Below are 72,089 nucleotides of genomic sequence, written 5' to 3'. Positions count from 1 at the left end.
TTTTGTCTCACTGTTTGTCATCTCACAAAGATTCAAAACTCCCGCTCAGAAAAAATTAAACTGTGCAGCGGTCCGCTATCTTGTTTCTGTAGATTGTAAACAGTGACATTGAAAGCCACATTGAGCAGGCCTTCACAGTGAAGATAATGCGGAAACACAGAAAAAATAGGTGAAACATATTATAAATACACACACAAACACACACACACACACACACACACACACACACACACACTCGCAATGTTCCACGTAGTATTAGTTAATGGTAGGCATAACCACAACATGCCCAGTCGCAAAATTTTGAAGTAAATAACTGTTATACATTACGTTCAGTATAGCTGCAGATGACGAACTGTGAAACAAAACAAGTGTATTAAATAAGTCCACAGCATGTAGTAACAAGGTATATATACAAAACTGTAGCTGTTTTTTAAATATGTAAAAACTTTTAAAAACTGAAATTTATATGTGCGCTTCTAGTGAAGTGCATTTCTCCTGTTGTAACGAAAAAAAAAGAAGACCGATGATGCTGCAATTTCAGCTAACCGTGACTGGGAAACAAAAAAAAAAATCTAGGAAACATCCTACAGTCTGTGGCTAAGCCATGTCTCCCCATTATCCTTTCTTTCAGAAGTGCTAGTTCTGTAAGGTTCGCAGCAGAACTTCTGTAAAGTTTAGAAGGTAGGAAAAGAGGTACTGGCGGAAGTAAAGCTGTGAGGACCGGGCCGGAGTCGTGCTTGGGTAGCTCAGATGTTAGAGCACTTGCCCGCGAAAGGCATAGATCCCGAGTTCGAGTCTCGGTCCAGCACACAGTTTTAATCTGCCAGGAAAGTTTCAGAAAAAATAAAAATTGTGGTTTGCTCAAAGCCGACCCTCTCTAAAAACAAATCTGTTTGTAGTATAGACTAATTCAAATTCCTATAGCAAATTTCCAATTTTTATTGGTTACACAGATCCTTGTGGTTACAGTGATATGTTTACGTTTCGTATATTGGTAATGTAGCTATTATTTTCGTTTTAAAGTTCAAGTTGTGAAGCTGTGCTTAAGTGACTGTGATTTGTCGGCCAAGTCTACCGTATCTTTAGAATTTTATTGGCTGCTAGAACACCCTGTGTAGCGGTGAGAATAAGCCGGGAGATAGAGGACTGGATGAAAGCAGCTGCCGGTTGAACGGCAAAGAATATTTTACAGTCACTGCATTTGTGACATCCACATTCACAAGGTGCCGACATCAGTGTTCCGGCGAAGAAGTAAATCGGTGGGAATGGGAAAAGCAGCAGGCAAGAGTGTGGAGTTTTGAAAGGGAGGAGGTGACGGCGCGCAGGTGAGGGCAGCGCCAGACGGCGGACAGACTCGTGTTGTGCCTTTTTGGCGGCGCTGCGGCCGCTACCCCAGCCAGACGGGGGTGGGAGGGGGTCCCGGATGTGCCACCTGATGTCTGCCGGGGTGGCTGAGTCAGGAGGGCGTTTATCTGCCACGCAACGCCCCCTGCGGGCTGCGCCGCTCGCCGCTCAAGGCCGGCACTTCCCTCCCTCCCCCCGTTCCGCTACCGCACCGTCTGCCAGCCTGTCTTGTCCCAGACTGCATGCAGCGAACCATTTGCAAAGCCGAACAGCTGAGGTCTCTATCAATACACTGAACTGGCAAAAGTCGTGGGATGACGATATTAACATACACATATGGTTGTAGTATCGCGTACACAGGGTATAAAACGACAGTCCATTGGCGGTACTGTTGTCTGTACAGGGTGACAATTATTGAACTATGTCAAATGAAATCGTCATAACTTCTGAACGGTTTGCGTTAGGACGTTCGAACTTTACGATTAGTCGCAGTGCATTATGGGAATTAGTATGTGCTATATGGTTTAGTTTAGCGACGAAGCCCACTTTCATTTGGTTGCGATCGTCAGTAAGCAAAACTGGCGAATTTGGGGGACTGAGAATCCGCATTTCGCTATAGAGAAGCCTCTTCACCCTCAACGGGTGACTGTGTGGTGTGCTGTCTCCGGTCACGGAATAATCGGCGTGATATTCCGTGCTGCCACGGTGACTACCGAAAGGTACGTGAAGGCTCTGAAAGATGATTTCATTCCCATTATCCAAAGTGACCCTGATTTCGACAAGATGTGGTTCATGCAAGACGGAGCTCGACCCAATCTTAGCAGGAGAGCGATGTCGTGAAGGAGTACTTTGGGACCGCATTCTGGATCTGGGATACCCAGAGGTCTCGATTGGCCGCCACATTCTCCGGGGATGAACATATGCGACTCCTTTTTATGGGGCTATATTAAGGAGTAGGTGTACAGCAATGAGCCCAAGAATATTGCTGAGCTGAAAACAGCCATTCGGGAAGTTATCAACAGCATCGATATTCTGACACTTCAGCGAGTCAAGCAGAATTTTGATATTCGTGTGCGCCGTATCTTCGCGATGGCAGGCATATCGAACGTGTCATAACCTAAATCCTAATTTAATTTTAATTTTAATAACCAACAGCCTCAGTTGGAATGTTTACCTAGATTTATCTGGGTTTCAGTCGGGTTCAAAAATGGTTGAAATGGCTCTGAGTACTATGGGACTCAACTGCTGAGGTCATAAGTCCCCTAGAACTTAGAACTACTTAAACCTAACTAACCTAAGGACAACACACACATCCATGCCCGAGGCAGGATTCGAACCTGCGACCGTAGCGGTCACGCGGTTCCAGACTGTAGCGCCAGAACCGCTCGGCGACCAGCGGCCGGCGGTTTCAGTCGGGATAGCCCAACCTCCTGCAGAATAAAAGTAACTACCGTTTGTCCATAGTGGACATCGTCAAGCTAAAACTACAAATCCATAAATTATCGTCAGACTGTAAAAACTTTCTGAAACTGCCTCGGCCCCACTTCGCGAACGATGCGACAGCCACGAGTGCTGTACAGTTCCAGTACAGTTCTGGAGAAGGTTGGGTCATCCCGACTGAAACGTAGGTAAATCTAGATAAACATTGCAACTGTGAGTGTTGGTTATTAAAATTAATATTTATACAGTTGCTGAGAGAGCCGCGAAATGTTGAAAATATCTAAATCCGAATATCTGTAGTGACGTTTACATGTTGAATGAAGTGTGTGCACGCCGTAGTTTGTAAGTAATTTACGTTTTTTACATATAGTTCAATAATTGTCAACCTGTACTTAGGCTTCCCGACGTGGTTACGATCGCACGACGGGAACTAACAGGCTTAGAACACGGACTGATAGTTGAAGCTAGACGCACGGGACATTCCATTTCGGAAATCATTAGGGGATTCAATATTCCGAAATCTACAATGGCAAAGTATGCGGAGAATACCAAATGTCAGGAGTTACCTCTCACCACGCACAACGCAGAGGCCGACGGCTTTCACTTAACGATCGAGAGCAGAGGCGTTTGCGAAGAGATACCAATGTTGACAGACGAGCAACAATGCGTGATATAAATGCAGAAATCAATGTGGGGTGTACGATGATCGTATCCGTTAGGGCAGTGCGGCGAAATTTGGCGTTAATGGGCTATGGCAGCCTCTGCTAACAGCACGTCATCGCCTGCGGCGCCTGTCCTAGGCTGGTGACTCTATCGACTGGAGCCTAGACAACTGGAAAACTGTGGAATGGTCAGATGAGTGCCGGTTTCAGTCGGTAGGAGTTGATGGTGGGGTAGAGTGTGGCACAGACCCCACGAAGCCGTGGACCCAAGTTGTCAACAAGGCACTGTGCAAGCTGATGGTGGCTCCATAATGGTAAGGGCTGTGGTTACATGGAATGGACTGGGTCCTCTGGTCCAAGTGAATCGATCCTTGACAGGAAATGATTATGTTCGGCTACTTGAGGATTGTTTGCAGCCATTCACGGAGTTCATGTGCCCAAACAACGATGGACTGGGTCACCGTTGTTAGCGTCTGTTCTGAAGAACATTCTGGATGATTTTGGCGAATGATTTGGCCACCCAGATCGCCTAACATGAATCCTATCGAACATTTATAGGATACAATCGACACATCAGTTCATGCACAAAATCCTGCACGGGAAACACTTCGTCAATTATGGCGGCTTCAGAGGCAGCATGCTCAATATTTCTGCAGAGGACTTACAACGACTCGTTGAGTTCATACCACGTCGAGTTGCTGCACTATGGTAGGTGAAAGGAGGTCCGACTCGATATTAGAAGGTATCCCATGACTTTTGTCATTTCAGTGTTTGTTTACATGGATCTCCCAAAATACACTCCTGGAAATTGAAATAAGAACACCGTGAATTCATTGTCCCAGGAAGGGGAAACTTTATTGACACATTCCTGGGGTCAGATACATCACATGATCACACTGACAGAACCACAGGCACATAGACACAGGCAACAGAGCATGCACAATGTCGGCACTAGTACAGTGTATATCCACCTTTCGCAGCAATGCAGGCTGCTATTCTCCCATGGAGACGATCGTAGAGATGCTGGATGTAGTCCTGTGGAACGGCTTGCCATGCCATTTCCACCTGGCGCCTCAGTTGGACCAGCGTTCGTGCTGGACGTGCAGACCGCGTGAGACGACGCTTCATCCAGTCCCAAACATGCTCAATGGGGGACAGATCCGGAGATCTTGCTGGCCAGGGTAGTTGACTTACACCTTCTAGAGCACGTTGGGTGGCACGGGATACATGCGGACGTGCATTGTCCTGTTGGAACAGCAAGTTCCCTTGCCGGTCTAGGAATGGTAGAACGATGGGTTCGATGACGGTTTGGATGTACCGTGCACTATTCAGTGTCCCCTCGACGATCACCAGTGGTGTACGGCCAGTGTAGGAGATCGCTCCCCACACCATGATGCCGGGTGTTGGCCCTGTGTGCCTCGGTCGTATGCAGTCCTGATTGTGGCGCTCACCTGCACGGCGCCAAACACGCATACGACCATCATTGGCACCAAGGCAGAAGCGACTCTCATCGCTGAAGACGACACGTCTCCATTCGTCCCTCCATTCACGCCTGTCGCGACACCACTGGAGGCGGGCTGCACGATGTTGGGGCGTGAGCGGAAGACGGCCTAACGGTGTGCGGGACCGTAGCCCAGCTTCATGGAGACGGTTGCGAATGGTCCTCGCCGATACCCCAGGAGCAACAGTGTCCCTAATTTGCTGGGAAGTGGCGGTGCGGTCCCCTACGGCACTGCGTAGGATCCTACGGTCTTGGCGTGCATCCGTGCGTCGCTGCGGTCCGGTCCCAGGTCGACGGGCACGTGCATCTTCCGCCGACCACTGGCGACAACATCGATGTACTGTGGAGACCTCACGCCCCACGTGTTGAGCAATTCGGCGGTACGTCCACCCGGCCTCCCGCATGCCCACTATACGCCCTCGCTCAAAGTCCGTCAACTGCACATACGGTTCACGTCCACGCTGTCGCGGCATGCTACCAGTGTTAAAGACTGCGATGGGCTCCGTATGCCACGGCAAACTGACTGACACTGACGGCGGCGGTGCACAAATGCTGCGCAGCTAGCGCCATTCGACGGCCAACACCGCGGTTCCTGGTGTGTCCGCTGTGCCGTGCGTGTGATCATTGCTTGTACAGCCCTCTCGCAGTGTCCGGAGCAAGTATGGTGGGTCTGACACACCAGTGTCAATGTGTTCTTTTTTCCATTTCCAGGAGTGTAGTATTTCGTGAACCGATTTCATGAGAGCGTCTCTTGTAGGTTATGTGAACACGCCAAAATCGATTCTGTAAATCCGTTTCTAGCTGCCGGTTTTCCATTCCACATTCGCTCCCATGTACCGGTAAACGCACAGTGATTTCTGAAACGTTCTTCGGTTGTCAGGTTACGTCTTGTTTTCAAAATATGCGGCTACTGTGGACGAAATAATTTGTTTTGAAGGAGAAGCAGAAATATTAAACTGGGCATGAAGCTATCTACCTCTAATATTAATGTGAAGAGAAGTAGTGATTGTGCTGTCTACATAAGAAACTCGCATAAATATTGCCTTATAAATTAATAGTTTGTAAAATAAAATTAATAATTAATTTTACTTTAAGTGTGGATGTCCACGGTGCGAAATTTAGCACACATAGCTGCTACCTCTGACAGCAATATCGCACTTAAGTGAGCTGCGTTTCGAGGACACATGGGTATGTCATTCAATTCTGCCTCGACTCGATGCCAGAATTCGTCATCTGTATTGGCTGGCGAGTAGGGCCACGTATGACAGGTGATTTCAGTGGATGACAGGTCTGCAGCAAGAACTGGCCAGTCGAATATATCGAGATGTAGTTGCGACAGCTTGTGATACCTTGTTGAAAGACGTCGGAGAAAGGGTCCAGGCACCAGCGTTAACATGGCAGAAATATAATGACTGGTCTCGTAATTATCGGCTATGAGAACCGTAGGTCATCGTGTTGTGTGCCCAATGAGAACCCATACCATCATATATGTGACAAAAGCCATCTGACAACGTTCATTGTTCTCGGAACCTCCGTACAAGGATACTCCATCGTGACCGTCTAAGCAGAACTGGGGTCATCTGAAAAGGTGACATAGCATCACTCCTGCGTCCAGTGTCGTCACTTGGTGCGTCACTACCGACGCGCCTATCTCTGCTGCTGCGTCCAGTGAAGCCACGACAACGGTCGCCGTGTAGGTGGTCTGTAGTGCTCCAGATGTCGTTGCACTGTCCATTTGTCTTGCTGCAGACAAGAGTATTTCCTGAGTCGAGGTACTTAACGTGGGTTTAACAGTCCTGCAAGGCCGAGTGGACAATACGTCAGGGCTCTCGGGCACTAGTCTCGTGGGGCAGCGGAAATCCTACAAGACACTGAATATGGCCCTACAGAATCCATCTTTTCCAAATCTGCATGGCTGTTGTGGGATCCTGGCCAATGAGGCCAACGATTTCCTAGCATACTAAAGTACAGTCACAACAGTCCTCAATCCCGAGGCTGTCAAATTCCGATACGACTGGTAGCCTTTTGTTCTATCATACATGACCGAGCGAGGTGGCACAGTGGCTAGCACACTGGACTCGTATTCGGGAGGACGACGGTTCTATCTCGCGTCCGGCCATTCTGATTTAGGTTTTCCGTGATTTCTCTAAATCACTCCAGGCAAATGCCGGGATGGTTCCTTTGAAAGAGCACGGCTGACTTCCTTCCCCGCCCTTCCCTAATCCGATGAGACGGGTGACCTCGTTGTCTGGTCTCCTCCCGCAACCAACCCCCCCCCCCTCCCTATCATGCACGACGCTTAAAAATACCTTCTGAATGTGAAATACGCTGTGTAGTATTTCCTTATATACAGAATGCTAATGGCGTTACTCCTAACTATGTTGTGCTGTTTCTAACTACTCTACCACAACAAAGGTCAAAATTTAATGATGATTGTGGTGTTGCTCACGCTGCTAAATACTGCATTTTCGGGCAACAACAAAGTTATTATGAGGCAGGTGTTATTAGAGCACAGATAATAAAGTCATTTCATGTAATAATGAATAAACTAGGCACTCATTTTTTCGTGTTTCCCACGCTGGTCTCGTTGTAAAATCATGGCTCAATCGTCGAAAATGTAGGTGGTGATGATTCCAAGCTCGGATTCAAAGAGGCCTAGGTTTTATTCTGCTATATTCAAAAGTTTTATAGATGTGTTTCACAAACCATTCTTGAAGATTACACTTTTGCAGGACAATGGTGATGTAAAAAAGTAATCAGCACTCCGGATTTAAGTTACACTTCTTTTTTATTGCTTTTGCTGCAAAATCACGTAACACACAAAACATCACTTTACAATACAAAACATACTTGAAAACATCTTCCTCACTGTTAAAGTTCACATTTTATAAGCTGACTACGTTATGCGTCTTTCCAACATGACGTCCAAGACTTGACCTTCTCAAGGTCCGACTCTCTAACAAAACTAACTAATAATCGCTTACGCGCCCTAAAATCAAAGTTACAAGTACGTCAAAGATCATAGTGACAAAAGAAAGAATACACACAAGAATAATATCATTGCAATATAAACATATCGATGAATCAAAGTACTTCTACATTAATGAAATCAAATCAGAATGTTGTCTCAGAAATATGTCAACTACTTTACAGAAAAACAGTAGAATATTACTGGTATCGAGAGGTTCAGGTGAGGTGCCGTAATCGTTACGTAATTCAAGTACCATTACATGTTGCACTGGAATGATAATCGTTTGCATATCCAAGCATGTAATGCATTTCATGACTGTTTGACTTTCGTAGCCTGCAACCCTTTTCGTGTTGTAAATTTAAGGGTAAGAAGTGCAATTTTACAGAAACGTTTCGGCTTTTGGCACTAGCGTCAAGCGAATCGAACTTTTGGGAGACTGCATTGTTTGTATTTATAATGCACTCATTTACAATGGACATTTCTTCAGACAGTTTGTTTGCTTTGTAAGGAGGAGGGACGGTTTTCTTCGTAATGGTGGCGAGGGGGGAGGGGGAGGTATAGGTGACTCCTGCTGGTTCACTTGATTAAATGCTGAAAGCCTCCTACTTTCCATTTAAATTTAGAGTACGCAAGTGAAAAGATTTCAATATTTATGCTGTAAAAAAAGATTTTCTTGAAAAAAATTTTGACTCATGAATGACAAACAACGTGGTCAGACTTCTGTTCATGAAAATATTCGGTAGCAGGTAGGACTTTAATGGCGGAACAGAAAATATAAGGGAATGTGTATAAATAATTCAGAAGTGTGACTAAGACATTAGATCACTCTAACACACTCTGGAAGTGGATAAAAACTTTCTAAAACTAAGACCGCATAAATGTTTATTTATTTACAACAACCTGTTTCGACAGATTTTGCTGCGATCTTCAAGTCTGTAATATAGAACATGTACTAGGGCTACTCGGAAAATAAGGAACGATCACTTGCGCAATGGAAACCACAGTAAAATGAAAACTGTTTTGTTTGAAATAGTTACCTACATCTTCCAGCTATATCTCTACATAGTCGCCATTCCGGCTTAGACATCTGCCGTAGCATTGTACCAACTTTCCAATACCCTCGTCATAAAAATCAGCTTCCTATTCTTTCCGACAATTTTCTACTCTCGATTCCAGCTCGTTGTCTGTGACAAAGTGTTGCCTTCATAGCCAGAGGTTCATCAGAGCAGAGATAAGAACCAGAGAAGGAGAATTCCTTGCTACGTGGTGGGTGATCAAACACTTCCCATCGAAACTACTGCAGGGAGCGTGCTCATTGCCGCTGCAGTGTACGGCCGAGAACTATGATGAAGAAGGAACTGCCTGACAGTTACACTACTGGCCATTATAATTGCTACACCAAGAAGAAATGCAGATGATAAACGGGTATTCATTGGACAAATATATTATACTAGAACTGACATGTGATTACATTTTCACGCAATTTGGGTGCATAGATCCTGAGAAATCAGTACCCAGAACAACCACCTCTGGCCTAATAACGGCCTTGAAACGCCTGGGAATTGAGTCAAACAGAGCTTGGATGGTGTGTACAGGTACAGCTGCCTATGCAGCTTCCACACGATACCACAGTTCATCAAGAGTAGTGACTGGTGTATTGTGACGAGCCAGTTGCTCGGCCACCATTGACCAGACGTTTTCAGTTGGTGAGAGATCTGGAGAATGTGCTGGCCAGGGCAGTAGCCGAACATTTTCTGTATCCAGAAAGGCCCGTACAGGACGTGCAACATGCGGTCGCGCATTATCCTGCTGAAATGTAGGGTTTCGCAGGGATCGAATGAAGGGCAGAGCCACGGGTCGTAACACAAAAGAGGAAAGGCCGCTGGACCTGATGGGATACCAGTTCGATTTTACACAGAGTACGCGAAGGAACTTGCCCCCCTTCTTGCAGCGGTGTACCGTAGGTCTCTAGAAGAGCGTAGCGTTCCAAAAGATTGGAAAAGGGCACAGGTCATCCCCGTTTTCAAGAAGGGACGTCGAACAGATGTGCAGAACTATAGACCTATATCTCCAACGTCGATCAGTTGTAGAATATTGGAACACGTATTATGTTCGAGTATAATGACTTTTCTGGAGACTGGAAATCTACTCTGTAGGAATCAGCATGGGTTTCGAAAAAGACGGTCGTGTGAAACCCAGCTCGCGCTATTCGTCCACGAAACTCAGAGGGCCATAGACACGGGTTCCCAGGTAGATGCCGTGTTTCTTGACTTCCGCAAGGCGTTCGATACAGTTCCCACAGTCGTTTAATGAACAAAGTAAGAGCATATGGACTATCAGACCAATTGTGTGAGTGGATTGAGGAGTTCCGAGATAACAGAACGCAGCATGTCATTCTCAATGGAGAGAAGTCTTCCGAAGTAAGAGTGATTTCAGGTGTGCCGCAGGGGAGTGTCATAGGACTTTTGCTATTCACAATATACATAAATGACCTGGTGGATGACATCGGAAGTTCACTGAGGCTTTTTGCGGATGAAGCTGTGGTGTGTCGAGGGGTTGTAACGATGGAGGATTGTACTGAAATGCAGGAGGATCTGCAGCGAATTGACGCATGGTGCAGGGAATGGCAATTGAATCTCAATGTAGACAAGTGTAATGTGCTGCGAATACATAGAAAGATAGATCCCTTATCATTTAGCTACAAAATAGCAGGTCGCAACTGGAAGCAGTTAATTCCATAAAATATCCGGGAGTACGTTTTAAGAGTGATTTAAAATGGAATGATCATATAACGTTGATCGTCGGTAAAGCAGATGCCAGACTGAGATTCATTGGGAGAATCCTAAGGAAATGCAATCCGAAAACAAAGGAAGTAGGTTACAGTACGCTTGTTCGCCCATTACTTGAATACTGCTCAGCAGTGTGGGATCCGTACCAGACAGGGTTGATAGAAGAGATAGAGAAGATCCAACGGAGAGCAGCGCGCTTCGTTACAGGATCGTTTAGTGATCGTGAAAGCGTTACGGAGATGATAGATAAATTCCAGTGGAAGACTCTGCAGGAGAGACGCTCAGTAGCTCGGTACGGGCTTTTGTTAAAGTTTCGAGAACATACCTTCGCCGAAGAGTCAAGCAGTATATTGCTCCCTCCTATGTATATCTCGCGAAGAGACCATGAGGATAAACTCAGAGAGATTAGAGCCCACACAGAAGCATACCGACAATCCTTTCCACGAACAATACGAGACTGTAATGGAAGGGAGAACCGATAGAGGTACTCAAGGTACCCTCCGCCACACACCGTCAGGTGGCTTGCGGAGTATGGATGTTGATGTAGATCTGAAATGTAACGTCAACTGTTCAAAGTGCCGTCAATGCGAACAAGAGGTGACCGAGACGTGTAACCAATGGCACCCCATACCATCACGCCGGGTGATACGCAAGTATGGCGGTGACGAATACACGCTTCCAATGTGCGGTCACCGTAATGTCGCCAAACACGGATGCGACCATCATGATGCTGTAAACAGAACCTGTATTCATCCGAAAAAATGACGTTTTGTCATTCGTGCACCCAGGTTCGTCGTTCAGTACACCATCGCAGGCGCTCCTGTCTGTGATGCAGCGTTAAGGGTAACCGCAGCCATGGTCTCCGAGCTGATAGTCCATGCTGCTGCAAACGTCGTCGAACTGTTCGTGCAGATGGTTGTTGTCTTGAAAACGTCCCCATCTGTTGACTCGGGGATCGAGACGTGGCTGCACGATCCGTCACAGCCATGCAGATAAGATACCTATCATCTCGACTGCTAGTGATACGAGGCCGTTGGGATCCAGCACGGCGTTCCGTATTACCCTGCTGAACCCACTGATTCCATATTCTGCTAACAGTCATTATATCTCGGCCAACGCGAGCAGCAATGTCGCGATACGATAAACCGCAATAGCGATAGGCTACAATCCGGCCTTTATCAAAGTCGGAAACGTGATGGTACGCATTCCTCCTCCTTACACGAGGCATCACAACAACGTTTCACCAGACAACGCCGGTCAACTGCTGTTTGTGTATGAGAAATCGGTTGGAAACTTTCTTCGTGTCAGCACGTTGTAGGTGTCGCCACCGGCGCCAACGTTGTGTGAATGCTCTGGAAAGCTAATCATTTACATATCACAGCATCTTCTTCCTGTCGGTTAAATTTCGCGTCTGTAGCACTTCATCTTCGTGGTGTAGCAATTTTAATGGCCAGTAGTGTACGTTACGTGGAGTTGCATTAGATCAGGTGAAATCTCTCTGCAGGCACTCATACTTGGTGGGCAACGCTATTTTCTAGGCATGCTTTTGCGCTCACTGTGCGCTCAGAACTGAGAAGAGCGACGTGGCACTATCTACGGGCGTACTAGATGCCTGTACAAAGCTTCATCGGATTTTCAATGTGGTTTCCGTTTCGCGACCAATCCTTCCTTACTTTCCGAACAACCCTCGCACATGTAATATATCTCATATCATGAGTTATGGTGTAATACATTGCGATAAAAGTTCCTTGTTTAGCCTTACAAGAAAGGAAATTGTAGCTATTCATTTACATACCTTCAAAAAAAATGTATAATAAGTGTTAATTTTGACTTGGAACCTCACGCCACGTTGTTAGTGAATTGTGGTTGGCTCACCTACGAACTCAGACTAAGGATAAGTGAGCACATCGAAATTAACAATGAAAAACTTAATAATTTGTGTCTTCTGGATGAAAAATAATTAAAGAGAATTTGAAATAACTTCCGGTTATTATTCAATAAACAAGTAATAAAATTCAGTAGCAAGATTACTTATGCCCATCATGGGACTGCATGGTAATACAGTGTCAAGTATTATCAAAAACTGAACATAAAGGAACCCCGTATAATCTCATATCCTCCTGATAACATTAAATGCGTGGGAAAGTAACCGCAACGATGACCTGTATCCACCGATGACGGAATGAATGATAGATATTAATAACTGTCATTATACAGATGGGAAGAAGCAGATTTAACCTTGGTCAGAAAGAAGAAGCGTGTGTACAGTTGAAAAAAATGAAATACAATATTACTCCAAATCACGCTAGCAAGTAACATTCTCACCATGAATTCCTGAAAGTTGTAGCTTGGAAATGACCAACTAGGCGGTACGGAAGTCTTGGTGTCCACAGAAGAGAAGTATACGACTGGACGCAGTTCGCAGTGCCAAGCAAACTCAAATGTTAACCACCGAGTCACGTGATTGGCCAATAGGGCTCTGCCTAAAAGCACAACGTACAGTTACGCTCTTACTACGTGAACAGTTGTGACATCTTCAGCAGACGAGCAAATTTTATAGAGAGTCTTTGCATCCTGCTAGCGGCTTACGACTCCTTAGTGATTTTTAGTTTGAAAGATGTTTTCTAACACATGGATTTCATGCACACTCTATTGTAAGTTGCAATGTTGTCTATTTTACGAGGGTGTATTGGACTCCCTATGTGTCTACCAGTTTCTACGCCAAAACAGGACAGTTACTTCATTTTTGTCTGTATCTGCTTACAATGACATAAAACTTTACTTTACACCCCAGTAATCAAACACACTGAAGCGCCAAAGAAGCTGGTACAGGCGTACGTATTCAAAGACAGAGATATGTAAACAGGCAGAATTCGGCTCTGCGGTCGCCAACGCCTATATGAGACAACAAATGTCTGAGAGCAGGTGCTACATCGGTAACTGCTGCTACAATCTGCATCTACATATATACTCCGCTAGCCACCAAGCGGTGTGTGGCGGAGGGCACAATTAGCGCCAAAGTCATATTTTCCGCCCTCTGTTCCACTCCCGGATCGCACGAGGGAAAAACGACTATCTGAACGCCTCACTACAAGCTCTAATTTCCCTTAACTTTGAATGGTGACCATTGCGCGATTTGAAAGTTGGTATTAATAATATATGCTCTAAATCCTCGGCGAAGATCATATTTCGGAATTTCGTGAGCAGCCCCTTCCGTTTTGCGCGTCGTCTATCTTCAAGTGAATCCCTCTTCAAACTTTCTATGATATTCGTAACGCTCTCGCGATGGCTAAATGTACCAGTCACGAATCTTGCCACTCTTCTTTGGACCTTCTCAGTCTCTTGAATCAGACCGAACTGGTAAGGGTCCCATACAGACGAACAGTACTCTAAGACTGGACGAACTAACGTACTGTAAAGAATTTACTTTGTTGAAGGACTGCTTCGCTTCAGGATTCTACCAATAAACCGCAATCTAGAGTTCGCCTTGCCCGTTACTTGTGTAATCTGATCATTGCATTTGAGATCATTTCGAATAGTCACACCCAGATACTTGACGGATGTTACCGTTTCCAAACACTGGGCATTTATTTTGTACTCGTACATTAATGGAGATTTTCGTCTTGTTATACGCAGTATGTTATACTTACTAATATTGAGCGATAACTGGCAGTCATTACACAACGCATTTATTTTCTGCAAATCCTCATTGATTTGTTCACAACTTTCGTGTGATACTACTTTCCTGTAGACTACAACATTGGCAAACAGTCTAATGCCGCTGTCAATACCATCAACCATATCGTTTATGTAAATCGTAAAAAGCAGTGGACCTATTACGCTGCTCTGGGGCACACCTGAAGTTACTCTTGTTTATGTTGAAGTCACCCCATTCAGGACGACATACTGCTCTCTGTCTGTTAGAAAACTTTCTCTCCAGCCGCATATGTCATCAGACAGACCGTAAGCGTGCACTTTTTGGAGCAAGCGACAGTGCGGAACTGAGTCGAACGCCTTTCGAAAGTCAAGAAATGGCATAAACCTGGGAGCCGGTATCTATCAAGATGTGAGTTTGAATGTGGTATTGTAGTCGGCGCACGAGCGATGGGACACAGCACCTCCGAGGTAGCGTTGAAGTGGGGATTCTCCTGCACTACCATTTCACGAATGTGCCGTGAATATCAGAAATCCGGTAAAACAATAAATCTCCGACATCACTAGAGCCGGAAAAATATCCTGCAAGAACGACACCAACGACGACTGAAGAGTATCGTTCAACATGACAGAAGTGCAGCCCTTCCGCAAATTGCAGCAGATTTCACTGTTGGGCCATCAACAAGTGTCAGCGTGCGAACATATAAACGAAACATCATCGATATGGGGTTTCGGAGCCGAAGGTCCACTAGTGCACCCTTCGTGACTGCACGACACAAAGATTTATGCCTCGCCTGGGCCCGTCAACACCGAGATTGGACTGTTGACGATTGGAAAGATGTTGCCTGCTCGGACGAGTCTCGTTTCAAATTTATCGAGCGGATGGAAGTGTACAGGTATGGAGACAACCTCATGAGTCCATGGACCCTTCATGTCAGTAAGGGAGTGTTCAAGCTGGTGGAGGGTGTGTAATGGTGTAGGGCGTGTGCAGTTGGAGTGACATGGAACCTCTAATACGTCTAGATACGACTCTGACAGGTGAAAAATATGTAAGCATCCCGTCTGATCACTTGCATCCATTCCTGTCTATTGTGCATTCCAACAGACTTGGGCAATTCCAGCAGGACAATGCGACACCCCACACGTCCAGAATTGCTACAGAGTGACTCCAGGAACACTTTCATGAGTTTAAACACTTCCGCTGGCCATCAAACTCCTCATACATGAACATTGCTGAGCATATATGGGCTGCCTTGCAACGTGCTTTTCAGAAGAGATCTCCACCCCCTCGTACTCTTACGCATTTATGGACAACCCTGCAGGATGCTTGGTATCAATTTCTTCCAGCAGACATTAGTCGAGTCCATGCCACGTCGTGTTGCGGCACTTCTGCGTGCTCGTGGGGGCCCTACACCATATGAGGCACGTGTACTAGTTTCTTTGGCTCTTCAGTGTATAATCCTCGTGTGTGAAACCATGCCAAGGGGGATGCATACATCTTCTTTGATGCATTTACCAACTGGAAAATCAGGGGGGGGGGGGGGGGAATGGTACATCCTGCTGGACATTTGCAAATCCAAAATTTTGAGAAGATGCGGACGATGGGGTGGGGACTGAAACAGGCAGTCTGAAGTACATGCGAAATAAGCGGAAGAGGATACGCATTCTTTCCGTACGTTTCGCTAAGTCTGTCCTCTGTTGTCCACGAAACGTTTGACCTAATTAGCTACCATATTCTCGCTTTGTAATGAGTGCACAAAATCGTTCTAAGAGTTCTAACGCACCTAGTAAAACATACAAGTTCAAACTGGCTGGTGAGTCCCTCTTCCGCAGCAACTATATAAATATTTGTTTGTAAGTTAACGACTTTTTCTTACGGCTGTCACTTACTAGCCGCGTTTGGATTTTTCCGCGGAAGGCATCTTCAAGAGATTTCTTTCTGAATTTAATGTTTACATGTAGTAATTAAAAACAGTCCACATGTTATTTTCTGAAATAAAAGATTAAGTTTTCACCGTAGTGATAATTTCTTCGTTTCTATCATTGGTCATAGATTAAGAGGACTTCTACACAAGACACATTCACGTTGAAATTTCCAGCTTCTTTGTTTTTCTGCTCTTTGTTTTGCGTGATGTGAAACTTCACTGGTGATGTGGCAGCCACTTGATATTGATAACACAAGAACTGTGGTAATTTTTGCTGGAAGGACTTCTACGCACAAACAAGACAACAGATGCTAAATAAACAAACAGTTCTTCCAGTAGAAAACATCACGTTTGGCGTGTTATCTATCTCAAGTGATTGACTGATCAGCAGACAAGTGTTTACACAGCATACAGCACAGGCGAAACGTAGCGTGAAAAACACAAGCACCGAAAATTTTGATCCAAATGTGTGTAGAATTTTTTGAAGTGCATTGAAAGTGCTTCGTTCAACCGATGACTACATGAGACGAATCACAGGAATAGGCAGGACCAGTAAACAATAGCTGGAAGTGATATTATATTTATGTAAAATACATAGGACGTCAACTTCTTTAAATCTACAATCACTGTTTGTAAAAAAAAAATTATACAGGCTCTTTCAGGAGGAATAATAAATATTTTAAGAGTTGGTGTTCCAGAGTAAGAAATTCATGTTGCTAATTTTTATAGGTTTCTGAGATACAGGTGGTTACAGAGATAAGTTTTCATTATGCGTACTGATACTCCAATTTCTACACTTTTATTTGTCGACTGCCGTTTCTGGTTTTAGTTCCAAATTGTGAGTTATGCTTAAATTTATAACTGCTCTTTTAGCTATGATTGTGACTGCCATTTACTAGCCAATTCTACTGCATGATTTAAGCATGCATGACGTATTTACAATTAATGCTGAGTGTACCGATATGGTGATTGTATATGGGTTTTGAAATGGAAACATTGCTGCTGCGCGTGGAGAATACGGTAGACCATTTTCCAATTGCAGAGTACCAGATTCGGGGGTGTTTACTCATGTTGTCACTGAACTGCTGTGAGTGAGTGGTCTTTACTTGTGTATGTGCTACATTGCACAAAGCAAACGAAACAATCACGTATTATGAATCTCACCTGCAAAATGAAGTACTGGCAGAAACAGCAACGCAGCAAGAGTCCGAAAAACCTAAACAAATACTACTAAAAACTAACTACAGTTGGTTCAGTAAAATTGGGTTCATAATTTTGACACAGAATAACAATGAAACACATACTCAACCTTTAAGTACTGAAATTTCAGTTAGGAAGGAACTTATCAAAGAAAACATTTATAAACTCTAATATGAAAATTCATTTAATCTAATGACTTCCATGGTACAGTAAACTAACTCAAGAGATCAATCACCAGTATAATTATCAAAATCCCGACTGCGACGAGGGTAAAGTGGACCAACAATATAAGTCTGCAAAAACAAAAATAAACCTTTTACCTCATCAAATAATACATTGTTCTTATTTCAAAACCTTTTTTATGTCCGTGCGCTATTCGATCGTTGTTCTGAGTCACGATTCCTCCTCCTAATAAATCTGCAACTCACATAGTTCCAACAGTGAGGCCATGCATTACACTGTATCCATCCATCCATTACTGACTGTCAAAGATTCTACTACGCCACAGCGCTGCCATCGCAGACACAGATACTGTTGCCTAATAACTGTTTCTCTGACCACAATTCTTCAAATACATCACTTACCTTTATAGATATTAACACATCCAAAAACATCATAAAAATAGCCATCTTACACTGCTTAGTATTGATGAATATTCCATCTGAACGTGCAATGAGTGTGTATGAAGTGGCAGACATTTTTCAGTTGATAGGAAGTAGTCCCTCAACAAAGACACGCAGGATTTCTGCATGTAGTGGTGTTCCACACACAAGAATGTAGGACATTACGAATAGATAGCCTCTATCATTATCATTTGCAGCGCACTGAAAACTTCGAAGGAGCATCAATACCTGGTAGTTATAATTGAAGTGCAGCTATTCACAGAGGTTCAGTGTGGGCTGGAATTATGGCACGGCAGCGAAACTTGGTAGATATTCTAACGTGTCAATGCGGCATCAATTTGCGTTGCAGAAAAAGTAATTCCAATTTTGACCAACAGGTGCAAATCTCGCGCAGTGAATGCGAGAAAGACGTATAGAAATGTTTCCATATGTAATCGACGTGGGTGGAAAAGGCCAAACAAGAGAAAAAAACATAATATTGATTTTATTATTAACCGCCACTTACACAGTTTGTTCAATATGAGCACCGGAGACGTCGATGAGATGCTGTACAGCTCCGGATTTGCACCTGGCGGCCAAAGTTGGAACTAATTTTTTTCAGCGTACTTCGGATGTGGATTAACGCGTTAGCATACCTACCAAGTGTCGCTACCATGCGAAAATTACAGTTCGTACTGGACCTCAGTTTAATTATTAATTATAACCCAGTATATTAACATGCTATTGTATTCTGACGATATTGTAGTAGGGGCAAATTCTGAAGACGAACTACAAAAATAAGTCTAAGTTTTGAACTTATTCGGAAAGGATTATAATTTTAAGGCAGCAGTAAATAAAATTAAGGGAATGGTACTCCATGGGATATACCCAGTACGAAGTAACTGTAACTAAAGATCAGATTTTGGAACAAATTCAGCACCGAGAGAGTTGTATCACGTTTTAGGAAGACGATGACGACGTAGATATAACGTTACAGAGATATTATAATATATGTTGCACTATAAGGAGAAAATTTAGATATGCACTAAGAGACTCAAAAATGAAATCCTGTAAGATTATGGCTATAGCTATTTTACTAAGTCAGTGAAACCTGGGTTACAAGAAAAAAAATATTTTAGCCATATTCAGGCTACTTTTACGAGCAGTCAGAGGTTGCCCTAAGTTGATTGGGATTCCTTGTGAAAACTTTAGACAAGAAACGAATATTTTTGCAGTAAATGACAGAATAGCAGAGCCTAAAATATGAAGGAACATCTGGAAGAAATGAACAATCAAGAATTCCTTTCACATAAAAACCGAAACATGTTTGCGAAAGAAAATGCTCATATAACAGCAGAGGAAAATGGGTCTGGTTTATAAACGATTATTCTGAGCCTAACAACGATGATCTACCTTAAATCTAGAACATATTCTGAATTCAAACATTGTGACCCACGCGGGACCTGGAACATTTTCTGAGCCAAAGATTACGACCTATATCAAATCAAACTGCATTCTGAACGGTATTCAACGTTCTCATGCCGCGCGGGACTAGCCGAACGGTCTCAGGCGCTGCAGTCATGGACTGTGCGGGTGGTCCCGGCGAAGGTTCGAGTCCTCCCTCGGGTATGTGTGTGTGTGTTTGTTCTTAGGATAATTTAGCTTAAGTAGTGTGTAAGCTTAGTGACTGATGACTTTAGCAGTTAAGTCCCATAAGTTTTCACACACATTTGAACATTTGAACGTTCCCATCAAACAATGTGTAGAGTTATGGAATGGGACACTCACTTAGGCTCAATTGGAAGTAAATCAAACGGAAAGCTATGATTAGTTGGAAGTACATTTTTATTTACATAAGAGAATGCCTACAAAGCACTTGTACAAACTACTTGACCACTGCTTGACTGGACATGAAGCAATCAGTTGGGACTAACACGGGGCATGGAACGCAAACAAAGAAGGGCGGTGCGAACTGCCACAGACTTGTATGACTGGCGAAGGAAGTGTTAAAAATATTAACTATCAGACATTAGAGAAAGCTTCCCTATGCCTCGCGTCACGGAACATTAAATGTGTGGAATAATAGAGAATCCTCCCAGTCCACACTTCGAAGTGATATGCAAAAGATGAGTATGGAGTGAGACAAACACACAATGGTTCATTGGTTTTCAGGGAACTTCATGATTTAACTTGAAAATTCGGAAGTTGCGTATTTAACGGCACTTAGAGTGTTATGTGAGTTTGTGAACGTCGTTCCGGATAGGACTTCAGCGTCAGTGTAGAGGTAATAGGCCTACAGACATCTTCATTCCATACATATACAGGGCGGTTGTAATTATATTTCCGCTGCTTGCGCCAGTGTAGACGAAAAACTATTTACGGTATGGGTACCCAATTTCATAGGAATGACGTTCAGACTATGCGCTGCAGGATTAGCTTTAATAGTAGTGTTAGTGCCACGATTTGCAGCTAGGCACCGATACTGGTACGACGACAAAGGAAGATCTCGGACCCCGAGAACCAAGGACATGCAGCGTGAACGGCACACGTTACTGTGATCTGCTTCGCCAACACGTGATTCCTCCTCTAAGGGAGAGAAGTTCTTTGGACTCAACTCTTTTGATGCACCACGTACCTTCATCTCGCACTGGCCGTGACGTCAAGTGATTACTCCGTAACGCATTTGGAGGAAACCGGATCATTGGTCGATCGTCCTAAACTGCATGGTCACCAAGACCATTAGATCTAAGCCCGTGTGATATCTAGCTGTGTGGTTTCGTGAAGGAAAGAGTTAACCAACGGGATGCCTATACATGCTGCAGGTTGAAGACGAGCGTAGGGAGGGAGGTCGCCAACATCCCACGTGAGATATTTCGGGCAGCAGTAGAGCACCCTCTAGTGCGGTTCCAGGTTGCCTTGGATGCTGATGGCAAACACTGAACACACTTAACAAGTGTTACCTCCTCATGGGGAGATTAAAATATGTTTCTTTCGACGGTATATTCATTATTTCTCTTCCGATGTCCTTAACAAATGTTTCCACGAAGTTTCATTGTCCTGCGGTCACTCGTTTTTCATTGAGGCTTTCTCAAGCAGCGAAAGTTAAATTATAGCCGCACTGTACGCTGTACAAGTGGGCAAAGGTTCACATTTACCTCTTCGTCGTAGACACTGATATCCGTCTTGACGATACGAATGGGACAAACAAAAGAGTTGCCCGTGCAATCATTCATTTTGGTTTGGCGGTGTTCAAATAACGTTATTATTTGTATAACACATTTTCGCACAAATGCACATGTAATTTGAAATGGTTTAAAAATGGCTCTGAGCACTATGGGACTCAACTGCTGAGGTCATTAGTCCCCTAGAACTTAGAACCTAACTAACCTAAGGACATCACAAACATCCATGCCCGAGGCAGGATTCGAACCTGCGACCGTAGCGGTCTTGCGGTTCCAGACTGCAGCGCCTTTAACCGCACGGCCACTTCGGCCGGCTGTAATTTGAAGACTGCGTGTATTTTCCTAGAGTAGTTTTGCCTATTTATCACTACAAAAACGCCATTGAGTCTAAAATCAGTTAATTATGTGAGACGTATACACTTTTGTCCTAGAATTACAGCCAAACAGAGTAAAACGACATCCCTTAACAAGCACGTTAATATCTTATTTCCATTGATTTTTGACGTGAAACATCAAATTATTACAGCGCGAGACAGACACCGTGCAAGGCCCGTTAAATCATACCTGGAAAGTGTAAAAACGGGATAATTGTAATCGTATTCGCGAGTTTAGGATAGTGAAATCCCCGGCAACCATGGATACTCTAAATCATTTTCACAGTTCATATGAACAGACCACCGTCGTCAGCTTGTACAATCTTTCTCCATTTGAGCTAACATTTTCTTCTTTCTTCTTTCCTGGCTGTTACTGTCCCAGATCCTGTAGCTTCATTTTTCTTTTTCAGTCAATAGGTTTGTGCCTGTCTTCCATCTTTTATCATTTGTCCTGATCCGTTCATATCTCCAAAAGGAACATTGTTCGACTGCACCGACGTTACAAGTGTTTCTAAATCAGTCTTCATCTGATTTACAATGGACTGCATTTCACTTCCAAACAGCGCTCTCCTAGATACGTACAGTTTCAGGGACTGCTTTGTCTTTTTCTTCTTCTTCTTCAGCCAATCTTAATGCACTGCTTAATATAAACAAGTGTGAGAATTATTAACAGCTCATGCATCCAAGTTGCTTACAAGAATAATATACAGGAGAATGAAAAAGAAAATAGAGAATGTGTTAGATGACGATAGGATTGGCCTTAGGAATTGTAAAGGCACCAGAGAGGCAATTCTGACGTTGCGGTTGATAATGGAAGCAAGAATAAAGAAAATTCAAGACATGCTCATAGGATTAGTAGACCTGGAAAAAAAGTTCCACAATGTAAAATAGTGCAAGATGTTCGAAATTCTGAGAAAAATAGGGGTAAGCTATAGTGAGAAACAAGAGGGAATAATAAGAGACGACGACCAAGATCGAAATGCTCGGACTGGGAAGGGTGTAAGACAGGGATGTAGTCTTTCGCCACTACTATTCAATGTGTACATCGAAGAAGAAATGATGGAAATAAAAGAAAGGTTCAGGAGTGGAATTAAAATCCAAGATGAAAGGATATCAATAATACAGTACGATTCGCTGACATTACTATCCTGAGTGAAAATGAAGAAGAATTACATGATCGGCTGAATGGAATGGACTGTCTAATGAGTACAGAATATGGACTGAGAGCAAGTCGAAAGAAAGACGAAAGTAATGAGAAGTAGCAGAAATGAGAACAGGAATTGATGGTCACGAAGTAGATGAAGTTAAGGAATTCTGTTATCTAGGCAGCAAAATAACCAATGACAGACGGAGTAATCAAACATAGGCCTTAACGTGAGGATGAAATTTCTGAGAATGTACGTTTGGAGCACAGCATTGTATGGTAGTGAAATATGAAGTGTGGGAAAACCGGAACAGAAGAGAAACGAAGCATTTGAGATGTGGAGCTGCAGACTAATGTTGAAAATTAGGTGGACTGATAAGATAAGAAATGAGGAGGTTCCGCACAAACTCGGAAAGGAAAGGAAAGTGTGGAAAACACTGACAAGGAGAAGGGACAGCATGGTTGGGCATCCCCTTAAGACATCAGGGACTGACTTCCTTGGTGCTGGAAGGAGCTGTAGAGGAAGACAGAGAATGGAATACACCCAACAGATAATTGAGGCGCTACAGTCATGGACTGTGCGGCTGGTCCCGGCGGAGGTTCGAGTCCTCCCTCGGGCATGGGTGTGTGTGTTTGTTCTTCGGATAATTGAGGTTAAGTAGTGTGAAAGCTTAGGAACTGATGACCTTAGCAGTTAAGTCCCATAAGATTTCACACACATTTGAACATTTGATAATTGAGGACGTGGGCTGCAGGTGCTTCTGTGAGATGGAGAGGTTGGCACAGCAGAGAAATTCGTGTTGAGCAGCATAAAACCAGTCAGAAGTTCATTGTATTTATTTTTAAGTTACATGGTACAGTCGTGCTCCAGCTACTAGTTTCGTGTCTTTTGGGATCTCGCAATGCTCTCTAGTGGTCACATTGTCGCCAGTGAAAAATACTGGGGGGTGGGGGGGTCCACTTGCTACTAACGTGCTCTGATCGAATCCTATCGCTGAAGCGACTCCTATCAGCTGTCGCTGTAACTGATATTGTAGACATCAGTCTTCAAGTTATTTCGGACATCCCCGTTGATAAGTAAGGCTGCCCAGCTCAATCCTACTCCGTGAGGAATTTCTACATTTCGTTTATTTTTCCTTTGTTTAATCCTGAGGCCAAATAGATACATTCATTTATGGGTACTATAGACTGGTTACCGACTGTAATTGGTTTTCGTGTTAGTATTTTTGTTTTGATTGTGTTAATTTGTAAGCCAGTCGTTGCAAAGTTTTACTTCTTGAATAATATTCTTTAGTTCTTCGAAATCTTCACCTACGAGCCCAACATCATCGACAAAACACAGTTGGTTCAGATGTGGGCGATGATTTTTATTTTTCTGTTATTCCAGTCTAGTGAGTTGAATGCATCTTCTAATGCAAAGGTGAATAGTTTCGGGCTGCTGATGACACCTTGGTGAACTCCTTTGCCGATTGGGGTCTTACGGGTGATAAGGTCTTCGTCCAGTCTCTCATCGCTGCCGGCTCAAAGCTGTATATCAGGAGCTTTATATATCTTGAATTTATCGTGGTGCTTCAGTCTGGAACCGCAACGGTCGCAGGTTCGAATCCTGCCTCGGGCATGGATATGTGTGATGTCCTTAGGTTAGTTAGGTTTAAGTAGTTCTAAGTTCTAGGGGACTGATGACTTCAGCTGTTAAGTCCCATACTTCTCAGAGCCATTTGAACCATTTTATCGTGGTATTTCTGGAGCATTCGTGGCTCCCTAAATTTCCATGGAGTCGGAAGGTCTCTGATGATCTACAAAAGGCCTAATGAATCCCGACGTTTTTCCTCGTCAGATCCGTTCAGGATCTCATACTGATAGAGTTCTTCTACTGTTGAGCGCCTCCTTCATCAGTGCCATTCTGCTTGTGATATCTCCTTTGATTTTACCGTTCCACTTACTCTTGCTTACTAGGAACGAGAATTCTATCAGTTCTTCCACTGCTGTGCCATTCCCCATTTTCACGTTAAGCAAATCGCTATTCTCCTGTCTACAATCTTTATCAACTAATATGTTGTACCTAATCATACTCATAATGCACACTGAAAAGAATAAAAAAGTTCAGCGTAAAGGTCATTCCTCTGAATTTCAGGCGAAAAGCCGAAGACTCTCCGTCGAAATATCTCGACAGGGAATTACTGACACGCGGCAGTTCGCCCGAAATTTCATATAATGCACAAGGATTGGACGAAACTACGAAAGCACCAAAACCATCACTCCTGGGACTTCGCCAGAAGTTGTAAACAGTGTGCAAATAGACACATCCAACCGTATGACTTTCTTCCGCTGCTTCCTTGTTCGGGTTTTATTGCTTCGGCACCACGTTTTGGTTTTGGAATTCCATCAGGCTCCGCAATTTCCTGCCTCTGGAACCCTGTTCGTGCTGTTTTGATGCTGACAGATGTCTCGAGTGCGATATTCAGTTCTGCAGTGACTTTCGCAGTTGTCGTTCTATTTTTCGTCACAGTTCTGTTCAGTGCATTTCTCGCGTTGTTTCTATATTTTTATCCAACAGCGCAAACTTCAGGATTGGCTAGCATCTGCATATGTTTCCACACGTTTTCTGCCTTCTTACATCCTGCCATAAGGACTACGTCGCGTACAGACGTTAGCGTTGGTATCTCTTCCTCTTGAACTCTTATTCCCGCTGCTCAGTTTTTATTTCCGAGCACTCTTCTTTACATGACCTTGTACATCTCGACCTTCCTCATTCATTGGTCGTCTGTTGTCCACGCAGTCCTAACACGTTCTCTGTCACGCCACAATGAGAGTGCACGAACTTCAGTGGTTACAAGTTGCAAGGTCTCGGGATTCGCTATGGCAAAACGTTTAGTGTTTCCTAGCGAGGAAACTGTCAGGTTTCATTATGCTACTATCAGCTGCAGGCTCGACCTAGAGAGACAGAGGGTAGGACTGCAGCCAGCGCGAATAGCTGAACGATTGACGCAGCTCGAATGGGAAGAAAAAAAACACTGAATTCCTCGACTGCGGTGTGCCTCGGAGGCATTATTCCGAACACGCACCGCGCACGCCTCCGCCTCCGGTCCTGTGTGTGTGTGTGTGTGTGTGTGTGTGTGCGTGCGCGCTGTGTCGCAACCGTGGCGCCCGTGAGAGGGGTCGCAAGAAAGACGCTAAGACAATGGGAAAAAGGGAGGCGGGAGGAAGCGCCGGAGAAGGCGTTCACCCTGAGCTGGAGGAGGAGCCTCCAAGGACAGGCGCCTTCCGCCGTATCCTTCCGCCGTGTCCCTCCGCCGCCACCAGGAGCCCCTGTTCTGAACGTGCGCAGCTGGAGGTCGCCACTGCGTGGGCGCTCCGCTCTGCTAACCCAGAGTGAAACGCCACCTGGAAAACAGAAAAATAACGTGCCGAGGGACACAAAGCGAAATGATTCATCTACATCTATACTGCGCAAACTATCTAGTGGAGAGTGGCGCAGCTTACTTTCTGTGCCACAGACACTCCGTCCTTTCCTGTTGTAGCCGAGAATGGTGCGCGGGAAGAGCGTTTGTTAATAATTAAAACAAAGTTATAGTTCACGGCCAGGAGATGCTAATAAATACTTCCTTATTGCAGCCGGCGTCAGTTCTCAGACCATCATCAGAACATCACAATATAACATTAATAGTCTGCGCGTGGGTGTTTTGGCGAGTTGTGGTTTCCGTTTTCTGGACAGTATTTCGACGACCCACCGAGCCGTCACCAGGTGCTGCGAGCTCTGTTCTTACGTGTGCTCGCTCCCGGACTCCAACCAGACTGGCAGCAAGTACTCATAACAGTAAAACTGCCAAGAACGTGGCTGCTAGTAGTAATAGTAACGTATACAGTTTCCCTGCCAGGAAAATTGTTTTAAGGGACGATGTGAACAAATCCGTAGATGGTGAGGGTAACTACAACTCATATAAAGATCTTGAACATGCTTTTGAACGTAAATGCGCTTCAGTAGTTGTTGCTAATAAGGTGGATGTTAATTATTCTTTAAGCAAGTAAATCAAGTAAATAGTGTTGAGTCCTTTATCATAGTTTACGTGAATTTAGGAGACAGTGTAATGGCAGAAATGTTAGGAACACTCTTAATATCATAGATTAGTTTTTGAAGTTTTGAAACGTATTACAAAGCATAGTAATGTAAATCTTGGTTGCACAAACAGAAACAGTTCCGATCTTTAAGTTTTTTTTTTTTTGAGAGGTTTCACATTAACGAATAATGTTCAAATGTGTGTGAAATCTTATGGGACTTACTGCTAAGGTCATCAGTCCCTAAGCTTACACACTACTTAACCTAAATTATCCTAAGGACAAAAACACACCCATGCCCTAGGGAGGACTCGAACCTCCGCCGGGACCAGCCGCACGGTCCATGACTGCAGCGCCCTTAAACCGCTCGGCTAATCCCGCGCGGCTCACATTAACGTTTCGATAGCTTTCCCAGCTATTAAATAATAGAAAGTCTGTTACGTTAAGTGCACTCAATTTGCAAGTAAACAACAACGTATTTTAAGACTAAAATTTTGGATGTATTTTGCTGTTTTAAAATCTGTCGTTATTCTAGAAATATTTGAAAACAACTTTCATGAATAAAAGATGACAATGAATTAGTTACGATATTTTATATAAAATTTAATTCAGATATCTGTAATTTTGCTTGGTTCAGACTGATGCCATTGGCAGAAGACTACAGAGCCTTTTCCTTCAAAGCGTGGTACTATCGAAACGTATTCTGCCTCCTAGCTTTCACATAAGATGGCTATTGTCTAAGCATTAAGCCTTGCAGTGAGACTCCCTGTTTCTGCAGAGGTGGGTTCCTTTTGAGGTCAGAGGAGGCTCCTGGTTGACTATTTGTGATTCACAAGTGACTTACGCCGATCACGGTGCAATTTTTGCCGCCTTTCATCGGTTTTTCGTGAGGTGTACAAACTGGGACCCAATAAGCTGTTCAGTTCTCTATAAAAGTAAGCTGTAGGGATTTTAACGGTAAATCACACCGTGATGCACAACACCTCTCTTGTAACGTCTGCTACTGCACTTGGATGAGCATCTCTTCGACTCTTTCCCGCTTACTAAACGAACTTGTGACGAAATTTGTTGCTCTTCTTTGGATCTCCATCTAGAGTGGTTTGAAAGTGGAAGAGCATTTTTTCGCTCACATGATATGGAATAGACACAGACTGATTATTCCTTATTCTGTTAAAGTTTCCAGCCGTTCGTCACACTCCATGTGGCTCATTTAGTGATAGAGATGTGTATGAATGATGAAGCACGCATTCACCTCCATTCTACTTTAACGTCACGTGCGACGCTGTTTGTATTTACTCAGAAATTATTTATTACCAGTAACGATGCTTATGTTTTCATTTGCGTGTGAAGAGAATTGTGTGCCTACATATGCAGCTGAAGTATTAATTACTCTTCGTGGCGGATGTTACTACATTATTTGTGTCGCTAACATGTTTCCTGTCTTGACCTGAAAGCAGATCATTCTGGATAAAGCCGTCTCACACATGCACGTTAATGTTCTGCATAAATAACATCTTAAACAGATGAGAACAAGGTATCCGGCAAAGTGCGTCTTAGAAAACGGTAAATTTTCTGTTTTGTAAATAGGCTGTATAGAATGAAAATAATATCTTGAAAATTTAGCCAAAATCCGGTTGTAGAATTTTTGAGCAGTTGACGTCACGTGAATCAATGGTCAGTGTAAATTTAGGAAGACATCTAGTCGGAAGGATTTATATTTTCAGAGCCTTCCAAAAACTTATCATGAACTCCAGGATGATTCTTCAGCATAGCTGTTGCCGAAGGTGCCACTAATTTCGTAAAACTAAACAAGTTGCTGGAGAAGGAAGATAGTATTATCTATTAGCGTGATCTATGTGACGCCAGACTGAACATTACCTTTGGACCAAAACAATATGTATCTGCCTTGTTGCCCTGTAATCTATCATTCATATTGTAATCAAACTGTAAGTACTTCTGCCTTCGAAATACAGGTTGTCTCAAAAAGATTCACGTGGTTTCACGAGACTGCATCTTCTACATGAATGAAGACAGAGATTTGGAGTGAATTTTAACTTACACATACGACTGTCGAGAGAACCATATGATTTTGCAAAGGTTCTCTATGTGATCCAAAGTATCCGGACACCCACAAAAACATACGTTTTTCATGTTAGGTGCATTGTGCTGCCATCTACTACCAGGTACACGATATCAACAACATCAGTAGTCATCAGACATCCTGAGAAAACAGAATGGGATGCTCTGCGGAACTCACGGACCTCGAACGTGGTCAGGTGATTGGGTGTCGCTGGTGTCATACAGCTGTAAGCGAGATTTACACACTCCTAAACGGCACTAGGTCCACTGTTTCCGATGTGATAGTGAAGTGGAAGCGTGAAGGGACACGTGCAGCACAAAAGCGTACAGGCCGACCAGGTCTGTTGACTAACAGAGACCGCCCACAGTTGAAGAGGGTAGTAACGTGTAATAGGCAGACATCTATCCAGACCATCACATAGGAATTCCAAACTGCATCAGGATCCACTGCAAGTACTATGACAGTTAGGCAGTAGCTGAGAAAACTTGGATTTCATGGTCGAACGGTTGCTCATAAGCCCCACATCACGCCGGTAAAAGTCAAACGATGCCTCGCTTGGTGTAAGGAGCGTAAACATTGAACGATTCAACAGTGGGAAAACGTTTGTGGAGTGACGAATCACGGTAAACAGTGTGGCGATCCTATGGCAGGGTGTGGGTATCGCGAATGCCCGGTGAATGTCATCCGCCAGCATGTTTAGTGCCAACAGAAAAATTCGGAGGCGGTGGTTTTATGGTGTGGTCGTGTTTTTCATGGAGGGGCTTGCACCCCTTGTTGTTTTGCGTGTCATTATCACAGCACAGGCCTACATTGATGTTTTAAGCATCTTCTTGCTTCCCACTGTTGAAGAGCAATTCGGGGATGGCGATTGCATCTTTCAACATGATCGAGCACCTGTTCATAAAGCACGGCCTGTGGCGGAGTGGTTACACGGCAATAAAATCCCGGGTAATGGACTGGCCTTAACAGAGTCCTGACCCGAATCCTATAGAACACCTTTGGAATGTTTTAGAACGCTGACTTCGTGCAAGGCCCCACCGACCGACATCGATACCTTTCCTCAATGCAGCACTCCCTGAGGGATGGGCTGTCATTTCCCAAGAAACCTTCCAGTACCTGACTGAACGTATGCCTGCGAGTGTGGAAGCTGTCATCAAGCCTAAGGGTGGGACAACACCATATTGAATTCTTGCTTTACCGATGGAGGGCGCCACGAACTTGTAAGTCATTTTCAGCCAGGTGGTCGGATACTTTTGATCACATAGTGTAGCTGTGCGTGGGCGTGTGTGTGTGTGTGTGTGTGTGTGTGTGTGTGTGTGTGTGTGTGTGTGTGTGTGTGTGTGTGTGTTTGTGTTTTCCCGTGTGTCTTCTACATATGTATCTACATCTATATTCCGCAACTCATCTTACGATGTGTGGCGGGGGGTACTTTATGTACCGCTGTCACACCCCATTTTTCCTGTTCCAGTCGCGAATGGTTTTTGGGCATTAGTTTTATGGGGTTGTTCCTCTTTCAGTCCCTCTGTACGCATAGTCCTTGACATTTTATGTATGTGGCTCACTCCAGTGATTATTCTGCATTAACGGGGTTTTCCGCCTGTTTATGGGCAATACTTTACATTTGTCTACGTCGAAAGTCAACGACTAATCCATGCACCAACCTTCGATCGTCTGCAGGTCTGCCTGCATTTCGGTTTAATTTTCTAGCGTTGCGACTTCTCTCTTTATAAAAGCATCATTCACGAAAAACGAGAAGTGGATTTCCCCTCCATAAACAACTAGTCTCTTAACTGGTTCAGTTTTGTACATGGCACCATATTACTATATTGTCCATCATTATCGTAGTACAGTACACTGACGTGGATAATGTAAGCTGTAATCCCTGTTTCTATTCGCACTCAGATGATGTGACTACCCACATACAGGGATTGGACGGAAATATGGGAACACCAAAAGCACATTGCCATGCAGAGTACACCTGCAGTCGTTCAAAGTATCTTCCATTCGTCTCGGAACGGACACATACAGGTATGTTAGGTGTTCAAGGGATTCTGATAATCTTCTTCTGCAAACTGGTGGCAAATTCAGGTAATGATGCCGGAGCTGGTAGCGATCAAGGACCCTTCTCTCCAAAGTTGACCACAAAAGCTCAATAGTATCGAGATCTGGTAACTGAGGTGGCCAGGGGAGAAGCGACCACTCATCCTCGTGCAGTCCTGGACGCTGTGAGCTGTGTGAACAGCGGCCCTGTCGTCTTTGAACACGGCGTAACGAGTAGGGAACAAAAATTGTACCATGGGAGGGACTTGATGAGCCAAAACGGTCACTTAATCCTTTACAGTAATACCCCACCCCCGTCATGTTTCACTCTTGTGATGCAAACTTGGTCAGAAGTTGGAAACAGTGTGCAACAAGACTTATCCGACCAAATGACTTTCTTCCATTACTCGATAGTCAAGGTTTTATAGCTGCGGCACAACGTTTTTCTCGTACAGGCTTCAGCACCAATGAGAGTGGTTTTGGGATTCCAGCTCGCTCTGCACTTCCCTGCTTACGGAACTCCGTGTTGTTTCAGGTTCTGATTGTTCGTGAGTGCGACTTTCAGTTCTGCAGTGACTTTTGCAGCTGCTGCCCCCTTATTTTTCGTCACAATTCTCTTCAATGAACGTCTGTTACGATCACTCAACACACACTTTCGTCCGCATTATGACCTAGCGGATGATGTTTTTCCGCTTTTCTGGTATGGTTCTTAAATCGTCGATACGGTGCGTCTTGAACATCCAAAACTTTCTTTTCCTTGGTTACGTAAACACCCAACATATGAGCACCAACAATTTGCCCACGTTCGAATTCACCCCAAACTTGGCTAGCATCCTCGTTTATGCTCAAGCATGATTGTCCCGCAGTGTTCCCTATTTTTCCCAAATTTTGGATATGTTCACATATGTGTTCTAATGTCTCGACGATGACATGGCATCCAAAAAATGTTGAACATTTACCGGAAGTTTCACACCTTTGAACTTGAAACTGGCTTAACAGCCGAACTCGAGGCGGTAGCAGCTGCCTTACCCCTTTCCAACAGGTACGGGGTGCTTCCTAGTGGTGATGACATCGTTTCCGAGCCACCACAGGATGCCTCGCCTGTTGGGCCAGTGGCCGATTCTCCGGCAAGGTCCCGACAGTCACAGAGGGCGGGCCTATTAGTTATAGGGAGCTCCAACGTTAGGTGGGTTATGGAGCCCCTCAGGAAAATAGCGGGTAGGTCGGGGAAGAATGCCAGTGTGCACTCGGTGTGCTTGCCGGGGGGTCTCGTCCGTAATGTGGAGGAGGCCCTTCCGGCAGCTATTGAACGCACTGGGTGTGACCGGCTGCAGATAGTAGCACATGTCGGAACGAATGACGCCTGCCGCTTGGGTTCTGAGGCCATCCTTGGTTCCTTCCGGCGGCTGGCTGATTTGGTGAAGACAACCAGCATCGCACGCGGAGTGCAAGCTGAGCTTAATATCTGCAGCATAGTCCCCAGAGTCGATCGCGGTCCTCTGGTTTGGAGCCGTGTGGAGGGTCTAAACCAGAGGCTCAGACGACTCTGCGACTATAATGGTTGCAAATTCATCGACCTCCGTTATTGGGTGGAGAACTGTAGGGCCCCCCTAGACAGGTCAGGCGTGCACTACACACCGGAAGCAGCTACTAGGGTAGCAGAGTACGTGTGGCGTGCACACGGGGGTTTTTTAGGTTAGAGGGACCCCCCCTTGGGCGAAACGATAAAATACCTGACGGCTTACCAGAGAGAACATCAGCATCGTTGATAAAGAACGTCCGTCCTCAGAGACCAAAAACAGGAAAAGTTAACGTAATATTGGTAAACTGCAGGAGTATCCAGGGCAAGGTTCCTGAATTAGTATCGCTTATTGAAGGAAATAGTGCGCATATAGTATTAGGAACGGAAAGTTGGTTAAAACCGGAAGTGAACAGTAACGAAATCCTAGACACAGAATGGAATATATACCGCAAGGATAGGATAAACGCCAATGGTGGAGGAGTATTTATAGCAGTAAAGAATTCAATAATATCCAGTGAAGTTATTAGCGAATGCGAATGTGAAATAATCTGGGTTAAGTATCAAAGGTGGGTCAGATATGATAGTCGGATGCTTCTATAGACCACCTGCATCAGCAACCGTAGTAGTTGAGCGCCTCAGAGAGAACCTGCAGAACGTCGTGAAGAAGTTTCGTGATCATACTATTGTAATAGGGGGAGACTTCAATCTACCAGGTATAGAATGGGATAGTCACACAATCAGAACTGGAGCCAGGGACAGAGACTCTTGTGACATTATCCTGACTGCCTTGTCCGAGAATTACTTCGAGCAGATAGTTAGAGAACCAACTCGTGAAGCTAACGTTTTAGACCTCATAGCAACAAATAGACCGGAACTTTACGACTCCGTGAATGTAGAAGAGGGTATCAGTGATCATAAGTCAGTGGTTGCATCAATGACTACAAGTGTAATAAGAAATGCCAAGAAAGGAAGGAAAATATATTTGCTTAACAAGAGTGATAGGGCACAAATCGCAGAATATCTGAGTGACCACCATCAAACGTTCATTTCTGAGGAAGAGGATGTGGAACAAAAATGGAAAAAATTCAGAAACATCGTCCAGTACGCCTTAGATAAGTTCGTACCGACTAAGGTCCAAAGCGAGGGGAAAGATCCACCGTGGTATAACAATCATGTACGAAAGGTACTACGGAAACAAAGAAAGCTTCATCATAGGTTAAAGAGTAGTCGAATCATAGCCGATAAGGAAAAGCTGAACGAAGCGAAAAAGAGCGTAAAGAGAGCAATGAGAGAAGCATTCAACGAATTCGAACATAAAACATTGGCAAACAATCTAAACAAGAACCCTAAAAAGTTTTGGTCATATGTAAAATCGGTAAGCGGATCTAAATCCCCTATTCAGTCACTCGTTGACCACGATGGCACCGAAACAGAGGACGACCGAAGAAAGGCAGAAATACTGAATTCAGTGTTCCGAAACTGTTTCACTGCGGAAAATCGTAACACGGTCCCTGACTTCAGCCGTCGCACGGACGCCAAAATGGAAAATATTGAAATAAATGATATCGGAATTGAAAAACAACTGCTATCACTTAGTAGCGGAAAAGCATCCGGACCAGCCGAGATACCCATAAGATTCTACAGTGATTATGCTAAAGAACTTGCCCCCTTTCTATCAGCAATTTATCGTAGATCTCTGGAAGAACGTAAAGTACCTAGCGCCTGGAAGAAAGCGCAGGTCGTTCCCATTTTCAAGAAGGGTCATAAATCAGATGCGAATAATTATAGGCCTATTTCGCTTACGTCAATCTGTTGTAGAATAATGGAACATGTTTTATGTTCTCGTATTATGACGTTCTTAGATAATACAAATCTCCTTCATCATAACCAACATGGATTCCGCAAACAGAGATCATGTGAAACTCAGCTCGCCCTATTTGTCCAAGAAATTCACAGTGCCGTAGACACTGGCGAGCAGATTGATGCCGTATTCCTGGACTTCAGGAAGGCATTTGATACGGTTCCGCACTTACGTTTAGTGAAAAAAATACGAGCTTACGGAATATCGGACCAGGTTTGTGATTGGATTCAGGATTTCCTAGAAGAAAGAACACAACATGTCATTCTTAACGGTTCAAAATCTGCAGATGTAGAGGTAATTTCGGGAGTACCGCAAGGAAGCGTGATAGGACCTTTATTATTTACAATATACATAAATGACTTAGTTGACAACATCGGTAGCTCCGTGAGGCTATTTGCAGATGACACGGTTGTCTACAAGAAAGTAGCAACATCAGAAGACTCGTACGTACTCCAGGAAGACCTGCAGAGGATTAATGAATGGTGCGACAGCTGGCAGATTTCCCTAAACGTAGATAAATGTAATATAATGCGCATACATAGGGGCAGAAATCCATTCCAGTACGATTATGCCATAGGTGGTAAATCATTGGAAGCGGTAACGACCGTAAAATACTTAGGAGTTACTATCCGGAGCGATCTGAAGTGGAATGATCACATAAAACAAATAGTGGGAAAAGCAGGCGCCAGGTTGAGATTCATAGGAAGAATTCTAAGAAAATGTGACTCATCGACGAAAGAAGTAGCTTACAAAACGCTTGTTCGTCCGATTCTTGAGTATTGCTCATCAGTATGGGACCCTTACCAGGTTGGATTAATAGAAGAGATAGACATGATCCAGCGAAAAGCAGCGCGATTCGTCATGGGGACATTTAGTCAGCGCGAGAGCGTTACGGAGATGCTGAACAAGCTCCAGTGGCGGACACTTCAAGAAAGGCGTTACGCAATACGGAGAGGTTTATTATCGAAATTACGAGAGAGCACATTCCGGGAAGAGATGGGCAACATATTACTACCGCCCACATATATCTCGCGTAATGATCACAACGAAAAGATCCGAGAAATTAGAGCAAATACGGAGACTTACAAGCAGTCGTTCTTCCCAAGCACAATTCGTGAATGGAACAGGGAAGGGGGGATCAGATAGTGGTACAATAAGTACCCTCCGCCACACACCGTAAGGTGGCTCGCGGAGTATAGATGTAGATGTAGATGTAGAAGTAAGTGAATAACAATAACTTACAGTCAAATGGCACCCATAATTTCATTTGAAACGTCCCCTTAGAAAAATTAATGAATTACTGTGCTGATAAACATCTTTCATTATTTGATTTTCAAACAGCTGAGCAGAACTCAACGTACTCAGACATTTCGCTCTTTACCTATTCTGATCAACACTAAACTGAGACACAATATTTTTAGCTCAACGCAGTCTGACTTTCAATAATCCCTACAAAAGAATGGCCCTGACTAACATAAACCTATACCTTTCACAAATCACTTACCTCACAAAAATCTTAGTTACTCGAACTACTGCAATACAGCGAGCGCCACTACCGCCAGCTAAATAAAAGATTCAAACTACTGAAGGCACTAACTACTGATAGGCATAGTTAGCAAATGAAAGATTTTGATAGAGAACAAACAATGTATTTACCTTAATAGTGTTCAAAAGTCATAATATATATAGCAGTTCATGACATCCAGTCTTACAAATTTATTGTCTCTGATGGACACACGTCCAGATCATCCGCTCTCAAAACTCCGCCATTTCTTCCCCCACATCCACCACTGCTGGCGGCTCAACTCCAACTGCGCAACGCTACGCGCTGTTCACATCCAACTGCCCAACACTACAATAGCATATACTCCAACAATGCAAACCAACCACAGCCTTCACACAGCACAGTCAGTGATTTTCATATAGAGCGCTACCAACATAAAAACCTTAACAGGATACTTACACATTCAAAATGCGAATTATGACTGTGGTCCCGGACGAAGGAAAAATTGTTAACTATTTCAAGTTTGCATGGTTAGGTTCAAGTTGATGTAACTGTAATATGCTTAAGAAATGTCAAGAAGGGCTTGCCTCTGATTTTAACTCACATGTCTTCCATATTGTGGTAACCTTTTCATTTTCTCTATCTAAATGCTACACTCAACATATATTTTGTATATTCTAGTTTCTGTCTGTCCCTACTATTTCTCACTTCTGCTGCTTCGAAGATGAGGTTAACTGTTCCTGGATGCTGTAGCAGATTGCCCACTAATCTGTCCGTTCTTGTTTTTACACCTGTAAGATTCGTACCGACCCAGTTCAGGTTTGAGTGCTATCGCACTAACGTGCCTTAGCGACCTTAGCCAGAGATGCTACATTCTGTATCTCACAGAGGTGTACGATAGTACTGTTATCTACAGGATAATTTTTTCGGGCTTTTCTGTCGCCCATTATTGTTTAGATAGCTTCGCTGCTAGTCGGTGCCGGCCGCGGTGGCCGAGCGGTTCTAGGCGCTTCAGTCCGGAACCGCGCGACTGCTACGGTGGCAGGTTTGAATCCTGCCTCGGGAATGGATGTGTGTGATGTCCTTAGGTTAGTTAGGTTTAAGAAGTTCTAAGTTCTAGGGGACTGATGACCTCAGATGTCCCATAGTGCTCAGAGCCATTTGAACCATTTTGCTCGTCGGTGTTGAAAGGTAGTTACTCTGCAAAACTCTGATTCACCTGCTACGGAGCGACAATATTCACATTGTTCCAGAAGAATAAAAGAGATTAAGTCTTCAACTCATATTTATTTTTTCCTTGGTATTGGGAATCCTCCTACAACACTATGTACCGTGTATAGCCCACTTTTAAGTTCCAATTTTTGAGAACACCACCTGTATGCTATTAAAGTGCAAAACATATTTTAGAATGAGTGCGCAAAAGAAATTAAGAATTGCAAAACATGAAAATAGTAATTTTCAGGAAAGTTGTTAACAGCTACAGATATTTACCTTTCCTTTTTTTTGTCGATGCTCAAACTGTCTGCGAATATTTTTCTTCGTCAGACGTTCCACCCACATTTCTTCTAAAGCTTTACTAGTTTTCCGTTTCTCCTCTGCCGTTCGTTAGTAAGGTACACTGCCTGACCAACCGGGAAGCACTAGAATAAGAGAGGGAAACGAAATGAAACTTGATAGGTTGAGAGACCATTTCATGTTCTTTCAGTGATTTCAATATCGATGTAAATTTACAAAAAGCTTCGCAGTATGAACCCACTTATTATGACGTTGCACCCTCTTTGGCCTGCACAAACCCACGGCTACAGTAACATGGCTGTGCCAGTCCAAAACGTGCGAAGAGATGGGCTTCTACTCAGGACATCACCATACTCGCCGAGATGGTCATCCAAGTCAGTGGAGAATCTTGACTCATCAGTGGACATAATGTGATGTCGCTCATGAGCAGTCCATGTTTCCTGGTCACCGCACCACTTCAAACGCAGCCGAGTGTTGAAGGGAGTCCATTACTTGCTCTCAGATGGCAGGCGGAGATGTGAAGTCAGTGAAATTGCGAAGGTTATTTTGTTAAAATGACCGGTTTCGGCCTAGCCTTAGGCCATCTTCAGAACTGCTCAGCAGTTTCAGCGACTAACGTCTGCTGACTATTCTAGACATCGTCAACTTGAGCTGATGATGCTGTTCTGAAGATGGCCTAAGACTAGGCCGAAACCGGCCATTTTAATAAAATAACCATCGAGATCTAGATTATTTTTCACTGAATTTATATAGCTTACAAAATCGCTGTTTCCCAAAAATGTTACAAAAAATTCAAAATTCTGGAAGTGTGAAGGGGCTGTGGTGCGTTTGGTGCAAAATACTGTAGTCCTCTCTTGTGATGGACAGACATGGTTGGCCGGAAGCTTGACGTCGAGTATGTCTGGCCTGAAGTTCCTGCGCAGTCCAGCATCGAGCCACTGTCTCATCCTAATGCCCCACAGGTGTGGACACTGCAGAATTCGACCATCCGCAAAATGGAGAGCTGCAGTGATGAGGCCCCTTTCAGATTCCGTCAGGTGGCTCATAATGCTGTCTCAAAGGAGTACGTAGCATCTCCGTATCCTTGACGGTGATCACGCAACATCTGACCCCCTTCACGTCCCTTACATACCCTAACAGTCCTAGCAACGTCAATAGAAGCGAAAAACACTAAAGCAGAAGTGGCCGTTCTCCCTGTCACAAATAACTGCAACTCTAATGAGTGAAGTGGTGTATCTGTACGAAAGTTTTGTTTGGAATCAGCGAAGTAAGGGTAGAGACCTATGAGCTACCGTGTTTGTGCCTGACCGTGACCACACCGTGAATGAAGTTGCCCGATTTCTTGGTCTATCATCATGGGGTGTCCAAGGTGTCTAAACCACTAGTCGCCATTAAAACTGCTTGAGAACAGAGTTGTAATTAGATCCTAACCAACAGGGGCCAATGATGATCGATTTCAAGTTTGACAGAGGTTGAGGCTGTCAGCAAATGCAGGTCCAAGTGAAACACTGCGGAGAGAACTGTGTGCAACACACTTTTGGAGTCAGGTACCTCGTTAAGCGTCATTGGTCACAGCTGCACATGATGAGCTAGACAACACGAAAACTGAACAGTAGCTGACAGGAGGCTGTTTTGAGGCATTTAGTGGGATCCGACGAATCGCTATTTTCGAGTGCATCAACGGTCCAATGAGGCATACGGCACACTGTGTTTGGAGCGAATAGTTCATGCGGAAGGTGCTTCTGTGATGTTTTGTGAGTGTTTTTCCTACGACTTGGCCCACTCGTTCGGGTTACTGTAAACATGAACTAAGGTAATTGTTTCAAAATTTTCTGTGGCCCTTTCTTCTGTATCTCCATGATGACACGCTGTGGACACTCCCATCTTCCAAGATGACAGCACGATTGTTCACAGAGCTGGTCTGACGTAGGGAGAGATTTGTAACTTGGAACACTTTTCCGATTTTCGCCTCTAGCCCGCTCTGTAATAGAAGTTTATTTTCTTATTCCATTTTGAAACGGTAGCTTTCACTTTATGTGTGCTGCAGTCTTTTTCTGAAATTACAAATATTACCTATATACCTCGGAAAAGTAAGGTCTTTCCAAATGGTACAAAATGTTTCTAGACACAACACGGTCATGTGCCTAGGAACAAACACACTCGAAGACAAAAAAAAAGAAGAGAAGAAGAGATAAACGGCGCATAACGAAGGAATTATCCGAATGAGGCGGAAATATGTAGATGTGATGTACATTTACAGACAAGCAAATGATTACAATTTCAGAAGAAATTTGACGATTTATTCAAGAGAAAGAGCTTCACGAACTGAACAAGTCAATAACGCGTCGGTCCATCTCTGACTCTCATGCAAGCGGTTATGTGGCTTGGCATTGATTGACGGAGTTGTTGGATGTCTTTCTGAGGGATATCGTGCCAGGTACTGTCCAACTGGTGCGTTAGATCGTCAAAAACCCGAGCTGGTTGGAGGCCCTGCCCATATTGCTCCAAATGGTCTCAACTGTGGAGAGCCTGGGCGACCTCTCTGGCCTAGCTAGGGTCTGGCAAGCACGAAGACAGGCAGTGGAAACTCTCGCCGTCTACGGGCAGGTTTTATCTTGCTGAAATGTAAGCCCAGGACGGCCTGCCATGAAAGGCAAGAAAACGTAGCGTAGAAATTCGTCGGCGTACCACTGTGCCGTAAAAGTGGCGCGGATGACAACCCTTAGGTTGCTACGAAAAGAAATGCCACCCCACACCATCACTCATCGTTGTCGGGCCGCATTGCAAGCGACAGTCAGACTGGTATCCCACAGCTGTCTGGAGCCTCTCCAGACGCGTCTTCGCTGTTCATTGAGGTTAAACTGGCGTTACTCAGCACTGAAGAGAATTCCACCCCAGACAATGATAGTCCAGGTATTTGTTGATTTCTGTCCAAGTCCTATAATTCCTTTGTGGAGCGTTGCTTCTTTTTTTTTTTTTTACTATATTCCACTGAAACTGAAAACCTTTGCAGTCGGGAAAATCTCGTCGATACTATATTTAACAGTATACGTGTTACATTATTAGTCTACTACACACCCGTAACCAATAAGTGAACCACAATCGAGAAGAAATATTATCAAAACTGAAGCTATTGGCAACTCACAAAAATTTCCATTTTCAAGACAAGGGAAAGTTGTTAAGGCATTAAAGACACTCAGCACAATTTCAATTACCACGTGGTCCATGGTAAAAGGCTGTCTTCCGTTCCAGTCTACAAATAGGTGAACGATCGGCCAAGTCTGCGTTAACCATCCATACGTTACATAACTTGTTTTAAAAATGTACAGAATTTTACTCACCATAAAACTCTGCGACTGAAAAATTCACTGTATCCTACAAAAAGCTCAAATTCAGGGTGAGTCAGAAGGTAAGATACATGTTTTGAAGGCTGATGGTGATTCTGAACAAAAAAAACTTCATGTCAACATATACCATATTCGGAATAGTTTCCAAGATAGAACACATTTGATTTACGCTGTTAATTATTTTCTTTATCATTCAAACATTGCCACTGTTTAAAAAGTACCACAGTAGTGTAGAGGAAGTTGAGACGAACAGTTTGATAGAGAACAGTTGGAAAGTCGGGGTTCTACCTCAAACTGGTCTACGAAAACTACCTAAGGACCAGCGCTTGTGCTTTGCGAGAGATGTTCCGTATTGTCGCACTGTCTTCGCGCTAACTATTAGTACTAGTGAAAAAGTGAACAGTACCTTTTTTTAGGAAATTTAATAAGTCCAATGTTGTCCTGCGATACATTTTCGCTGCACGGTGTGGTTTTCGAGTTACTCAAGAAAAAAGTACAAAAGTGGTATTAGATGTGTTCTATTTCGGAAACCGTTCGGAAAAAGGGGTGATTTATATGAAGTTTTTTGTTCTGAATGACTATCACCCCTCACAGCATGTACCTTTCTTCCTATCTCATCGTGTATATTGTACATCGGCCATTAGGTTGGAATACCGACCAGAAAACATCATGTGTTCGTAGATTAGATTAGATTAGATTAGATTAATACTAGTTCCATGGATCATGAATACGATATTTCGTAATGATGTGGAACGAGTCAAATTTTCCAATACATGACATAATTAAGTTAATTGAACAACATACTTAAGTTAATATAACAACTTTTTTATTTTTTGTTTTTTTTTATTTTTTTATTTTTTTTATTTTTATACTATACTCCAGGTACTTCATGAAACTCTCATGTTCTGACGTGTACTCTTAAATGATCCGTTAAATCAACTAATATGAATCTCATACAAAAAGTCTCGTACTATTTGGAAGAAGTGGATGAATCGTAGTAATCAACATCCGCGACCAGCATTCGGGCCATTTGGCAGGTCTGCTGGATGTAATGATCGGTTAGTGGACTCGGCCAGACATGGAACATCTGAAGAAACTTATGGCCTGTCCTCCTCACCAAATGAAGACTGTTATCAAGGCTAGAGGCAGTGACCTCTCCAGGGAGGGACTATTTTTTGTCCGGTGCTCTGTTTTCGTAGTGTACGAGTTTTTAATAGGCATATCCTTTGCCATCTCTATAAGATCTTAGAGAGAATGATTCTTCACCGCTTAACTGCGGCAGTTGATCCTATTATTCTCTCGCAGCAAGCTGGCTTTAGACCAGGCAAGAACTGCACCCCACAAATCCTTTATCTTTCTTAGTTCATAGAAGATGGCTTTGAGCAGAGAAAGATAGCAGGTGTAGCTTTTGTTGACCTTTCGGCGGCCTTTGACACCGTAAACCAAAGAGTGTTACTGCGCAAAATCTGCAGCCTGACTAACGACTACGCACTGACGAGGATAATTGCACCATTCTTACAGAATCGACGTTTTTTCGTGGACTTCCAAGGAAAACACAGCCAATGGAGAACTCAAAAGAACGGTCTCCCTCAAGGAAATGTACTGTCACCTATTTTATTTAATGTATATGCTTACATTCAACCACAGCCTCAAGGATGCAAAATCTTAATATATGCTGATGACCTTGCTCTTGCTGCCCAGGGCAATCTGTTTGAAGATGTAGAGATAATGCTTACACAGCTTGGTACTTACTATGAAAAGAATCAACTCGCACCCAATCCTAAGAAAACGCAAGTGTGTTCATTCCATCTGAAACATAAACCAGCTGGCAGGAAACTTGAAATATTCTGGAATGGAGTTGCACTAAAATATTGTTCCCACCCCAGATATTTGGGTGTCACTCTCGACCGTACACTGACCTACAAGGAACATTGTCTGAAGCTGAAGCAGAAAGTATTCTCCAGAAACTGCCTTCTTCGGAAACTGGCGGGATCGAACTTGGGTATACAGCCACAAACATTAAGAACAACAGCTCTTAGCTTATGCTGTTCTGCAGGAGAGTATGCTAGCCCAGTGTGGTACAATTCAGTACATGCAAAGCAGGTTGATGTAGCCTTAAATGACAGCTTTAGGATTGTTACAGGCTGCCTAAGGCCAACCCCCATGGACAGAGTTCAATGTCTCGCTGGGATTGCTCCATGTGACATCAGAAGAGAGGTCGCCGCAGTGGATAGAAAGATGCCAACATCTGTCAAACTGGATGACACCACAAGAATCCCTGCCGCCTGGACACATGGAGAAGTGGATCATCTGGAAGTCCTTGAACAAACTACGGACCGAAGTCGCAAAATCGAGGGACAATCTCCTTAAATGGAACTTCCAACTGCCAACCAACACAACACTGTGCGAATGCGGTGAATTGCAGACAACTCGGCATCTCTTCAAATGTATGCCGGCCAGTGTGACCGAGCGGTTCTAGGCGCTTCAGTCTGGAACCGCACGACCGCTACGGTCGCAGGTTCGAATCCTGCCTCGGGCATGGATGTGTGTGATGTACTTAGGTTAGTTAGGTTTAAGTAGTTCTAAGTTCTAGGGGTCTGATGACCTCAGATGTTAAGTCCCATAGTGCTCAGAGTCATCTGAACCATCTTCAAATGTAACTCATACCCAACCAGCTGTAGCATGAAGGACTTAACGTCTGCAGCAACCAATGCTATCAAAGTTGCCCAATTCTGGGTGAATACTGCATAGTTTTCTTTGTATGTATTGTATATGTGTTCATTGTAGTGTACCTCTGACACGAATAAAGAATAGCCAGTGAATATTTTAAGAGCTAAAAATGATGAATCTGCTTTCTCACTGAAGAGTCACATCATTTGGTGAAGTGGACAGCAGGTGGTGGACGAGCAGCAGGGTGGGAAGTGACCGTGCAGATGCTGGGTTCCCGCTGGAGGCAAGAGACAGCAGGCACTTTGGGAGGCCCTGGCTCCTGCTCCGCCTCTGTCGCTGGCGGGTTTTTCGCGCGGAAGGCTTGGCATACGCCGGAGGTTCGGTTCATCGACCGGTTGCGAATGTACGGGCGTGGCGTAGCACGGCGGCGCCCGCAGTTTGGCACCCGCTCCCCCCTCCCCCCACCCTCACTCTCTCTCTGTCTCTCTACACGTGCGACGGTGCGGGCGCCTCGCCAGCTGACAACGGCAACGCTCTTCCTGGTTCCCGCACCGCTATGCTGGCAAACACTTGTCGCTGGCACAAGGCTGTCCTACATTCGCAACCACCAACAGTCCCATTACGTGACGTTTCCACGCAGCAGGCGGCGGGGATACAAAAATTCCGTCGCGGGGAAGGGTTGTGGGGGGAGGGGGTATGGTGAGGGGGATCCGGTCACTATCTACCACTAACAATGCTAAATACAGCATGTTACAAAAAGGTACGGCCAAACTTTCAGGAAACATTCCTCACACACAAAGAAAGAAAATATGTTACGTGGACATGTGTCCGGAAACGCTTACTTTCCATGTTAGGGCTCATTTTATTACTTCTCTTCAAAACACATTAATCATGGAATGGAAACACACAGCAACAGAACGTACCAGCGTGACTTCAAACATTTTGTTACAGGAAATATTCAGAAAATGGTTCAAATGGCTCTGAGCACTATGGGACTTAACATCTGTGGTCATCAGTCCCCTAGAACGTAGAACTACTTAAACCTAACTAACCTAAGGATATCACACACATCCATGCCCGAGGCAGGATTCGAACCTGCGACCGTAGCGGTCACGCGGTTCCAGACTGAAGCGCCTAGAACCGCACGGCCAAAATCTTCAAAATGTCCTCCGTTAGCGAGGATACATGCATCCACGCTCCGTCGCATGGAATCCCTGATGCGCTGATGCAGCCCTGGAGAATGGCGTATTGTATCACAGCCGTCCACAATACGAGCACGAAGAGTCTCTACATTTGGTACCGGGGTTGCGTGGGCAAGAGCTTTCAAATGCCCCCATAAATGAAAGTCAAGAGGGTTGAAGTCAGGAGAGCGTGGAGGCCATGGAATTGGTCCGCCTCTACCAATCCATCGGTCACCGAATCTGTTGTTGAGAAGCGCACAAACACTTCGACTGAAATATGCAGGAGCTCCATCGTGCATGAACCACATGTTGTCTCGTACTTGTAAAGGCACATGTTCTAGCAGCACAGGTAGAGTATCCCGTATGAAATCATGGCGGTGAATCGAGGAAGTACAGTACATACTGACGAAACTAAAATGAGCTCTAACATGGAAATTAAGCGTTTCCGGACACCTGTCCACATAACATCTTTTCTTTATTTGTGTGTCAGGAATGTTTCCTGAAAGTTTGGCCGTACCTTTTTGTAACACCCTGTATAATAATAATTGTTAACATTTAAGAATCTGCAAAGCCGTTTTTACTAAAAAAAAGTCTACTGCATTAACTGGATTAATGAAGGCTCTTCAAACCGCTTTAGCTGTTTTGTTGCCCTTCGTTGGGAACACAGCCGGTGCCGCACCAATACAGGAGCATCCTCAACTAATGCGAAAGCTACAATGCCCCATATTTCAATTATAAATCTAAAACTGTTAATCCATTGTAGTATTTTGTCACCGGTGAAACTGCCAAAAAGCAACAATAGGTGCCCGGATGTTGGTCCCGGATGTTAATTGCTACGATTCATCCACTTGTTCTGAATAGTACCAGACTCTCTGTATGGGACTCTTATGAGCTGATGTAAAGGACCATTCGAGCGTGCATGTCAGAAGATGAGAGTTTCTACATCTACATCTACATTTATACTCCGCAAGCCACCCAACGGTGTGTGGCGGAGGGCACTTTACGTGCCACTGTCATTACCTCCCTTTCCTGTTCCAGTCGCGTATGGTTCGCGGGAAGAACGACTGTCTGAAAGCCTCCGTGCGCGCTCTAATCTCTCTAATTTTACATTCGTGATCTCCTCGGGAGGTATAAGTAGGTGGAAGCAATATATTCGATACCTCATCCAGAAACGCACCCTCTCGAAACCTGGCGAGCAAGCTACACCGCGATGCAGAGCGCCTCTCTTGCAGAGTCTGCCACTTGTGTTTATTAAACATCTCCGTAACGCTATCACGGTTACCAAATAACCCTGTGACGAAACGCGCCGCTCTTCTTTGGATCTTCTCTATCTCCTCCGTCAACCCGATCTGGTACGGATCCCACACTGATGAGCAATACTCAAGTATAGGTCGAAAGAGTGTTTTGTAAGCCACCTCCTTTGTTGACGGACTACATTTTCTAAGCACTCTCCCAATGAACTCTACCTGGTACCCGCCTTACCAACAATTAATTTTATATGATCATTCCACTTCAAATCGTTCCGCACGCATACTCCCAGATATTTTACAGAAGTAACTGCTACCAGTGTTTGTTCTGCTATCATATAATCATACAATAAAGGATCCTTCTTTCTATGTAATCGCAATACGTTACATTTGTCTATGTTAAGGGACAGTTGCCACTCCCTGCACCAAGTGCCAATCCGCTGCAGATCTTCCTGCATTTCGCTACAATTTTCTAATGCTGCAACTTCTCTGTATACTACAGCATCATCCGCGAAAAGCCGCATGGAACTTCCGACACTATCTACTAGGTCCTTTATATATATTGTGAAAAGCAATGGTCCCATAACACTCCCCTGTGGCACGCCAGAGGCTACTTTAACGTCTGTAGACGTCTCTCCATTGATAACAACATGCTGTGTTCTGTTTGCTAAAAACTCTTCAATCCAGCCACACAGCTGGTCTGATATTCCGTAGGCTCTTACTTTGTTTATCAGGCGACAGTGCGGAACTGTATCGAACGCCTTCCGGAAGTCAAGAAAAATAGCATCTACCTGGGAGCCTGTATCTAATATTTTCTGGGTCTCATGAACAAATAAAGCGAGGTGGGTCTCACACGATCGCTGTTTCCGGAATCCATGTTGATTCCTACATAGTAGATTCTGGGTTTCCAAAAACGACATGATACTGGAGCAAAAAACATGTTCTAAATTTCTACAACAGATCGACGTCGGAGATATAGGTCTATAGTTTTGTACATCTGCTCGACGACCCTTCTTGAAGACTGGGACTACCTGTGTTCTTTTCCAATCATTTGGAACCCTCCGTTCCTCTAGAGACTTGCGGTACACGGCTGTTAGAAGGGGGGGCAAGTTCTTTCGCGTACTCTGTGTAGAATCGAATTGGTATCCCGTCAGGTCCAGTGGACTTTCCTCTGTTGAGTGATTCCAGTTGCTTTTCTATTCCTTGCACACTTATTTCGATGTCAGCCATTTTTTCTTTTGTGCGAGGATTTAGAGAAGGAACTGCAGTGCGGTCTTCCTCTGTGAAACAGCTTTGGAAAAAGGTGTTTAGTATTGCAGCTTTACGCGTGTCATCCTCCGTTTCAATGCCATCATCATCCCGGAGTGTCTGGATATGCTGTTTCGAGCCACCTACTGATTTAACGTAAGACCAGAACTTCCTAGGATTTTCTGTCAAGTCGGTACATAGAATTTTACTTTCGAATTCACTGAACGCATCACGCATAGCCCTCCTTACGCTAACTTTGACATCGTTTAGCTTCTGTTTGTCTGAGAGGTTTTGGCTGCGTTTAAACTTGGAGTGAAGCTCTCTTTGCTTTCGCAGTAGTTTCCTAACTTTGTTGTTGTACCACGGTGGGTTTTTCCCGTCCCTCACAGTTTTACTCGGCACGTACCTGTCTAAAACGCATTTTACGATTGCCTTGAACTTTTTCCATAAACACTCAACATTGTCAGTGTCGGAACAGAAATTTTCGTTTTGGTCTGTTAGGTAGTCTGAAATCTGCTTTCTAGTACTCTTGCTAAACAGATAAACCTTCCTCCCTTTTTTTATATTCCTATTAACTTCCATATTCAGGGATGCTGCAACGGCCTTATGATCACTGATTCCCTGTTCTGCACATACAGAGTCGAAATGTTCGGGTCTGTTTGTTATCAGTAGGTCCAAGATGTTATCTCCACGAGTCGCTTCTCTGTTTAATTGCTCGAGGTAATTTTCGGATAGTGCACTCAGTATAATGTCACTCGATGCTCTGTCCCTACCACCCGTCCTAAACATCTGAGTGTCCCAGTCTATATCTGGTAAATTGAAATCTCCACCTAAGACTATAACATGCTGAGAAAATTTATGTGAAATGTATTCCAAATTTTCTCTCAGTTGTTCTGCCACTAATGCTGCTGAGTCGGGAGGTCGGTAAAAGGAGCCAATTATTAACCTAGCTCGGTTGTTGAGTGTAACCTCCACCCATAATAATTCACAGGAACTATCCACTTCTACTTCACTACAGGATAAACTACTACTAACAGCGACGAACACTCCACCACCGGTTGCATGCAATCTATCCTTTCTAAACGCCGTCTGTACCTCTGTAAAAATTTCGGCAGAATTTATCTCTGGCTTCAGCCAGCTTACTGTACCTATAACGATTTCAGCTTTGGTGCTTTCTATCAGCGCTTGAAGTTCCGGTACTTTACCAACGCAGCTTCGACAGTTGACAATTACAATACCGATTGCTGCTTGGTCCCCGCATGTCCTGACTTTGCCCCGCACCCGTTGAGGCTGTAGCCCTTTCTGTACTTGCCCAAGGCCATCTAACCTAAAAAACCGCCCAGCCCACGCCACACAACCCCTGCTACCCGTGTAGCCGCTTGTTGCGTGTAGTGGACTCCTGACCTATCCAGCGGAACCCGAAACCCCACCACCCTATGGCGCAAGTCGAGGAATCTGCAGCCCACATGGTCGCAGAACCGTCTCAGCCTCTGATTCAGACCCTCCACTCGGCTCTGTACCAAAGGTCCGCAGTCAGTCCTGTCGACGATGCTGCAGATGGTGAGCTCTGCTTTCATCCCGCTAGCGAGACTGGCGGTCTTCACCAAATCAGATAGCCGCCGGAAGCCAGAGAGGGTTTCCGCCGATCCATAGCGACACACATCATTGGTGCCGACATGAGCGACCACCTGCAGATGGGTGCACCCTGTACCCTTCATGGCATCCGGAAGGACCCTTTCCACATCTGGAATGACTTCCCCCGGTATGCACACGGAGTGCACATTGGTTTTCTTCCCCTCTCTTGCTGCCATTTCCCTAAAGGGCCCCATTACGCGCCTGACGTTGGAGCTCCCAACTACCAGTAAGCCCACCCTCTGCGACCGCCCGGATCTTGCAGACTGAGGGGAAACCTCTGGAACAGGACAAGCAGCCATGTCAGGCCGAAGATCAGTATCAGCCTGAGACAGAGCCTGAAACCGGTTCGTCAGACAAACTGGAGAGGCCTTCCGTTCAGCCCTCCGGAATGTCTTTCGCCCCCTGCCACAGCTTGAGACGACCTCCCACTCTACCACAGGTGAGGGGTCAGCCTCAATGCGGGCAGTATCCCGGGCAACCACAGTCGTAGTCCGATCGGAGGATGCGTGGGACGAGCTGGCTGTCCCCGACAAACCCCCATCCGGACCCCCACAGTGATGCCCATTGGCAACAGCCTCAAGCTGTGTGACCGAAGCCAACACTGCCTGAAGCTGGGAGCGAAGGGATGCCAACTCAGCCTGCATCCGAACACAGCAGTTGCAGTCCCTATCCATGCTAAAAACTGTTGTGCAAAGAACGTCTGAACTAATCTACAGAGAGTGCAAACAAATCGACAAAATTTAAACGGTTATTAAAATACAAGATTGCCTAGTAAATGCAGTAATGCTGCTACTTGCGCACTGCTGACACACTGCTCGGCGGCGGAAGGAGACTACGCGATTTTACACTATTCAGGTACTAAAACGCGATGCTACAACTCTCAAATACTATAATACGCCCGAAATTTATGAATTAAACAATGCAAGTACCAAAAACACGCAAAGAAATTAAGAATTAAACTATGTAACAAATGAGTGAGCTAGGAGTATACGACTTGCTGCTGCAGCTGCTTATCCAACGGCGGCAGGGAGCACACTTCATGAAGTGCCTGGAGTATAGTGTTGTTACGAACGCATGATGTTTTCTGGTCGGCGTTTCAACCTAACAACCGATTTTAGAATCGCATGAAGGAACACTCTCTAGAGACCGCCGTAAGTACTTTCCTGAATTTTCTAATGTTTCTGTTGCTGTGAGGCTTGTTGTGTTTTGTGCACCGTTTGTAAATATTTCTAGTATTACATATTTAAGTGCTGTGCAATATGCAGGGTGAGTCAGGAAGAAAGGTACATGCTTTGAGTGCTGATAGTCATTCTGAACAAAAACTTCATTTGGAAATACCCCATGGGGTGATAAACCGCCGCCGTTTTCACATTTCCTTAATGGTTTTATCATCCCCCCCCACCTTTACTACTGACAACAGGCTATAACGGATTTAAAGGCACATTTGTATGATGGGGGTATAGCAAAAATATAAATAAAAAATTAAATAGGTTATTAATTAGTATAAGCGCTTGTATCGATTGTGGCGTGCAACTGCTGAAACATTAGACTAATTGCGCAGTTCAGTTGTCTTTCCGAGAAGACGGCACCTTTTCTGTTCTGGAAGCCGTCCTGATCGGACGCATATCTGCCATTGCTGCAGACAATTATTTGGCACACTACCATTATTATATATATTGAGGCGAAATCTCAATAGGCGTACTCATAGTTGCACACAGCAACAGAATTACTGTGAGTGTCTATGTTATTGAATTTAGTATAATATTTTGAGAATACAGTGATATTATTTAAGCTTGTGTTTCGTTTACATTGTAAGCTATTGTTCCAATTAAACGGCGTCTTGGCAAGGCTAGAAGTTGCATGTTACAAATTATATCAAGGTCCAGCACGAACCAAAGCTTTGGAATTATTCAAGCTACGAAGTCCGATATTTACCATAAAATCAGGGTCAACTTACAATGAACGGACCTTCCGCAAAAGCCATTGTCAAGCGCGCAAAGTTTGTATAAACTGACCACACACTATTATTAATAATTATTATTATTTACCTGTTGAGTTTGAAAAAGCCGTGGTAGCAGCTGGTATTTTGCAGTGGACTCGTAAGCGAAAGGAGGAAATGGCCGAGGAAAAATTCCTACATTCTGTTCCTGAATCTGACTGGCTGGGAGGCCTAAAAGTTAAATAATTTCGTGAAACAGTATGGAGCTCGCAAAATCGGCCGACGGTCCCCTGGGGCGAAGGTAGTGTCCTAATGCGCGTTAGTGAAGCCAGTAGTCGTGATCCTGAGTTCTCAACCCAACTATTTTCCCAGTACGGATAGTCTACAAGGATTGTAATTACGGTTCCGTGAGCCAGCGTGGAATTCTCCTTGAGGGGAGACGGAAAGCAAGTGGGCTTCAAAAATTCGATTTTTAGATTTTAGCATATTTGAAATGCCTGGTCTTTCCTGCGTGAAGCAGTTTTTGTTTTATATAAATAAGACAATTTTTTCATGAGATATGATGGTTTTCCTGAGGCTCTGTGCAATTCGGCATTTAAATGCCACGCCTTCCTTTTTGCGCCATGCAGAGAGAATGCACAGCATTCTTTTACTCCTTGTATATTATTTCATGCTTCCATTGTTTTATCGCTTCAATGTTCCCTACCCTGTATCTACTATCGATATTCTGGCAGTCAACTTTACGCAAACGTCGCAGGACGTCGGCCACTGCGTTGTCCCAGTGAGAGGTAACGCCTGAAACTTGGTATCCTCGGCTTGGCCATAAGAAGAAATGCAGGGAATTTAGAAAATATGAAAAAAGCAGTATGGGCTATCTTTTTCCTTAAGCATTCCACAAATGAAAATCCAGTGCACGGTCTTTGCCCGAATGATCCTGACACTTGGTGCAAGTACAGGAGAAGTGCCAGATATACCACAAACATTCTTTACCTGCATCAGTAATGAATGAAATTGAACCCATATTTAGAGATCTTTGTAAAGATACGTTGTTGAAGAAATGTCTTCCTCGGAAAACCCAAAATTTAAATGAAAGTGTGAATTCTGTCGTTTGGAACCGGTTACCGAAAACTGTATTTGTTCAGCTTACAACACTCAAATTTGGTGTTTATGATGCTATTTTATACTTCAGCGATGGTGTAATTATAAAACTGGATGTTTTGGAATTATTGGGCATAAAATCTAGTGGAAATACTGCAAAATCCTTGGTGCAAATAGATAAAGAGGGAATCCGCAAAGAAGATATTGCTAATTTAAAATGCACAAAAGAAGCCAGAACGAAAAGAAGGACCTAGAGAAGAAAAGAAGATCAAATGATTCAGATGATGCTCACTATGGTGCAGGAAAAATTAGTGGTAAGTAATTCTCATCAATAACTATACTAGAATTGCAATATTAAACTTTAAATGGATTTTTCTCAAAACTACATTTTTTTTTACTTTCAGGTACCATTATTTGGGGTTAGAAACATGAAATTTCGTCAATTTGTACTGCAGTACTGCAGTAAGTTATTACAAGTAAATTGAGAACCACCAAACAATCAGAAACTGATTTATAATAATTATTGTACAAAAAAGTTAAATTTTGCTAATGAAAGAATAATTTTTTCTTCAAAACCATAAGAGGTATTATGTTCATTTTGCTTGGAAATTGAGGCATATATGTTATATATATGCAGTAAAAATTTCATTGTTCTATCACTTAGAGTTCATTTGAAAAGTGTACCTATTCAAAGGGTAAATTAGCATTGGCAGAATAGGGATAAAAATTGCCTTCCGTCTCCCCTTAAGAACTCCCCGGTTTTACACGCGGGTGTTACCCTTAAGTGACCTAGGACGTGCCTGGTAATCAGAGTCCTAATATCAGATCGCGAAGCTAGTAAGTAGCTACCTAGACAGTGGTGTTTTACTGAACCGTAAGAACTTTGCAGGGTGTAATAGAAGCAGGTTTAGTAGAAGCCAGTAAGTGATATTTGTTTCCTTGGAAATGTGATAGTGGTATTTTGCGTGATTTTTTCCCTTGTTGACGTAAAACTGTACTTTTGTTTCTTTATGTGGATATCATCGGCAGAAGTTGTTAAGCGCCGTCTGGAGGGGGCTTGGGAACTGCAAGCGCGGTACAGTGATCGTATCTCGGAATCTTTCTGGAATTAGTGGCGTCGTTACAGGGCTTTGTTGTTCGGATTACTGTGAAGCATAACACAGTCTCGCACGTCAAAGCGCAATTGGAGACCCTTACTTACAATGATAGGATAGTTTGGCAGTGTAGATAACTGATCCAGGTTTGCCAGTAGACGTCTGCAATTAAATCTACAGAGCAGTACGGCTAAAAGAGCCACGATTCCAGCCGCGGCAATAACTGTTGTTTTTGGCCGACGTCACAAAAGCTTCGAGCACGGAAGAAAGCAACGTTTCAGCATCTATTATATGCAGAAGAAAGGGCAGACAGATGGTGTGTATTCTTCCGAACTATATTAGGCCTTTCAAAGAAATATTCGTCTTAATCAAGAAAGGACACAAGAAAGGAAATAGGAGTTATCCCCTGAATTCAGACCCGTATCACTAACTTCGACTTGCAATAGGATTTTGGAACATATGCTGTATTCTAACATTGAGAATTACCTGAAAAAAAACACGATTGATTGGCAAATGGACAACAGAAATTCAGTAAATATGGTTCCAGTGAGACGTGAGAAAGATTTAGCAAGTAATGAATGCCATCGACAGGGGATGTCAAATTGATTCCTATCCAGAAGGCTTTTGACACCTTTTCTCACAAGCGACTTCTAAGCAAAATGAATGCCTGTGGAGTGTCGTCTTAGTTGTGTGACTGGATTCATGATTTCCAATCAGAGAGATGGCAATTCGTTGTAAAGGACAGAAAATCATCGAGTAAAAAAGAAGTAATTTCTTGTGTCCGCCAAGGAAATCTTAAACGTCCTCTGCTGTTTCCGATCTATATAAACGATTTATTGTTTGCAGATTACGCTGTCATTTGCCCTCTTGTAAAGTCTTCCGATGATCAAAACCTACCAACTGCAAAATGATTTAGACAAGATATCTGCGGTTCGGAAAGTGGCAGTTGACTCTAATTAACGAAAATGGTGAAGTATTCCACATGAGTACTTAAAGGGATCCGCTAAATTTCGGTTACACTATAAATTGCACAAATCTAAAGGCTCTGAATTCAACTACACTCCTGGAAATGGAAAAAAGAACACATTGACACCGGTGTGTCAGACCCACCATACTTGCTCCGGACACTGCGAGAGGGCTGTACAAGCAATGATCACACGCACGGCACAGCGGACACACCAGGAACCGCGGTGTTGGCCGTCGAATGGCGCTAGCTGCGCAGCATTTGTGCACCGCCGCCGTCAGTGCCAGCCAGTTTGCCGTGGCATACGGAGCTCCATCGCAGTCTTTAACACTGGTAGCATGCCGCGACAGCGTGGACGTGAACCGTATGTGCAGTTGACGGACTTTGAGCGAGGGCGTATAGTGGGCATGCGGGAGGCCGGGTGGACGTACCGCCAAATTGCTCAACACGTGGGGCGTGAGGTCTCCACAGTACATCGATGTTGTCGCCAGTGGTCGGCGGAAGGTGCACGTGCCCGTCGACCTGGGACCGGACCGCAGCGACGCACGGATGCACGCCAAGACCGTAGGATCCTACGCAGTGCCGTAGGGGACCGCACCGCCACTTCCCAGCAAATTAGGGACACTGTTGCTCCTGGGGTATCGGCGAGGACCATTCGCAACCGTCTCCATGAAGCTGGGCTACGGTCCCGCACACCGTTAGGCCGTCTTCCGCTCACGCCCCAACATCGTGCAGCCCGCCTCCAGTGGTGTCGCGACAGGCGTGAGTGGAGGGACGAATGGAGACGTGTCGTCTTCAGCGATGAGAGTCGCTTCTGCCTTGGTGCCAATGATGGTCGTATGCGTGTTTGGCGCCGTGCAGGTGAGCGCCACAATCAGGACTGCATACGTCCGAGGCACACAGGGCCAACACCCGGCATCATGGTGTGGGGAGCGATCTCCTACACTGGCCGTACACCACTGGTGATCGTCGAGGGGACACTGAATAGTGCACGGTACATCCAAACCGTCATCGAACCCATCGTTCTACCATTCCTAGACCGGCAAGGGAACTTGCTGTTCCAACAGAACAATGCACGTCCGCATGTACCCCGTGCCACCCAACGTGCTCTAGAAGGTGTAAGTCAACTACCCTGGCCAGCTAGATCTCCGGATCTGTCCCCCATTGAGCATGTTTGGGACTGGATGAAGCGTCGTCTCACGCGGTCTGCACGTCCAGCACGAACGCTGGTCCAACTGAGGCGCCAGGTGGAAATGGCATGGCAAGCCGTTCCACAGGACTACATCCAGCATCTCTACGATCGTCTCCATGGGAGAATAGCAGCCTGCATTGCTGCGAAAGGTGGATATACACTATACTAGTGCCGACATTGTGCATGCTCTGTTGCCTGTGTCTATGTGCCTGTGGTTCTGTCAGTGTGATCATGTGATGTATCTGACCCCAGGAATGTGTCAATAAAGTTTCCCCTTCCTGGGACAATGAATTCACGGTGTTCTTATTTCAATTTCCAGGAGTGTAAATACTTAGGGATTACATTATTGTCACATAGGTAATGTAGTGGGGAAAGCGAACCAAACTCTGCGACTCATTGGCAGAACGTACAAAATGCAAAAGATGTACTGAAGATATTGCTTGAACTAAGCTTGTTCATCCTTTAGTGCACTATCGCTGCGACTTGTAGCATTCGCAGCGGATAGGTTTGGGAAGGCACCGAAAAATTTCAAAGTAGGGCAGCTCGTTTTTTATTATCGAGAAGTAGGAGCGAGAGTGTCACAGAGGTAGGAAGGTTAGCACCGGATAAGTAAAAGATGAGAACGCCATCAAATAGTTCGATAGAAACAAGTAAGAAAGTAACCAGTCATTCTTTGTTTTCCACGTGTCCTTCTATCCTGATTTGGAGCACTTTCTTTACGGCATTGATTTGTTGATATCAATGTTTTAAGAAATCTTACAGAAGTACAATCTCTACGACATAGACTCAGCAGAGATGAAAATGTCACTGCGCGACACCTGAAATTAAGCTGGAAGTCTTTAGGTTTTCACTCCCCTAGCCAATGTCTATAAAATTCTTCTGGGTTGTACACAGCATCGTGTTGTAAAATGATATACCAACGTTTCGGTCACCGTTACTAGTGAACTTCTGCAGGATATGTAAATTAGGCCATCGATACACTACGCAACTTACTCTCTCCTTCTCCTGTATTACCTTAAAAGGATCCTTCTTGGTTTACTGCTGCTTACAAAATACTCTAAAATACTAATGTAATGGACGTTTCGAACGTGTGGCAAAGGCATTCCTCATGGAATAGGGTCTATACGCAGAACGCTCTTGTTGCAGCACTGCCGAAACGTTGTTTATTTAAATATTTTAAGTATTTCATAATATGACGCAGCAGTACGCACAGAAGTGTTTTCTTGGGGTTGACATCGACCGAGGAAGCCTATACATTTATGATGAGATAAATGTTAAGAAAACGTAGTAAAGTGTTATAGGAGCGGATGGTCGTGAATTCGAGAACGGAGTTATTAAAAATACAACCTCATATAAGTACTTGAGTGTCAAGCCGATGGCGGATGGAATGGGCGTTTACGACATACAATTAATGACAGACAAAGATGCGATTGTACAAAAGTTTCAATGGGGACACACTGGAAAAGAACATTAACAACAAGCTTCGCGGCCCGCATCTCGTGGTCGTGCGGTAGCGTTCTCGCTTCCCACGCCCGGGTTCCCGGGTTCGATTCCCGGCGGGGTCAGGGATTTTCTCTGCCTCGTGATGGCTGGGTGTTGTGTGCTGTCCTTAGGTTAGTTAGGTTTAAGTAGTTCTAAGTTCTAGGGGACTTATGACCACAGCAGTTGAGTCCCATAGTGCTCAGAGCCATTTTTGAACAAGCTTCGCGCAATGGAAATAATGTATTATCATGCTCAAAAGTTTTCGAACGACTTAATTTGGGGAGGGGGGGGGGCGAACCGCAGAATAACCCTGGGTTTGGTGTGGGGCGGCGGTGGGGTGAGTTGACTGCTGTAGCCTGTTGTGGGGTTGTGAACCACTGAGGGCTACGGCGGGGACGGAGCCTCTCCGTCGTTTCTAGGTGCCCAGTTCAATACAATACACAGAAGTTTAAGAGTAAACGACTCTCTTCCCCTGGAATGGGTTCATCGTTATTTTTGTAACAAAGCTGCTTTTTAACAATGGCAGATCTTGGATCTGTTAACTCAGCAGCATTTCCTAAAGCTGCAATTAATTATTCTGCTTATTTCTTAGCCTTTGCAAAGCCATTGATTCTACATTTTTAATAACACTAAGTATTAATTTTATTTATTTTACTGTAGTGTCCAATTTTATTCTTGCTGAACCATGTTTAATAGCTCCTTCTGACTTAAATATGTTGTAGCATTCGGTATTATTGAATAATATTTGTTTTTGGGTGTGGTGCTCTTTACGATTGATGCAGTCTCATTAGAAATAAAGGTAACGATTTCATTTCGTACACCCTTAAGTAGCCATTTTCCAGATTTAGTCACGTGATTAATATGATCATTTGGTACGAGACAGGACTTGACCACTAATTCTACTTGCCCTAAAAAGTGTCCATTACCTGGATTTCCCAACTTTTCTAGCCGCCTCTTCCCGTAAAATTTCTTTCGGCAAGGTCACATACTATTGAAAATAACATTAACAAAACCAATCATCACCTCTTCTCTTTTTACAGCGTTTTTATCTCGACTTGCCTGAGCCATTAATTTTGAAATTTTAATTCTCTCTGAAAGCTCTCTCCAGTTACATTTTTAAGAATAAGCTTAAGTGACAGATCAAGACTAGAGATGATTATTGACAAGCATAACAAGTCTATAAGCTCCTTCTTGTAAGAGAATCAGCGCTCGAACTGAACAACTTGCTACGTAAGCAATGCACAGGATCTTTTGCTCGAGAATAGAGAACTCACTTTCGCTTGACTTTCTCGTCTTTTGAAATATGGTGAAACAATGAAAAAATAATGAAACTCCTTCGTGTCTTGCTATCCACAGAAAACGTCCCGTTTTTTCACTAACATCTTGCAGACCTTCCTTAATTGCTCTTATACTAAAATAATAATAATAATAGTAATAATATCTACTCACGTTCCTGGATAGCTATCACCGACAACTTGAAGGCCATTACCTTCCTTAGATTTCCTTACTGCTGATACTGGCGTGCTTCGGTTTCTTCCGGAGTAACATTATCTAAGTTATTTTCGCTAGTTGAACCGTTTCACCGACCACTAGTTCTTGCTTGCGCGAAACATACGACTCTTCAGCATTATGAAGTGGTGAAGGTTTAGTAATAGTACATTCTTTCACATCACACTGCGCATTCACAGAAACAGACTGTTCGGTTTAAAAATTTGTTTAATGAACCCTGTTGCCGCACCTGCTCTTTTTGGGTGTCACACCTACGTTTTCGTTTTTCAGCACCAGACAAATACTTACCATCCATTCTACACTGTTGCATGAAGCAAATCACAGGCTCCGACATCACCAGACGACAGACACACAAATTGTGTTCGTAAGTCACACCTGACTGCGTTTCTGAACCAAGACACCAGGGAAAGGTCGGCGACATCTAACGTTTCCCGTATTTCCGCACAAGCCGGCGGCCGATTGGGAGCGAAATGGAAATCTGTATTGTCGTCGGTTCACGTGGAGCGGCTGCCGCGATACTCATCAAACTGTCCGGCTTAAGGAAAAGTGGAATCAACAACGAAGGTTCTCTCGACAGCGGAACTAGTATAAATGCAGCCTATTAACATTCTAAATATGAAGCTTTAATTTTTCTTTTAGCAGAAATCCAATCAGTTCGTCAAATAAGGACAAATTTTGACAGGGGTCATGGCGGGGCTCCCTCGAGATCGGTGCTCCCCGTGACTGCAGTTCTAGCGGTAGCCTTAAACCGACCCTGTCCTGATGTAAACAAATACAGCGACAAATACTGCGGTGGACGGAAACAGCCACTGCAATGCGCATATACAGGGTGTTCCGAAACTATTCGTTCATAATAATACAGGAGGTAGAGAACATCAAAAGAAATGTATTTAGTTATGGTACATACGGTCGCTAACTGCAATTTCCAATGCTAGGGTGGGAAGTTTTGCATGGTAATTACGGAGGTGGCTTTAAAAGGAACTTCTAGAATGAGGCCGGCCGCTGTGGCCCAGCGGTTCTAGGCGCTTAAGTCCGGAACCACGCTGCTGCTACGGTCACAGGTTCGAACCCTGCCTCGGGCTTGGATGTGTGTGATGTCCTCAGGTTTAAGTAGTTTAGGGGGACTGATGACCTCAGATGTTAAGTGCCATAGTGCTTAGAGCCATTTGAACCATTTGAACTAGACTGAGCGACCATTGGCCTGTCCTCGGATGTCCGTAATGGTATAACCAGCAACAACAATTATAGCGACGAGGTCCTCTTCCGTTTCCTCAACGATTTCATACACCAGCCGCTTCATATACAGCCAGAGGAAGAAATCCAGGCACGTGAGGTCAGGTGACCTGGGTGGTCAGGCAATAAGGCCATCTCAGCCGATTCATCGATTTCGAATGTTGCCCTCAGATTATTTCTCGCACCAATGCTGAAATGGGTAGGTGCATCATTGTGCTGGAAGTACATCCTTTGTCTAACAGTCAGAGATGCATCCGCCAACAGTTCTGGCGACACATGTTTCAGGAGGATACGATATTCCCCTTCGTTCAGACGGAATGGAATAATGTTTGGTCCAATCAACCAGTCTAACAGCGAGAATTCCAGCCCACTCATTATCAACGAATCTCTGTTGCTAAACACGAAGTCGAGTACCTCGTGGATTCACATGTGTCCAAACATGCGAATTGTGGATATATGAATGTCAGTACACATTCTCACTCAGTGACACCGATACAACAGCTTACGTCAGAAACTCTTATAAAATGTTCCCTTGCAAGCTGACTTCAGAGACAGTATGTTCCTTTTTTCCTATTCCTATCGCTTGAACCTTGTCCTGCAGTTACGCAGGGTCATCCATCGTTAATCGGATTTGGCATGTTAATGTTTAAGGAGTGGCCGGATGCCCTTCCTGCCGCCACCCTGTACTCCGTGGGACGGAATTAGTGTACCACAGCTGTCTGCGTCGAGTGTAATCCATGGAATAGTGCGAATGTGTTCAGATGTCTGCGAGCCGTGCAACTGAGGTGGAACATGAGGACCAGCCCGGTATTCACCTAGTGGGATGTGGAAAACCGCCTAAAAACCACATCCAGGTTGGCCGGCACATCGGCCCTCGTCGTTAATCCGCCGCGCGGATTCGATCCGGGACCGGCGCGCCTACCCGAGTCCAGGAGGCAGCGCATTAGCGTTCTCGGCTACCCTAGCGGGTAGAGACAGTATCTTCGTTATCGAAACATATTTGTTTTGATGTTCTCTACCCCACGTATTAATTTGAACGAATAGTTCTGGAACACTCTGTATACTTTCCCTCTGTTTTCCTCGTTTCTACGATTAGCGTCTCATCGAGATAGCTGTTGACGGACACGGCGGCGACTGCTAGCTATCGACGGCGCCTCGTCGAAAGCGGAGCGAGCGCGCCAACTTTCTCGCGCAGGGCCGGCTAGTTTTGCCGATCCCTGGAATAGTAATGGCCAGGCACGGCGCTGCGGAAAAACAAAAAGCGGCCGAGCGGGTCGCCGTGACCCGCCGAGTGACGCAAGAGTCGGCGAGGCGGCGAGGCGCGCGAACCTGTTTCGCATGGAAACCGCAGCGGCCCCGAAAAACACCGCCCGCCAAGCGGCCAGCTTTCGCGGTGGCGAAACACGGCAGCCCGCCGCCACTGCCACGTGTGCGCCACGCCGACGCCGACTCTGCACGTGCGCTGTGCGAGGCCCTCAACCTTCACCTCTCCCGCCAATTACAGGCTGCGACTGAAGATCCCGTCGTTGTTAATCCTATGCACAGACTCGCTCCTCTCATGACACGCTCAATGCTATGGATCAAGGCCTTCACGTAGATGCAATATCTTTTGACTTCTGAAAAGCATTTAACTCAGTACCACACCCACACTTTTTTCGAAAGTACGAACATGTGGAGGATCGAGCGAAGTTGGCGACGGGATTGCGAATTCCTTAGTACGGAGACGCTGCACAGACTTTTCGCAGTTCATAAAGTTATCACCTACTGTCCCAAAAAAGCTCCATAAATATTCATTCGGATCTTGATAATATTTAAAAGTGGTGCAAAGATTGACAACTTTCTTTAAATCAGACGCCGGCCGGGGTGGCCGAGCGGTTCAGGGCGCTTCAGTCTGGAACCGCGCGACCGCAACGGTCGCAGGTTCGAATCCGGCATGGGGCATGGATGTGTGTGATGTCCTTAGGTTAGTTAGGTTTAAGTAGTTCTAAATTCTAGGCGACTGGTGACCTCAGAAGTTAAGTTCCATAGTGCTCAGAGCCATTTGAACCATTTTTAAATCATAAACATAAAAAAATATGTAAAAAACGAGATCAAGTACTATCTTACGATTACGTATCAACGAGCCACAACTGGTATCAGTCAACTCATCAAAATACTTGAGTGGAACAGTTTATAGGGGATATGAAGATCACGTAGCTCAGTCTTACGTAAAGCAGGCGGAAGATTTCGGTTTATTGGTAGAATACTCGGGAAATGCAATCAGTCTACAAAGGAGATTGCTTACAAAACATTCGTACGATTCATCACAGGTTGTTGCTCAAGTGTGTGAGGCTCGTTTAAAATCCGAGTAAAAGGGATTACTGGACGCATACAGTGACGTGTAGTAAGAATGACACAAAAAATGGTTCAAATGGCTCTGTGCACTATGGGACTTAACTGCTGTGGTCATCAGTCCCCTAGAACTTAGAACTACTTAAACTTAACTAACCTAAGGACATCACACACATCCATGCCCGAGGCCGGATTCGAACCTGCGACCGTAGCGGTCGCGCGTTTCCAGACTGTAGCGCCTAGAACCGCTAGGACACTCCGGCCGGCTATGAATGACATAGATTTGTTTGATCCACAGGAGAGTGTTGCAGAGAAGCTGAAAAAATGAACTGGCAGACAGTTAAAAATAGACGCAAACCATCCCAAGGAAGCCTACTTACTAAGTTTCAAGAACCAGCTTTAAGTGATGACTGTAGGAATATACTACAACTGCCTGTGTATCGACCCCTTAGTTATCTAAGGTAAGATTAGACTAATTACTGCTCGCACTGAGACGTTTAAACAATAGTTCTTCCCACGCCCTCTGCAACGGGAAGAAACCATAACCGCTGGTACAGCGTAAAGTGTCATTTGCCTTCCACTTCATGTTGGTTTCCAGCATGTGGATGTAGACGAAGATGTAGAACTATGTCATTGAGAGCAGTTAAATCCCATTTCGTTTCAAGCTGCTTCCACCTCGGTCTGATCAGACTTGTAAAATGTCCTATAAGTGTTCCGATTTAACTGTCAGCTGTTGGGTTAAGATCCGTCCGGATATATAGGCCATTAAAATTGCAACACCAGAAAATAGAAGAAATAACGTAATTTTAATTACGAACTTGCATCATGCTGCAGATGAAAAATTTTAATTGTTCTGAGTATACAAGATAGTGGGAAAAATACGTGATTAAATCTGTATGCGATTTGGAGGTATAAATGGTGTGGAAATTGCCACACAGACCTGTCAACTCGGTCAGCAATAGGAGCTGTACTCAGTGGGGGCAGGAAGTCAAATTAAGCACGAATGATCCGTAGGGGTAGGACCATATTGCTTCGATATATGCCAAAGTTCATTAGTCGTAGTGGCTGGCGAGTAGGATTGTCTCTCGGCCAGCCATTATTTTAGTGGAGAATGTGCTGGTCTGGGCGACTGTGGAACGCCATCTGCACTGTCATGAGAACATGGGCATCATGCAGTATTGTGTTCGCTTCCTGAAAGATAACTTTACAGAGACCTCGAGGACATGGCACTTCCACCAATCTTAACACGCCAGAACTCTCACAATTACTCTCCATATTACTTACTACTCAAATCAGATGGCACCCCATACTATCACTCCTCTTGCTGGGCCTGTATGATAACATTTGTCCTTCTCGAAGCGTGCACACACAGTTACGTCCATCGTGATACTGTACACAGAAATAGGACTCGTCTGGAAAGATGACACGCTGCTACTACTGTGTCTCGAATTGTCATTGGGCGTGCCACTGTTGGCATGCCTCTCTTTGATGCCACGTCTAGGGAAGCTGCAAAACTGGGCGCCATGCCGACCATTCTGGTGCTCCAGGCATCATAGCAACATTCACGTTGACACAAGATCATTTCCTGTTTCCAGGTACGTATCTGTGCGGTCCTAGACGGCCGAGCGAACGACATGTATGCCCTCTCAGGAACTGTGTGCGAGGAGACGTTGAAGTCTTGGTGTTGAGTAGGGTCCTACTGAACCCGTGAATTCCATATTCACTTGACAGTCACGGCACTCCAACCAATATGAGTAACAATACAATGGTACGATAAAGTTGAATCTCGGCAGACCACCATGCATAAACTCCTTTGTGCCAACCAGCACGGATTTCAAAGACATCAATCTTGTGAAACACAACTCGCACTTTTCTCACATGACATATTGAGAGCCACATGTGGCGTGTCTGTTGTGATGTTTATCATACCGCTAGATACTACAGTCTGATGTCCGGTGACATACAGAAAAGGGAAGCACCCCATATGACCATGCAAATTAATTGAAAGGAAATGATAATGTCATGCAAATGGAAACATGTTACTGAAACGATGATTAATAGGAGACACCCAATTAATTATTGAAATATGGGAACCACATAATACATACAGATATGTTGATGAGAGGATGAATAAAAAAAATGGTTCAAATGGCTCTGAGCACTATGGGACTTAACTTCTCAGGTCATCAGTCCCCTAGAACTTAGAACTACTTAAACCTAACTAACCTAAGGACATCACTCACATCCATGCCCGAGGCAGGATTCGAACCTGCGACCGTAGCGGTCGCGCGGTTCCAGACTGTAGCGCCTATTACCGCTCGGCCACTGCGGCCGGCGAGGAGGGATCATCTAGCCATAACAGAAGCAAGTGCTCACTGTAACAATCAGGTTTATTATCAAACTTCAACACATGAGCTACACAATGATATAACTCAATAAGCATTTAATAACTGACACAGGTAGGTGAGAGCGATAAAAGCATAATTACGAGAATATTTCACAGATACGACCAGTGACTGCAAGAGTAGTTCATTCAGTATAGAATAGAGAAATAGATACTAACACCAGCAAGCCTCATCTCACCAGCTGTCCGCCGGGGACGTCGCCGATATGCAGCATACGTAAAACGAAGTTATCAGCAGCTGCTCGCAGGAGTTTCGTTGGAATCTGAGCAACGTATCCCTGTACATTTGCCTTAAGATCAGGTAGAGACCGAACGTGTCAATGGTAAACTCGTTCTTTCAGATACTCCCAGAGCCAAAAGTCACATGGACTCAGATAAGGTGATCTTGCAGGCCACGCATCTGCAAAACTTCTGGAGGTAATACGTTCGCCGGCCGCTGTGGCCGAGCGGTTCTGTGCGCTTCAGTCCGGAACCACGCTGCTGCTACGGTCGCAGGTTCGAAACCTGCCTTGGGCATGGATGTGTGTAATGTCCTTAGGTTAGTTAGGTTTAAGTAGTTCTAAGTCTAGGGGACTGATGGCCTCAGATGTTAGGTCCCGTACAGCTCAGAGCCATTTGAACCATAATACGTTCGTCAGAGGTTGCATTATGTAGATCTTCCACTGGGCCAGCGACATTAAGTGTTGCCCCATCTTGAGTGAAAACAGTAGTTTCCACATAGCTGTGCTGTTCCAAAGCAGGAACCACATACTGTACAAGGAGGTATCGATAACGTGCAGACTTCATGGTACGCCTGACACGCCCTCTGTGCGTATTCTCTTCAAAGAAGAAAGGATCGAGAATGAAGGTGCATGTGAATCCATAATGGAGTGCAATAGCTCTTCGTGCACAGCACACGGCTTAAAAGTACTTCAAATTCGGCAGTTCTGTGTATTCACTGTAGTGTAAATTGTGCCTCATGATCCCGTAGAATGTTCATAACGTTACTGCGGACACACGGTTTTAGTTGCTGCACAGTCCGACTGGTATCAGTGTAACATAGATCGCAAACCTTTCTCTACTGTTTACCACGGGATGGACAAGTCGCTTGACTCTGTTCGAGCACTAGCACTAGCTAGGGCACGTACTGCATGGTCAGTTACAGCAACACTAGCCTCGTCAGAACTTCCATCGGGACAAGACGTCCTCCTCTTCCAGGTGCTGCACGAAGCTCACACTTGTTTTCCAAGTTCGTCGTCACCTTCTTTAAACCATTTATCGACATCACGTCTCTCCTCAGATTTTTTGATTGGGAATGTTCTGTCATTGCAGCACTGCAATTGCTGCCGTTCACATTAAATAGTTTCAACTGGAGCCAATTTTTTCCAACGAAAATCGGTTTCGCATTAACACATTAGCACATGTACCAAGTTCTGCTGGCATATGATAATTACAGCCCATACTGGACGCCAATGAGTAGCTGCACGTTAGTTATAACAAACTTGCTTCATTCAAAGGTTAATGTTTTCTAAGTAACAATGAAATATCACGGGAACTTTAGAATGGTTCAAATGGCTCTGAGCACTATGGGACTCAACTGCTGTGGTTATAAGTCCCCTAGAACTTAGAACTACTTAAACCTAACTAACCTAAGGACAACACACACATCCATGCCCGAGGCAGGATTCGAACCTGCGACCGTAGCGGTCGCGCGGTTCCAGACTGTAGCGCCAGAACCGCTCGGCCACCAGCGGCCGGCGGAACTTTAGAATACAACAGCCAAGATATATAAACAAATAATTACCAACACATATCGGATTATTTAATATAACCATTAGTTAGAAAGAAATAAAAATTACTATGGTCTCCCAAACTAACTGGTTTCAACAGTTCCTTCAAATAGTGATTTCAAAAGATAGGTCTTATTTTTGCAGATCAAAAGTTATTTAATTCCTGTAATAAATTAGCAACAATGTGAACTTTGGGAACTTTAAACACAAAGAAAAATTTAGTTTTACTTCCTGACAACGTTTTTGTCCTTTAATAATTTTTTTCATTTGTAATTTGACGCTCTAAACACGAAGTTGTAGGACACGGGTCCTGTTCCACGTAATAATAAACTGCGATAATGACGAATATGAAATTATAGTTATAATTAAAATTCACACAAAGATTGTAGTGCCCAAATTAATCAAACATGGTAAGTCTTTTACAAAGCTAAAAGACTAATGGGGATTGATTTTACATTTTTAGACGGCACAGGTGCAAATTAATAGCTCGGCTTCAACGATTACAACTGTAATGCATCGTCTCCAGATGTAAATTTTCCTTGCACTTGCTGTTATCCCTGTTTTAATGCATCAGTGTAAGCCACCAATTTATGGTGGAACTTGGCACTTTCAGTCTCTCTCGCAACTACAAGAAGTTGCTGCACACATATTCGCTGCGCCAGAGTCCCTCACATTCTGCCCTTCCTCACTCCCAAGTACACCACGCCTTCCCCCCGTCGGCTACTGTTATCAGACTGCACTTCAAAGAGTTTCTTCAAACAGTTTCAATTACTCGATATAATATAATGTTTCTGACATTGGCAGGGTGTTTGCTCTATAGACGTTAGAAAAATGTTTTTAACTCTTTCAGGTAATACTCCATTTATAACAAATTAATTTATTATGATGTTCACAAATTATTGAAACTGATCATGCGCAATAAAAAATATCAAATCCGTAAAAAGGATAAAATTAAATATTTGTTGTAGTACTACGTTAACTGTGTTGTAGCGTCATAGTAAGACATTTGTTAAAACATCAGGGAATTACGTCTGTGGTACAAGAGGAACAATAGAGGGTAAAAACTATAGTGGAAGACAGAGACGCATATATCCAACAAATGATTTGAGGACGTTGGTTGAGATTGTGAGGGCACAGGGGAGGAATTCGTGATGGGCCGCATCAAACCAGTCATGAGACAGATGACCGAAAAGAGAGAGAAATAACATGTGCTTCATAGTTGCAGACACAGAGGAGGTATACATTACTTAATATGTTTTCCTTCAGCACTGTCTGTAAGTGAGCACTCGATTACTTTTGCTGCAGTACTACACTGAGGGCGCTATACGGCAACGAGTGCAGTTAGGGTCACTATGAAAGACGACAAAGCCCAGTGGCGGTGTCCCGGCTATTGAAGCCGCTTCTCGCATGACGAAGCGCCGTTTGACGCCAGTGAGGGTGCAGAAAACCTGTTTTTTTTCCTACCCCTCCCGAGGGTGCTGCACGTTTGAACGGCGATACACATCGGGCGGGAGTGCAGTAGGTGCTGTCGCACGCACTGCGACACGCACAGTGGCCGCCCACGCCTACGCACGAGCGCCGGGGCCCCCGCGGTAAACACAACAAGAGGGCGCCGGCAAACACCGCCGCTTGACGCCAGACAGCGTGGGAAGCGGCCAAAAACCAGCCCCGCGCCTCTGTCCACACACAGAGACACACACTCCCGTGTTACACTTCTCTCACTTCTGGGGAGGGAACCTGCACAATGGTCTTTGATACAGCACACGAATGAACAGAGACTCAGTCAAAAAAGTCTTATTCAACGAACAAGAAGCCAGAGAAAATCTGGTAAAATGTTCTCGATTTATGAGGAAATAAACACCGCTACCAATGCCAGTCATATTTGATGAACGTATTGTTCAACACGGCGGGCGGAGGGATGCTATGACTCGCCTCACCTCAAGAAAACGGTTATCTTAAGAAAAGACAAGTGATATTTGTGGCAGCTAAGAAGATGGAATAGAACCGTAATCACTGTGCTCGTGAAGAAGGGAGAAAGTTCATGCCGACGAGAGACGACTTTCACATGCCTTGTTTTCTTATTTCAGGGAAGTCTTTGATGCTAATCACTTCAAAATTTTGGGCCGGTCGGTGTGGCCAGGTGCTACAGTCTGGAACCGTGCGACCGCTACGGTCGCAGGTTCGAATCTGGCCTCGGGCATGGATGTGTGTGATGTCCTTAGGTTAGTTAGGTTTAAGTAGTTGTAAGTTCTAGGGGACTGATGACCTCAGATGTTAAGTCCCATAGTGCTCAGAGCCATTTGAACCATATGAACTTCAAAATTTTAGTTGCCAAACTTGGCATTCGAATTTTTTCCAAGTGCAATTGCATTGGTTCACTCGTATCTTATGTCTCATCTATTATAGGTTGTGTATGGAACTACAGTCACAATGGACACAGCCCCCCCCCCATCCCCCCCTTCCCGGTGTTCGATATTTGATCCGATTGTCTTCTCATATGTCGGTGACATGTCGTCTGTTCTGTCCCACTATAAATACATTATTGATACAGAAATCAGTATGCTGTCTCCTCGACAGCATAATGCTGTCTTTTGACAACATCCGGTAATATGGTAGCTCTGTCGGATCTAGTCATCACTGAATGGCTTGTTGTGGACTTCCTTCTTCACCGAATCGAGACAATTATCAAGACAAGAGGCATTACGTGGTATAAGCGTGGTATCTGCTGGAGGTTCACTAATATTTTGTCATGTTCTTATTTAACGCGTTCTCTCCTCTGTACTCTCTCAACATTGCGCCCATTTTAGTGTTGCTTTTAACATTTCTGTCGTCTCGAGCACAGCTGTACGTACTTCTTTGGTTATGTCTGCATCTTTGTCATTAATTTCATGCGTTTCTCAAGATTCCTTGACAACCAGTTATTTGTATAACATCATATGCGCCACGCAAATATAAATTATGTGTTGTGTTTCATATTTCAACATTTCATCCTTTTCAGTCAGTTACACGCCCGGATTCAAGCGTACGTTGACACCCCACATGTGGGATCCGGAGATGCGCGCCTGGCCCAGATCGAAACCGCCTGGAGGATTAACGACGAGGGCCGGTGTGCGGCCATCCTGGAAGTGGTTAGTAGGCGGTTCCCCTCATCCGAATACGTCAATACCGGGCTGGTACCCACGTGACCCTACATTTAGGGTAAGGTTGCTATCGATATGCCGGTTCATTGGTGGGACAGCTCCATTTCTTAGCGGACGTCAATAATAGGTGCATATTAGCACTCTGTGTTCCCGTATTAGTCGTCAGTTGTTCCATGAAGACACAGTGCAGCTGTGAAAAACTTATGAATTGCCCTACAATATCTTGTAATTTACTAAAATTCATGACTGAATTGGCGTAGAATAATGATAAACTCACTGCATCCATCACTGTAAAGCAGTTCACAACAGTGTGTCACATTCGTAGTATGATATTACTTGCTGTGGACGGAGATTAAGTGTTGTTAAACGATGCAGTGCGAGTTGACTTGAGCTTGGTCCAATCTTAGGCCAAATTAGTCCATTATGAACAAAATTTAAGCAATGGTTTTCAGTATATATGCTTTCTAACAGTTTGTAAATTTTTTGATAATCAGTCAAATATCTTTATTGTTTACCTTGGTTTCGAATATATATTATTCGGTTTCATATGCCAACAAAAGATTCCTAAAACTAAATTTTTTTTAACATTTTGACACTTATTTAGGTGTGTTTAGCATTTAACAGCTATTACACTACATACTATTCACAGAAATTACCGGGTCCTTTGAAGGAAACCAGTCTCCTTTATTGGGCTGATGACACGTTTTTATTTTTCAAATATTTCATTAACAGTGAATATTTATGGCTTCTGTGTCTGTTAAAGTTAAATACGAAAGAAAATGCTCAAGCTACACTGAAAATAACAATATTTATTACAATATCCAGAAAATTATTGTATATTTTCGTTAGCTGGCCGATCGATAGTATCCTTCCACTAGACGACTGATAAACACTTCAGGAAACGTTCTCACGCATTCACTTGGATAACATTAAACGCCAACAGATGAGGGTAAAGAATTTCGCCTGAAGATACGGGGTAAAGGTCAGAATGAAGAAAAATAATCTTTTGCAGCCAGCTGCTCTATATCAATAATGGATCATGGGTGATTTGCATTTAATTTACAGTGTTTGAAATTTTGAAGCTACACCCACAGACGCCACATCCTGTGACAATGAACGCTTGCACCGATGTCAAAGCAGTCGTTTGTGCATCATCGAAATAAGACAGGCGCCATGCACATACGTCTGGTGATGCATTTGAAGCGTCAGATTGTTCATTATTGATGTAAATGTGCTCTGTCACAGCAGGTGGCATCTGTTGCTGAAACTGTGACACAGCGATTGGGGCCACATTGTAAATTAACTGCTCCTGGTAGAGCGCAGTTGAGTAGAACGTAACTAACTCATACACCAAACCGTTAGCAGGAGCAACCTTCCATTACCCTGTCAAATACTCATGTAGACAGTGAAGTTCTGTGAGATGTTATTATATTAATTGTTAATATTTGGGAAAATCACAGAAGCTAGAAAGAAAAGCATGGATACAAAGAAGGTAACTGAAAAGAAAATATGGGTAACAGAAGAAATACTTCAGCTGATCGGTGAAAGAAGGAAGCACAAAAACGTTCAGGGAAATTCATGAATACCGAAATACAAGTCGGTGAGGAATGAAACAAACAGGAAGTGCAGGGAAGCTAAGACGAATTGGCTGCATGACAAATGTGAATAAATCGAAAAAGAAATGGTTGTCGGTAGGACTGACTCAGCATATAGGAAAGTCAAAACAACCTAAGACGAAATTAAAAGCAATGGTAGTAACATGAGGAGTGCAACGGGAATTCTACCGTTAAATGCGGAGGAGAGTGCGGATAGATGGAAAGAGTACATTTCATCCCTGTATGAGGCGGACAATTCGTCTGATGTGGTAGGAAAAGAAACAGGAGTTGGTTTAGGAGAGATAGGGGATCCAGTATTAGAATCAGAATTTAAGAGAGCTTTGGATGAGCTAAGATCAAATAAGCCAGAGGGGACAGATCACATTTAATCAGAATTTCTAAAATCATTGAGGGAAGTGGCAACAAAACGACTATTCGCGTTGGTGTGCAGAATGTATGAGTCTGGCGACATACCATCTGACTTTCGGAAAAATATCATCCACACACTTTCGAAGACTGCAAGAGCTGACAAAGGCGAGAATTATCGCACAATCAGCTTAACATCTCATGCATCAAAATTGCTGACAAGAATAATATACAGAAGAATGGGAAAGAAAATTGAAGCTGAGTTAGATGACGATCAGTTTGGCTTTAGGAAAGGTAAAGACACCAGAGAGGCAATTCTGACTTTGCAGTTGATAATGAAAGCAAGACTAAAGGAAAATCAAGACACGTTCATAGGATTTATCGACCTGGAAAAAGCGTTCGACAATGTAAAATGGTGCAAGGTGTTCGAAATTCTGAGAAAATTAGGAGTAAGCTATAGGGAGAGACGGGTCATATACAATACGTAACACCCATGAAGGAGTGGACGACCAAGAACGAAGTGGTCCTATTAAAAAGGGTGTAAGTTAAGGATGTAGCATTTCACCCCTATTGTTCAATCTGTACATCGAAGAAGCAGTTAAGGAAATAAAAGAATGGTTCAGAAGTGAAATTAAAATTCATGCTGAAAGGATATAAATGATACGATTCGCTGATGACATTGCTATTCTGAGAGAAAGTGAAGAATAATTGCATGGTCAGCTAAATTTAAATGAACAGTCTAATGAGTACAGAACATGGATTGATAGTAAATCGAAGAAAGACGAAAGTAATAAGAAGTAGCATAAATGAGAACAGCGAGAAGCTTAAGATTAAGATTGATGGTCACGAAGTAGATGAAGTTAAGGAATTCTGCTACCTATGTAGCAGTATAACCAATGACGGACGGAGCAAGGAGGATATCAAAAGTAGGCTAGCACTGGCAAAAAGGGCATTCCTGGCCAAGACAAGTCTACGAGTAGAAAAATAGGCCTTAATTCGAGGAAGAAATTTCTGAGAATGTGCGTTTGGAGCGCAGCATTGTATGGCAGTGAAACATGAACTGTGGGAAAACCGGAACAGAAAAGAATCGAAACATTTGAGATGTGCTGCTACAGACGAATGTTGAAAATTAGTTGGACTGATAAGGACTGAGGAGGTTCAGCGCGCGCCGGCCGAAGTGGCCGTGCGGTTAAAGGCGCTGCAGTCTGGAACCGCAAGACCACTACGGTCGCAGGTTCGAATCCTGCCTCGGGCATGGATGTTTGTGATGTCCTTAGGT

Source organism: Schistocerca nitens, chromosome 8, assembly GCF_023898315.1.
Source record: "Schistocerca nitens isolate TAMUIC-IGC-003100 chromosome 8, iqSchNite1.1, whole genome shotgun sequence".
Lineage (NCBI taxonomy): Eukaryota > Metazoa > Arthropoda > Insecta > Orthoptera > Acrididae > Schistocerca > Schistocerca nitens.
This window is presented reverse-complemented; position numbering follows the sequence as displayed.